General features: G+C 40.0%; 1 protein-coding gene and 1 non-coding gene across 2 annotated transcripts; one reads left to right on the forward strand and one right to left on the reverse strand.

Moving 5' to 3' along the window:
- Positions 1-14,337: 14,337 nt before the first annotated feature.
- TRNAI-UAU (transfer RNA isoleucine (anticodon UAU)) lies at positions 14,338-14,431 on the reverse strand. The gene is made up of 2 exons: positions 14,394-14,431; positions 14,338-14,373 (listed from the first exon to the last, which is right to left on the reverse strand). It is a non-coding gene; the product is annotated as a tRNA-Ile (tRNA).
- Positions 14,432-20,164: 5,733 nt separating this feature from the next.
- HAAO (3-hydroxyanthranilate 3,4-dioxygenase) lies at positions 20,165-59,413 on the forward strand. The gene is made up of 10 exons (XM_075749142.1): positions 20,165-20,368; positions 24,631-24,709; positions 36,940-37,023; positions 38,673-38,779; positions 41,653-41,742; positions 42,435-42,478; positions 54,047-54,192; positions 55,334-55,402; positions 56,554-56,636; positions 58,058-59,413. The coding sequence occupies exons 1-10, from the start codon at positions 20,289-20,291 to the stop codon at positions 58,134-58,136; spliced, it is 861 nt and encodes a 286-aa protein (XP_075605257.1). The 5' UTR covers positions 20,165-20,288; the 3' UTR covers positions 58,137-59,413.
- Positions 59,414-72,089: the final 12,676 nt, after the last annotated feature.

Genomic DNA, 72,089 nt, shown 5'->3' on the forward strand with positions numbered 1-72,089 from the left:
GATGAGGACCACAGAAACAAGCCTGACCTACTGCTTTAGCTGAAAGCTAACACTTAGATGTGGATCCTCTCCATGTGGTTATCCCTTTTCCCATCTGAAAACTGAAACACTCCTATACTTCATCTCTCATTCAGACTGAAACAGAGACCTTTTCTGTACACAACGCTAGAGTCCCAACCAGACCCTTCCACTAGTGATAATGATTATAGTTTTACTTATTCTGTTTCATCTGCAGCAAGAATTTCCTTGATTCCACCAAACTTAAGAGTGGAATACAGATATTTTAAAAATCCTTTAGATTTCCTCATTCTATAATACATAAATAACATTGATTCATATATTATATTACATCATGACTTCATGCTCTTACACTGAAGAGTAATCCTGGAAAGTGAAAGTCACAGCTGCCCTGGACACCACACATCCCACTCGATCAAGGTGTGACACGTCTCCTCGGCTTTCCCGCATGCAGCCTCTCCCCATTCCCAAACAGAAATCCTACAGCTTTTCACGTGTCAGAGCCCTTTCCCACACCCAAACAGCTACCTCCTCATTACCACCCCTCTGTCTCAAGCGTCATCTCGGCTCCATGGGTAGGAGAGCACCCCTCTGACAGAGATGATCTAATCAGTCACGTTCCCCCTCGTATTGAGCTTTGAAGCCTTACGCTTCCCGCACGCTCCCGGCCTTGAGTACCTGAAAGCTTGGCTGCTTTTACCAGCTGCACCAGTCCAACTACTGAGACATAACCTCTGTCTATAAATCTATAAATCTTGTCTTTCCTCCTCGTGTCCTTAAACAGTTTTTGCCAAACACACAACACAACAACAAAAAAAAAATCCCAGAACGCTATCATCTACTCTCTCTGGAAAGATAAGACAGATTTTGAGTTTTGGGAATATATTTGTCCAATTTCAGCATGTTAAACATATGTGAAATTACCAGCCCAGTTCACGGTTTTAGTAGCTATAAGGATCTCTCCTTTTTCCAAGTGCTGGAGAGAGTCTTTCTAGCAAGCTTTTTAGTCTTGTTCTGAAGAAGTGTTGGCTATATAGGTCAGGAAATCATTCCTTTAGGCAAGTTCCAAAGTACACCAGGACTGAAATGCTTTGTAAGCCCGTCTGCCAGCAGACTTGTCCCACTTTGAAAACAAAAGCAACTCTTTAGAAAGCACTTTCTTAGAGCTGTTAATCCTTTAAAAAGAAACAATTCTTAAATTATCTGCGCTATAAAAGCAAACAACAGAGCCCAAGGGAGTCTTTCTGAATGGTTTACATAGCTATTTGAATAGGTTCCTTCTAAAATGTACACAACATGCAAATAACTATTGCAGAGCTGTAACACATGAAAAAACATCTTTTATCCTGTTTTCTTGAACATGTAAATGAAGAACACTTACTTTGTATTCAGGAAAGGTAGGCAACAATGACATATAATCGACTAAGAAAGAAGATATTTGGCTAACAAAGATCAAACTCATTGCCTTCAAAATTGTAGGCTTATCTGCTATGGAAAAACCCCTACAAATTAATTCCTTAGGAGTATTAAAGAGGAAACTAATGGCATCTCCTGTCATACTGAGAGTACACAACCCCGAAATGCTGAGCTACCGATGTTCCACATTCGGTTCCACACCCAGAACTCCCCCCACGGTATGATGAGAATCACCTAAAGTCATCTGGATCCATCCTTAATTTACTACATCAATGATGTCAGCTGCAACGGGGACTTGGGGAACTGGTGGATATACACACATTCCACTCATTTTCACAGTAAGTGTTGCTCAGTATCTCAAAGATAAACCAGATTATTTAAGCAGTTTATAATATCCTCTGGAAGACCAGAGTCACGAAATCCAGTATTTCATTAAAATATGAAAACATGGTCATTCAAGCAGACCAGAAGCAAGTGTGTCATTCAATCTTGAAAAAGCACAAATAAGTGCATATTATACGCGAGGGAGATTAAAATAATCTAAGACTATCTCAAATTCAGAATATGCTCCATAGCGTTACTGAAGTGACACTAGGAATTAATGCACCATTAAGTCTATTGTTACTGTGGTGTAACTTTGCTTGATATAAAATGCTGTTGCAAAACCAGAGCGATATACAGTGGAAGACATACTTCAAGACAAAATTCCAGCAGAAGCCACCCAAAGTAGCTGCCCTCCCCAGAACTGCTCATTCCAACACAGCAAAGGAAGTGAGTCCACATAGCTGGAAGGACAAAGTGAGACCTGACTTCTGCAGTTGGTTGGGTTTGTTTTGGATTCTTTTTGGTTGGTTGGTTTGGTTTTTATTGTTTGGGGGATGGTGGTGGGTTTTTTGGAGGTTTCTTTTCGGTGTGTTTTTTGTTGTTTTTTTTTTTTTAAAGTGTTTGTGTCTTATTTTGTAAAAATATATTTTGTGCAACATTCTGAAATGATCTGTGAATGCTGTTGTAGAAGGAGACTTCTCACAAACATAATACCAAAGACATGGGAGACGGATTGTCTAATTAAATTCCAAGACCAGAAAACCCCTGACATTTAGTTGGCTTTCTGCAAGATCTCTGGAAGGGCAGATAGAGTTAAGAGCCTCTTCTGCTTTGGGGGAAGGGGGTGTTACTACACCAGAGAAACAATAGTGACTCTTTTTACATAGGACACATTGTTCTCTTGCATGAGGATACAGCAATATATATATATAACTGTAGAGAACAGAAAGTAAAGGATGACACTACTCGCATTATCCAAAATCTTCATGCCAAAGCTTTAAAATGTGACTAAGATAACTAATGCTACCCTTTCACAATAGATGCACGCAGGGTAGTGAACCCCAGTCTCTCAACATACCTTTAAAGGATAAAAATATTATGTTTACTAATCTTTTCAAAGTACTTCCTCCTGCAACATTAGCCAAGCTTCTTTTTGTTTGTTTTGTTTTTGCTTTTTGTTTTAAATAGGCTTATACAAGCTCCATTTAACCATGGATGAAGACAGGAAATTAATTCCAATTCTTATTACTCTGCTCAAGTTACAGTAGAAGTCCAGGTAGGCCAAAAAGTCCCTTGCCACAGATTTCTACCACATAACATGCAACTTCTGTTCACTAATGCCTTTTTTTTCTTACCTCAAACCACCTAAAAAGTGTTCATTAGATTGCTCTGACCACCAGACCATGTTCTGAGGATGTGACTAGTGTGAGGAGCCCTCTCAATTCAAACTACCGATTCCCATGCTGCTGATATTCCTGAAATTCTTCCATTCAAGTGAAATTTGCATGTGCTTAATTTGTTCCAGAATACTGAGACAGTAACTTCCTGACAGCATATAGCTGAAAAACTCTTCATCTTGGCAAAACAGTCTGGCACTTGCAGTATTCTACTTTGACTGCAAAAGCCAGAATCATTCAAAATTTTCATTGTGGTTCACTTCTGTGACAAAAGGCAGATTGGTACCAGAGAATAACCCAAATGATTCAGCATGAACTTTGGTTTTACTTATTATTTTGTCCTGGAGGGGAGGGGGAAAAAAAAAAAAAAAAAAAAAGGAGAGGGAAAGGATGAAAGTTTCTTCATTCATTCTAAGGTAGGTGCATAGACTTTCCTAAAGAGACCACTAATGTAATCAATATCAACATACTTGCTTCTCCCCAACAGTTGCAGGGGCATAATCTGCAACAGAAGCATGTTTTTTAACCTCTTTCTGAATGGCTTCAATGGTTGACCTAGTTTCCATTTGTTTGTGTTTTGTGTTGCGATTTACATCAGTGCTAGCTGGTTGTAATGCTGTACTCTCAAAATGCATTTTGTGCCAAACCTAAGAATAGCATTATATTCTCCCCAAGAGAATACAGGAAAAATGAAATCTCTTATGCAGTTTAGGATTATGTATATAGTACTACATCACAGACAGATGTCTGTCTGGAACTAGAAGGGTTTTTTTTCCTGAAAAGGTGTCTGAAGTCAGCCCTTTCCTTTACTAGCAGGAACAGCTTTCATTTCCTCCACTGTCTTACTGGAACTCCCATGAATCAACAGGGGAGGACCTCTCCAGTTTCACCTTAATTGCTACAAATTGCCCAGATTGAACATACAAACAAGTATGTGCTTTGTATACAGTGCAATATTCTTAATTTAGTTCTCACAGACAAAAAACTATTACATCTGAACCTTTGAACACTATCAAACATTTGATAACTTTCAATGAGGGTACATCCATTTGTACATCTGCCTAGCGACGGACTCTGATGATCAGGCTGCATGCTGTTTATAAGGTATAGTACAAAAAGGACTAGGAAAGTCAGCATGTTTTGTTGTGGTTTTTTTTTCCCCTAAAGAAGGAATGAGGGAGCGTTGTAGTCTTCAAGACATAATATGCACGAAGTCACTTACAGCTCTATGCACATGGTTCCAGTTTGAACTCTTGCATCTTTAAGTGATTTGCTAATATTTTTACAAATAAGAACACTTATCAAACAGCCTTCCTCTGTCTCAAAGCAATTACTTAAAGAGTTAACATAAAAGATTTAGGTGTACTCGCGTTGCTTTTTAGTGTAATATTTTCTTATGCAGCACAGTGGTGTTTTCCACATGAAAGTCCCGAGTCTGAAACAATACTCAACTATCATAATCTACTAAGACCTGTATTTCAAAACATTTTAGAAGTGGTTTTGGATTACTTCGTAGCTGGCAGCTCCTACCAGCCTAAGTAGTAAAGAGTTGCAAAACCACTGCCGGAAAAATGAAGTTACAGAGTGCAATGCTGCCATCTGCTGAAAATTGGTTTAATTTTAATGGTCTAATTACTATTTCCAAATGTTCAGTTACAGGCTTTTCAGCATTCAAAGCTATTTAGACCTATTTAATCTGATCAATTTGAGGAAGAGTAACAAATACATTTGGATTGAGCGCTTGTGCATACAGATAACAGGGTCAACTGTAGTCAAGTACAGTAGCTCTACTTTCCTCTAACGGGACGGCCACCCAACACTTGGAAATAACCCACGTTTCCATGTGTTGCGTACAATGCAAGACCGTAATCTTGCAGAAGGCTCCCCCTGTCAGCAGCAGGCACCAAAAGTAATGCTTCATGCATAGTGACAACTCTGGAATAGGGCATCTGAGCCTGCAGGTTCCTCTGGCTATGCACAAAGGAAAGCTGCACATCAGGGTGGACACCATCCCCTCCAGCGGCTTGGGCTGGTGTTCCAGTTACCAGAGCTGCACCCAACAGTGGTAGACTTGTTGGAAAACTTAGGAGTCCATATTTTTAATTGATTTTTATTTCCCCACATCTAGTTATGAAATAATAAGTTGTCCTCTCTTCTAAGTGATGGATATGGCCTGCTGCAATTGACAAAATTCATATCCAATGTGCCAAGAGACAACATTTCTCATCTGTGGGCTAAACCAAATTGTTCGCCTAGCAAAAACCACTAAAGAAAAAAGGAACTTGTGAAAGTTACACAACACCATTTTCACTGTGACCTAGATGAGCTGTGGTAACTAAATTTAGATATGCATACAGAGCTCTCACATAGTATGGTCTGTCTTGCACAACTGTTACCCATGAAGCAGTCTGACATTCATGCCCTGTCCTCTACTGTTTGATTTGCCCTTCTCAGATAAATGAGACTAAAGAGTTTATCCTAGTACAACAAAAAGTGCACACCAGATATTTTTGTTCACATTTCACCAGTGTAAACCTGAAATAACTCAGCTTAGCTGGGTGAACATGGACCTCAATTTCTCTCAGTGTAAACAAATCAAGGATGTGAGCCACTGCATGAAGTTTAGTCATGCATGGCTTTACCAGATACAGATGCTTAACAGTACAAGCCTGATTTGTCTATGCCTTGCACTGAAGTAAACAAGAACAGAATTATAACACACAACTATCAATTACTATTCTAATACAGTAATCACTTTGAACAGACTGTGAGCAATCTAATGGGGAACACTGAACAGAAGAAAACAGTCTCTTCTATATACAGGAGGACAAAAACTCATCAAATGATGAATGTTACACAGCCTGCCTTCTTGTTACCATCCCTCATTTCTTCAAAACATCCATTGGAAAAATTCAGCCTCAATCATATCATCTAACTTGGTGCAGCTCCACAGTAATTATGATGGATTCATGCTGCATCACTTACGTTGATAAAGGGAAATTACCAGGAGATTCCAGAAGCATTTTACTGACTTAATTCCAAGCATAAACTTGGAAGTGCTCTATTGATGTCTGTCAGTTTGATTATGGTATGAATCACATACCAAGAAATACTATCAACTATGTATTTCAAGGCAGTTTTAATTCTAGCATTAGCACAAAGAAGTAAAAAGCCTTTGCTTAGAGATTTAAACATTCATCCTTAGCTTCATTTTCTTGTAGGATGAAGAAAGCCAAATTTTAAGAAAAAAATTGTCAGTCAAAAAAAGTCAGATGTAGTAAGCTGATATTTCACACTTAAGTTGGTAATTTGTGAATGTTACATTGCTTAACAGACAAGACAAAAAGAGTTTATCAGGAAAACAAGACAAACAGAATGCATGGGAAACACAGTCACAGCGACACTAAGCTACAGCAAAGAATCATTTACTCAGAGTAGCTCATAAATACCCACTCAGTAAAGAATGGGCAAGAAGCATTTTTGTCAGATCACCACTCATGTTTACAATTCCAAGCCAAGGAAACAGTCAGGTCAGTAGATTTGATGACACAAGGGACCGAAACTTTTTTTTGGTCCACAGTGCAATAGACAACAAGCTTGAAGTTGGAGCCACCAATGCTACAGGACAAAGGTTCATAGGTCTGAAGTCACCTTAAGGTTTCTTGCAAACCACCAGCATGGTTAAACTGATGCATGGTAACTTGAACTGAGCACTAACTAGGACTTCATGGACCATTGGTGGTCCATGATCATCAAGAAAACATCTGCCTTATCAAATCAAATTATCACATGAAATCCACATGCAGGATATACAGCACACAAGAACTGAAACATTAAAAGGCAGGGCCAAGTTCTCCTACAATTTCAATGAATGCAGTTCCACTAACAGTGGTATTGTTTTGTTTTTTTAAAACCTCCCACAGAAGCCAAGCCAGATGGCTAAATGCTGCTACTACTAATGCTGCTAATACCCCTTCAGGATTATTTATTGAGTGGGACAGCTAAGACCAGCACTTTCATAGCTTGTAATCACTACCATGTTCTTTCCCCAGTTTGTCTGTATCGGTTATAATTTTCTTTCAGGATATGGCTTGTTAGTCTCTAACATGTATTGTTCACATCTACTCTAAGATTATTACTTAGCCAATGCAAGTACAATTGAATTTAGATGTGTTGTTCTTATTTCAACTGTATCCAAACCACAATTGTTGTTGGAAACTTCTGGTCTAAGTTACTTTCCAAATTGACCCTTAAACCCCACTTTCTTATATTGTCCAGCAGTCATTTAGTGGAGTAAGCTACAGGAATTTTCACCCCATTATCCCATGGATTAGCTTCCAGAGAAAACAAGCAACTTAATAAGTAGAAATATTCCATGTAAAAACTAAATACAGTCCGATTTGTATTTCAAACCAGCATTCACTGGAGACATCAAGGAATTGTAGTTTTCCAGTTGTCACACTGCACAAGGAAGCAATCTTGAAGCAACAGCTCACCATGGGTCACACCTGATCAATGCTGCTAGCCGTCTTCCTCAACTCCTGGCTCTAGAGAGGTCACACACCAGTAATACCCCTCCCCGTTGTGAAAAGCCTGGTACACATTAAGCCAGGCAATCTAAGCTCCAAGAGCAACTAAAAGACACCCAAGCTAGATCATTTACTGTGCTAACAGTTCATTGTGCTATTTGGCTTAATTTGCACCTCACTTGTGGAAGGGACCTGTTGATTTCTGAAAGTCCTCTTCATTCCAAATGAAGCAAACGGAAGCCAGATCATTCAGCAACTGCGCTAGCCAAACACATCTGTTGGGACTACCTTGGCTCTGTTTTTTGGCAGAAGGTAAAAACTTTATCATATCAAATGACATGTAAGAACATTGCCTAGGTTGCTCTCTATGTACAGAGTAGAAGACAAGCACTGCCTTATGTCAGCAGCCAAAGCTATCTATTTAAATACTAAATAAAATGCAAAGTGAAAGACGAGAAAGACAATGTAGTATAAAGTTCTCTTCTTCCAGTGCATGATGCATCTAGCCTAATGACAAAAAAAAAAAAAAAAAAAGAAAAAAGGGGTTAAAAGTCAAGTCACCAATGTTTATTAGATCATCTACCAAAGGAGCATTACTCTGATTATATCCTTCAACCCAGCAGCCACAGAACAGAAAGTCCCCTCCAAAATGATGCCTGCCAAGCTCAGCAATCTTTACACCATTTACTGGTCAGTGCACACAGACACATACAAAGGAGAAGATTATGCCATTCTGATCTCAGGTGTCATCCAGGAGGATCGTTTCCACAGTTTTAGCAGTGAACGTTCCAAACTGCTGCTGTTCTTCCCAGCAATTGTATTTTGTGGTTCTACTTCCATTTCCTTTACTATGTATGCATAAGCAGGAGGCCTCTCTTTGGCCTGAATTATTTACCCTATAATTTGTGCTTCTGTTTTCAACTAGTATTTACTGCTGAATGACGCCAAAAATCACACATACTGAATATTGCAGTGGGTCATACTTTAAAGCCCCATGAATTTCCTGGTTTCCTTGCAGCCAGACATAAGCTTCCCATTATTTTGGGCCAAACCTTATCCTCTTATGGAATATGAAGCAAATTCACTGACATCGGTGAAAATTCACCCATTTGTATTATACATTAATACTACATTTCAATACCAGTCACCTCAATCTTGATTCCTTGACAGTTTGGCTTTTATTTTCAGAGGTATTTAGATGACAGAGGCTACTCCCACAAGAATACTTCAAATACATTACATTTGCAATGAAAGGCCTGTTTGCTAGATACCCTTTACAACATCCAGATGCTTAGAAGCAGGCAGGCAAACACCAACATCAAGCAGACATCCCTAAACAGCTCTGAAAATTTGTCCAAGTGTTGCAAGAATCCTGTCAAAGGGCTATGGTTATTAGGAACCTAAAGACAATGGGACAAATACCCTAATTCTCTATTTACCAACTTGCCTTCAAACACAAAGACACACCATAGCACTCCTAGTACCCCCAATGAAGCAGAAGTCTCCAACTCCAGAAAAAATCCTGGATTTTCAAAGATACTATGCACATTAAGAACTTAAGAAATAACAACACAGCCACACAAAACATTTCCTTTATCATAATAAATAGCAATAAGTATTTTTTTGGCTGGGTTACACTGCAGGCACAGAATAGCTAAATGAGGATGACAGACACAATCAGATACACCCATCAGTCACAGCAGTATTTTAAACAAATGTAGACTACTGTAGGCCTTGCAAACAGTTCAGTATCAGCAGTCAAATTTTCAAAGCTATTAGGGTCTTAAATACATATGCAAGCAGCTATAAATCTCAATAGATCTGAACGTAGGCATTTTTTATTGGCATTGATTTCAGTGGGACACAGCCACCAAGCTTAGTTGACTTTGCAAGCCTCAAGAAGGAACAAATGCTCCAGAGATGTTAGGGCCGGATCCAACAAAAGACTTTGCCACTGAGTTGGCTCAAGCCGCTACCACCCTACAGCCATCCGTGTCCCTGCAGCCCCTCCTGAGCCACCCCAGGAAGCCTGGCACCTCCTGCTGCTCCACAGGGATCTACAGGAACGTGTTCGCAGCTGCATTGAGACAAGGCGACTGGCATGGACCTCACACATTGCAGTGTGAAACCCTTAGAGCACTTGACCAAAGTGGGAGACAAGTTGAGCCCATCAGGAGGCAGCTGGGAGTATGGGGACATGCAGGTGGGGAGGGAAGCATCTGAAAGGGTACTTCCTGACTTCCCCAAAAGGGTGCCAGCTTCAACGCAACCCTCTATCTATTGAGGCTGAGCCCCTCCATGAGGGAGAAGGTGAGGTCAGTGGAGAGAGAGAGAGAGAGGGGCAGAGCTGCCCAGAGCACACAAAAGAGCAACTCCCTGACTCTGCATCTGGGCACTTAATACAGACACCCACACACACCTTTGCTGAAAGCACCCTCAAATCCAGCATCAGTATTTTCCAGGATACAGCTCACTGACAAAGCTACATAAATTTGCATTATTAACAGCTTTTTTTAAAAGGCCTTCATACACTCTGACACAAGTCTGCAGTGACTTTCCTTAAAGATAGGTGTATATCTTTGTTTAAACTCTTCCTTTAAACAGAATGTAAATAATACTTGAAATTAAGATGTGTAGTTAACCAACTCTCATCGCCATTTCAATGGGTACATATGGAAAATAAACGCAAGCAGTGAAGTCAACTGACTCTGAGACCTTGCAAATAATTTTGGATGTTCATGTTTATGATTAATTTGACAGCCTCTCTTCACAAAACCAGAAACCCATCTAAGTTACACCATGCAGTCACATGACCTGCAGCACAGTTTCCTCTACAGACTTTTCAGAAGACAAAGTTTTAAAAATTGTTGCTTTATCCTCCCCCACAATCTTCATCTGTATAACTTCATAGTAAAGTTTCCAGAAGTATTTCTTAGCACTACCATAAGCCTGCTATCCCATGTATAAAGATCTCTCAACTAAAGCAGGCAGTACAGGCTCAATTGCCTCCTTCAAGGGAGCATCCCTCCTCCAAAATTTTTTAATTACAGGCTCTGACTATTGCCTGCCATTTCAGCCACTTCCCCAGTTTGTTCTTTCTCTGGGTTTGGTTTAGTTTGTTTTGCTATATTTTGAGACTTTTCCAAGGTTTCAAATATTTAGGCTTCACCAAAACTATTTGAAGAAACCAAGAGTCTTTTTCCACCTTAAAAGCAGAGCCTAACACAGCAAACTCAGCATAAGCAAGAAAATTAAATAGGCACAAAATCCAGTACTGATTGTCCATTTCCTTCCTTCTCCAAACCAGAAAGCTGAGCTCTCTAGCCTTCCCAACACCAGCTTCAATTCCTAGAGAGACCAAGGGGTCTCCTATATCACCACACTAAAGTAACCACTCAAAACACACAGAGAAAAAAACCTGCCTCTTGACATCACTCGTTGCTCAAGCAAAATGTACAGACCAATTCACTTTTTACAGCAACTCCATCTTAGTTTGGCTTGACTAGCTAACAGGTTTTTTTTCACTGCCCTAGGCAGCACATTCATAGAGATATAGCCAGACAACCCTTTTTTTTTTTTATTATTTATTTTAAAGCTTTCTTACCCTTACCTATATTCTTCTACCCGCTCCCCCTGTTCCCTCCTCTCATTCTTTCTTTGTCTCCCTCCCTTTCTCTTTTGTTCTTGTTCTCTCCTTGTAACATCCACTTCCCTGGTTTCAGAGAGCAATGCAGGAATTTTTTCTCTTTCTGAGCCTGCTTTTCTACTGATCTTATACAAGTTCTTCTCACTTCTCCTTCCATCAGCCCATATGATCCCAACTATGCTCTTCTTTCAGCCTTTCTCTTCATCGGGAAGCTTCCATATGAGTCTCCCCACCACCACCACCCCCCCTTACATTACCTTTCCCCTCTCAGAAGCAGCATATTTCTACTTGGTTTAAAAGAGTCCTTCTCCATGGTTTGCAAGCACCTACATTTTGTTCCTCTCCTCCTGGCTGCTGCTTCCGAGCCTAATACCTGCAATGCATGGGCATCCTCAACGGGAAGCAGCCGCCTGGACTTTAGGTAGCACTGCACAAAAGCCTAGTCTAACACGAGCTAGTCTTTACAAAATGTGTTCAAGAGAATCTAAGCCAGGCCTGCTACACTGACACAGTTCTGAATTCATACAGACTTAAAAGACATGATACTTCCCAACCATCTCTCTTACTTCAAACACAACTAATGGATAGATTTTAATTTCAGACATGTGCTCAAGATGTTACATGGGGGGGATGCCACAACCCAAAATAAAAGTCAAACACATCTATACTTCCAGTGGACTTTGTTTTCTAAGCAACTCTTGGAATTTCGGCCTATTGTTCTCTGCTGTGCACAAAGGAACTGTTGGCAAGTGATTTCTATTTTTAGGATGTCTGGGAATGCTTTGCTTTGGTTTTTATCACTTTGTGGGATCACAGTGCCATCTATTGGAAAAGTTATGAAGAGCAGGCTCTGACTATTTACTATTTGTAAAGTTAAGACTAAAAATATTTATTACGTCGGTTTCAAAACAATTAGGAGTGCCAAGTCTTTATCTTAAGCTTTTACAGGCATTTGTTAGGATACACAAGCCCTAATATTATGGAAAGTTCCTGACTGATACATTTAAAGAAACTTAAGCAAACACTTAAGTACCTCACAAACACCAAAACTGTACTAACATACCAGAAACAAAAAACTTGCCACTTTTACAAATACACATCAGGAAGGGCTACCCTGTGTGAGCCCGTCCTTCCTTCTCCTAGATCATGCATCTCCCAGTCCAGCGGGACTCCCTGTTTGAGCAAGATCACGCAGGGATAAATACAAAGCCTGCTCCCTAACCTGATGACTATTAATTCTCCAGAAGCAGGCAACAGCTACATCTTTGTAAATTCTCCCTCCAGCAACAAGCAACAGGCACGTAAAGGTTATTGGCATCTGTAAGCAAGCCCTCTTTCCTTCCACAGCCAGCGGGAACACAGAGCAGCCAGAACAAGCCTATAGAGTACACAAAGTCCATGCTCAACCTTCAATGAAGAGCAACACAAATTTTAAGAACCTTTTTAAAAGAGACCCAGGAAGGATTTCAGAGGAGCCGGGGAGATACAGGCCTGCAGGCATGCCATCCACACCAGGCAAATTAACAGAGGAACAAAGAACATGGTATATGCTCAAAGAGGCAGGCGCCTAGGTAAACCACATCGCATGGAAGACTCACCATGGGGAAGCCTTTCCTCCCAAAGACACTGCCAGGAGCACCCAAAGCCCATCCAAGCCCCTGGCCAGCTGGCAGCAGCCCCCAGGGCTCCCTGGCTATCACCTGCAAGGACCACAACAAACACCAGGCTCAGAAAGGAGAGGAGGAGGTCTGGCTCGTGGTTTTCAAAAGGGAAATGAGGCACAGGTGACCCACATTGTTATTTGGGGAGGGAGGGATTACCTGCTACATCACATCAGTACAGCTGGCACCTTGCATCACTCACACAGGTGTTTTCTAAATGCATCATCTGCGGACATTAGAGATTTAGAAAATAAGATAGCACAGACATTGGGAGCTCTCCCATAACTGTTTAAAGGTTTACACAAACATGTATCGACATACATACGTGTTTTTATATATATATGCGCCACCGCCAACGAGCATTAAAGCATTAACCAACAACTCAGGACCAAAAAGCCCAAGAAAAAAACATGTTAGTGTAAACAAAACCACATACTTTATTTTCATACGCCTGTGAGCCACCAAATTTTCAGGAAAAAGCTGCAATGCAAGCGACAGCCCGGGTCACTCCACATGTCACCCTGTCAGGGCCGGCAAGGCCACGACAGCGACGCCACAGCTGCCCCAGCACAGCACAGCATGAGGACAGGCTCCACACGCACCCTGGGGTAGTATTATATTTATATTTTGATATAAATTGCACTGTGAAAGTAGTAGACTTGATGTTAACATAAAGGGGGGTTCACAGGATCTGGGCCTAAACATTCAGGCAGTGTCCCCCAACCTTCTCTTTCAGGAAACTGCCCTTTTCCTGTGGCCCTGCTGCCTCTCAAGTTGTGAAAAGAAATCTGAAATTATTTGAATTATTTCCCTTCCTGCTATGGCTGGTGTGTTTGTAAAGCATTACCAAGGTAATGGGCAGTTACAAAGACACTCGCTGCCAAAGGAGGCAAAGTGAGTGACTTTATTACCCTTCATTTGTAGTGACCTCACCACCTAATATTTACATGCACTCTGTATTAAACACCACAGTATAAAACAACCTTTATTTCCTGCAAGTTCACACAAGCAGCTCTCACCAGGAGAGCGTTACTCCACACTGACCAGCTGCTCTGAACACACCAAACTTACACTGCTGCCTGACCAGATAGCCCTACAACCCAACACACGCACAAACTTTGACAATAAAATGCCCCACACATGGGCTCCTTTTGTGTACCGCTGTGATGGCCACGAGGTGTGCCCCACCAAAACCCACTGGGGGCCTGTGGGTGCTGTAGGGTGCACTTCTGCCGCCCCACGCTGCCGCCACGGCTGCATAATTTTTCCGTGAATTTTTTTTTCATTCTTCCTACGGAGCACGGCCGAGCCCCAAAAAAGCCCGTTTTCCCTCCCAAAAAGCTGTGTGCTCCAGGTGAGGCTCGAACTCACAACCTCGGCATTGCTCGGCTTTGTACTGCTGTATAAGTACCGCGCGCTAACCGATTGCGCCACTGGAGCCCTGACACCAACTCCTCCCGAACGGTTTATCAAGGGCTCGCCCGGCCCCGGCGGGGGAAGGGCAGCGGCACACCCGCCTGCGCCCCGTGCTCGGCAGCCGCTCTGGGCCGCCCCGGTTCTTTGCCAGGACCGCGCCCTCGTCGTTTACGGCCGTTAACAGCGGCACTAGGAGTGGAAAAGGGAGCTGGTGGACGCTGCGCCCCTCGGGGAGAGCAGCGCCCCCAAGCACGAGAGGAAGGAGAGCGGCTGCGGTGCCCGGGACAAAGCCCGCCCACCCCCTGGCTCCCCGCCGGGCGGGCGATCGTGGAGACAGCGAGCGGCACGGCGGGCCGCGGCGGCGGGGAGGGCCCGGCCCCCTCCACCGGGAGGGCGGGGCCTGCCGCGCGGGGCGGGGCGGGGCAGGGAGCGGGGAGCGCGGCCTCCTGCGCGTTCTCCGGTCACCTCCGGCGGGGGCGGCCGAGCGGCGGCTGCGGCAGGCGGCCGGGTCCCCCTTCCATGCAGACATTGCAGCCGGCTGCAGCGGCCCTCCCACGTCCGTGCTCCGGAGACGGACCCAAACCTCCTCACGGCCTGTGGTAAAAGGCGTTGGCCTCTGGGTCAGCGCACTTCACCCTCACCAGTTCACACCGGTGGGGAAGCAGGGCACTCGTCTGTTGTGCTCAGGACCCAACCGGAGAGAAAAGCAACTAAATACTGTCAATAAATTAAATTATTATGCCTGTAGTATCGCTAGCTGAACACCCTAGGGCTTTGTAGTCCACTTGCTACTCTGCCACAGTCCTGTGCAGGGATGGCCTGGCACTTTCAAATAAAGTAGTACAGGTTAAAAGGAGTCATACAAAATTATTTTTGATTGATGCTTAATAGAAGTAACCACAAATGTTGGGGTTTATCCCATATGGATAATTCATTGAGGGCTTACTTTACCTCTAGACTGACTTCATCTTACTTTACTGTAGTAGAAGTACTTAAGTACAGAGCATCCGTAATACAAACATGTCACATCTACAGGGTCTAAACTGCTTGTATAAATACCTGGACGTTTTGTCTTGCCGTTTCCTAGAATTCAAAGTTGGAATCAGGTGCTCCGATACGAAAATGCTGAATAGATCTAAAAGGCTAACATTATTTACACGTAGAAACAACACTGTATATATGACATACTACATGCTTAGAAACAGTTACTACAAGAAAACACACAGCCTTATGCACATGTTTATTGTTAAAGTATACCACCGACATGGATTTATTCTGCAGTTAGATCTGTCTTATCTTTATGTGGCAGGAAGATGGCAAATGTAATTGGCATCAGCAGATACTTAAATGCAAGCAATGCTCCAACACTGTTACACAGCTGAGACAGAGACATACTCTTCCTTTTTTTCCCACCCATAGTTACGCATTGTCACCATATTTACTTTCCTAAACAGCTTTGTTGGGTTACTGACTCAAGTACTAGAAAGCATTTTCCTTTCTACAGCTATTTTACTATGTGCAAAGCAACAAGCTCCGGGCATTTCGCTACAGAGCGGATGGTCATAGGGAGTGCTACACAGCGCTTGGATTTCCATGGCCTCTAAAAATGAGCTGTTGGTGGCCCAGCAGCAGCAGACAGGCACTCAGCCAGTTTTAAGTAAATAGCACTGATCTCCCAACTACTTTTGGCAGATCGAGCGGCAGTTATGTGCGACTTCATCACCTCCTCCTCCACCTCTGATCCATAAATGAGCTGAAAGCTTTTGAGATTGCTTTGGATGGAGATGACACGCTTCTCTCTTGTCAGGGAAGTTGTTCTGCTGTTGGTACTATTACTGTGGGCATTACTGAGAATCAGTGTTACACACCATTAACAGGTAAAGTAACATGCAATTGCTGTTTCTGACCATGGATGAAGGTGGCTGGCATGGAGAAAAAACCTGACAGTTCATTTCTTAGGGAATTTTTTCATCATCACATAGGTTTAGTTGGCATACCAGAAAACGGCAGCTGCCTTCATTACCCTTAGCAATGTATCATTACACTAGAAAATAAAACATTCTATACCACGCAAAGATTGCTGTGGATATAATTTCATCCAAACAAGTGCTTTTTTGGCAAATGCAAGAATGTCAGGAAGAATCAAAGCTGAAGCTGTGAGCATACAGACAAGATCTTTACTGCAGATTTAACCTTAGACTCAGGCAAAAGGGAGGACTCAGTGAGTCTAATTTTTGTGTTTATATAGACGATAATCACTGCTGCTTGTATTTTAATCAGCCTTCCCATAAAAGTAACAGTGATAATGACGAAGATTCTAGTAGGTTTTGTTGGATCTTGAACTCTTCTGTTGTTTTATGTGATTCACTTGCTTCTTGTGTTTGTCCCCACAGAGACTGAGGCCCTTGATAGTGTGTTTATGAATATAGCAGTGAAATTTGGCCACGCAAATTAGTTTGTGGGAACATAACTATACTTGTGTTCAAGTAGTAGGTTTGCTACTGATTTGAATTTTTGTTTTCAACAACTATATAGGGTTTTTTAATATAAATAATTTTTCATTTTTAAAAAAAAGTACTCTAATTTGTATTTGTTCTCAGAGAACAAATAGCAAAAACACAGAATTGACACAAAATAGGAAGCATGTTCAACTGAGTGAAATGGATTATTTGGTCATACCTATGCCTTCCTTTTTTCATTTCTTCACAATGTTTAAAAAAAAAGATAAAAAGCAGAAGTTAAAGCTGTCCTAATGCTGCAGAAAGTTACTTGCTTCCTGCTGCATGCAGAACCTCCAGATTATCACTTCAGTGTAGCTCCATTATTTTAACGCCAATGTGGATAAATCAGTCTCTGTATTGCACAGGGACAGAAAGGCAAAGTTGAGATGATACTAAAAGGATTTTGTCCTCAAATTGCTGGTGAATGCAAACCTCCCCGGTAAAGATTTTTCAGAATACTTCTGAAATACTTTCAGAACACTTCTGAAAAAAAACCCCAAACATAGGGAGTAATGGAAAAATGACCAGATATCCCTTTAATACAGATAAAAATCATGGCCAATGAACCTGAATATCCTTTCTAACTAGAAACACAATATTTAGCTTACATGCTTTTTGTTGACATATGTTGTATGCTGGACACCAGCTAGTAAATTTAAGTCTCTAATAGGTGTGGTGATTGAGAAAAGTAGAAAAATAGAGGAAGTGCTGTCCTAAACTCAGGGTTTTTCCACTACCACTTTTTTCCTGCACCCTTAATGCAGGAATGGATTTTTTTTTTGTGTAGCAGTTTTGTGCTTCAGTAGTCTTGTGCTTCTCTGGCAGCAAAATCTGACAAATCGAGTCCTCACGTTTGCATAAAGGGGAGGATCTGAGCCAAAAGCGGAAGCAGAAACCCCAAATGCTGGATGAGGCTTTGATGGATGCGAAGAGTCATTGTGAAGTAGACTAGCAAGAAAAATCCAGGCCCCAATCAGGTTACAAGGCGTACGTATTTACTTGAGTCTCACAAAGACTGCAGTGCTGGCTCTCTTCTTTGCCTCTCCAATGCACTTCATAAAAATACAGTTTCATCGCCCAGTACTTCCAGGCCACATAGACCATTTCATAGGCCTCCTCCTTAAAAAAAAAAAAAAAGCAATGTTCCCTTATACCTTTTATATACATGGAGAGGCCATTAACTGCATTTTTCAAAACCTATTGATTTCAAAAGGTTGCAGAAAATGCTACCCTGTGATAATAACCTCAGCTTCATACTACTGGTGAATTTTATAAGTGAACTTCATTTGTTTCCTCCCTGAATAGGTCTAGCTATTGGGTTTTCATACCTCACTCTAGCCACAGAATGGATTTATCAGCCTGCAACCAAGATAGTTTTCTCTGCAGGTAATAGCACCTTGTATTCTGCCCAGTGGAAAGAAGTGGAGACTAGGGATTAGAGTTGGGGTTGTGGACAATAGCCCTGCAGTTAAAACTGGCACATTAATATTGTGGCAAACAAGGCTTGGGTCTGTCAGTTCCAGGACCTGTGATTTTTCCTACTGTGGCTTTGTACAATCTCTTCGTTTCCATGCCCAGCAAATGGAGTCCTGCTCCGCAATGCATGGTAGTAATGATGAGGTAGAGCTTTACAAAACCACCGTCATTAAAATAGAGTGTCTTCAGTTCTCCTGGTCCCACTAGGCTGGGTCACAGTCCCCTAAGTGTAAGTGCCTTTCCAATAGATCTCTTTTCTTCGCAGCTCAGTAGTGTGCCAGCAGCCTGCAGTACAAAAAGCACTGAAATGGTCATGTCTGTAGGTCCAAAACCAGGCCTGATGACTTTGCTATGCACCACTGTCTCACCCCAGCCATTCTGATGGTAGAAATTTCATGTTCTAAATAAATAATGTGGCGTTCTTGTTATAACTGAGTGAAATAATAACTACTTTGGGCTTATTTCAGAGGAAATTATTGCCAAGCCCATTGTGATTGTACCAATATAGCAGAACTCTAATCCACGTGTGTATCTTTCTATCCCAAAATAAATGGATTTTTTTTTTTTGGATCAATTATGTAATCAGTTTAAACTTAACTGCAAAGAAGTGATAGAGATGAAGGTAAAACAGAGTCACCCTTAACATACTGGAATAAGAGTATTGGTATTAGTTCAAACTCACACTCCATTGGTTTTTTCCATTGGAAAATTATAATGATATAAGGGAAGGAACTCACAAGTTTGTACTGTTCCAGCATAATGACTCTTCAGTCCAGCATATTAGTTCAAATTTATTTCAAATTAGTTCAAACCTTATACATGTTCACCCACTAAGCACAGTCTAGATATAATCAGAAGATTAAACTATGTCAAGAGCAACTGAAAAGTGCTAAAATTTTGTAATGCATTGGGGCTTTTTGTTTATCAGCCATTTCATATATTTGAAATCTGAAAATAAATGTTTATACATTTACTTATTAAAAAATGGGGGGGGGGGGGGGGGGGGAGCAGAGTGAGCAATCCTGTAGGAACTATGTAGATGTTGAACAGAAACTAGTGAGGCAATAAAGACTAACACTACTACTGCCTGGTAGTTCTTGGTTTCTTGTTTGCCTGATAATTTGATGACAATAAGCTGCACTTTCCCAAAGGGCATCACAGAACCACGTTCAGCTCTCCAACAAGCCCTGCTATAACATTGGCAAAGAGTGGATCAAATTAACATGAGCATCTATGGACACCTGCTTTTGGTCCTACAAATGCAAGAGACATCTTTATTTTTGTTATCTGGCACAAAAGATCCCAATATTTTCAAACACACACACCCCAAACGTTCAGCCTAACAAGGTTGAGGGGAAGTGGGAAAAGGAAATGGGGCTCTTTATCAAGCCTGAAACACCTATATATAGTTACACATGTATAAAAATACTTCTTATCATAGTATATGGAACTAAACTTTAAGGAATTGCTCTCAACTTGCATTTAAGTTCGAAACCTGTTTCTATATTAGACTTGAAGGGTGAGCATGCCCATGTCTTGCCTGTTTTCCTAACTATCAGTTTGTCTATGCAACAAGGCAATTTTTGTAGAGGTAACATACGCACACTCCAGTTGGTGCAGTAAAGAGAACTAAGAAACTTCCTGTGGGCAGAATAAGTCTCTGATTAAAATATATATTTTAAAAACACTAGTCAATGATTAGCCAAGCTGCTGGAGCATTAGTACTCTTTACGAAATAACCTTTGGCTGATGGACCTGTCCCCTTTGACACTCAATCCTGAAGACACCTCTTCTACCAGCCAATCCCCTTGAGCTCTGGGCATGAAGTAACTCGCAGCTTGCTCACGGAAAGAGCCCTCTGCAAACTCTAATATCTCCGTCAAAACTTTCATAGCTGGTGGACCATGGAGCTTCTTGTAAATGTAAGAAAATGGATAGAAGAAAACAAAGCTGCCTTTTTGCCACCTGTTTGCAATAAGCTTATGTAAGTAAATGAAGATTTTTTTTTTTTTTACACACAGTTCTTAGATATTTATATATTCTTAGCTATAAGAGGAAGCTGCTAAAATGCATACATGGTAAAGATTAGTAAGGAACTGTAGTTCCTCTTAGACTGCAGAGTGTTGTTTCGAAGAACACGAAGTGACTGAAATCTGTTTTGCAGTAACTCTGCAGAAGCTGTAAAGATCAACTTGAATATAAGATATTTGCCTCAACTCAAAGTCTCTTGTAGGCAGTGGGGCAGAGTTAAGGGACTTCGTGTCAAGCCTTGTGACAGTAAACTCACAGAAATCTGAGGAGACAGCATTACATCCACAAATGATAAGATTTAGCTAACAGGTTAGTGCTACCAACTTACAACCTGGCACAGCTGCTAGAGCTGCTAAGAGTCATTTCAGCGTTGCAGAGGAGTCAAACCTGCAGGAGCAATCAAAACCAACGGGACACACCACTGAAAGAGAAGGAGAAACGGAGGGCTGGGGCAGTGGAGGAGCAGGTTTCCAGGGCATTTCCAGAGCTGTCAGGGCAGCGTAAGACCCTCTGCCCTGTTCAGTGGGAGGCTGAAGGGTCAGTGCTTCAGAGCACCGACTGGCACCTGAGAGCTACAAACTGTATTCTGAATGAGGCAGCAAATGTAAGAAGAAAGCGCGAGCATTATGCAGTTGTACAGCATGCATATTCTCAGTGTCAAAGCTCATGAACAAATTCCAGTGTAAATGGTCCAACGAGTGGTACCTGTTAGTCACAACGTTAGCAAGGATTTCTTTTGTCAGTGAAGCTGAGGACAACGTATTTTGTCCAAAACTATATACGGAAGGCTTTCATAAGAAAGGATTCTCTGTAAAGAGCAATATAACCCAGATTTTATAAAGAAAATAAAAAGCATTTTTCTTGCTTTAATTTTTTTTTTTTTTTAAATCTTGCTTTGCAACTTTAATCATTAAAAAAGCACCAAAGAACGTGCCTCTTACCCTACCCTGAAGCGCTGCCTCTAATCAAAAGCTGAACGGGCAGTACGGTAGCAGCGATACTAATTTCCATTCACAGGCGCAAGGGTTACTTTTCAAAGTAACGGTTGCAAGACAAAAATAAGGTAAAGGGCACATCCTTACGGAGATGACTCTGTAGAAACTACAGTTGTATGTTTAACTGAGAAATTATGAAACTTGAATCACTACAGTAGTTTCACAGTGGGAGAGAATGAAGAAAGTGTCATCTTCTATGAGCGTTTCCATTTCTTTCATTTTCAAAACAGATTTAGGAAGCATTTTGTAAAGCATAGCCATTTCTAAACTTACCAGTGATGGTGGTAAAATTTTAGTATTTTACAGTATGTGGAATATTCACGGTTTTCTTTCATCAGTGAGATGAACCTTTGGGTCATTACTACACTGTTCTGCACCCCCTATCAGCAGTTCTGTGTAATCCTGAAGTTAACTCTGGAATGTGACATCTGTCAGAAGTCAGACGGTCACATAGATCCCTAAACAGTGTTGGCAAGTCTTCACCATAAACATTGCGAGAAGCCACAGTGAAACAAGGAATATTTTGGGGGATAAAAATTGCATAGATTAAAAAAAAAAATTAAAATCCATTTTTCCGATGTAGCTTCAGCCTGTGAAGGAGGAGAGGAAAGCCAACTACTATATGGATTCTGAGTCTCTCACCACCTGCTCCTGGTGCTATCTAAACATTTTCAGGATTTTCCAAAGAGGTTTTAGGCAATTTTCCAAGAAGTGACTAATTGATTTCCAACATTTTTCCAAAGGCTTTGATCCTTTATGTGTTGAGTAGAGATGTATAAGGCATTCTTCTCACTGCCTTCACCACTGGAAGGCAACCACCTCAAAACATTCAAGTAACTTATGATCCGGTGTTTCAAGAGAGAATTAACAGTTAAAATCTAAGTCTTACAGCAAATCAGTAGGACTGTTAGTGTCTAAATTTATTATGGCTTTCAGGCTTTTATTCAGTTGTGTTCCATATACTTGAGAGGATCAAAAGTTGCAAATACCTATTTGAGATTTCAAAACAAAACCTCAATTCCTGAATCACCACCTGCTTAGAGTTTCACCTGAGTCAATAAAAGGATACAATATAAGAACTGCAGTTTAATTAGATGTATTTTAATGATGCTATGTTGCAGGTTTAAATGGTTTTTAACCTCAACAATGAGCAATTAGTGCAAAATCAGAACCCTTGACATGGCTACCCTGTAAAAATCAGCTATGGCACTTTTAAAGCTCTTTGAGTTCAGAATATGATACTTACCACAAGGAGACATATCTGTGGTCATGGCCTATCTGATTCTTTATGGTCTTGAGACTTTTTAAAAGGTTGCCTGCCGGTATCATTTTCTTTATGTGATTAAGAAGAGAAATATAAAAGTATGTGAAACTTAATAGGCCATTGATTAGCACCTCATTCTAAAAATAGTGCAATCAAGTAATTTTTCACACCCCTGAAGCCTTTATGATACTCTGACTGCATTTTGGCAGTCTTAACTGAAACTGCTTTCCTTCCTTACAATTTTTCTTCTTAATTTAATGTAACTATATTAACCACACTACTTTATTTAGCAATACAGACAAGCAAACAGTTCCTGTTTGTATTTGATAACTGGAATTTTTTGATGGTGTCATTTTATAATTGTTTGTGATAGGAATGATTATCCCATGGTTGCCTGTTTGTTATGTAAAACCCAGATAAATCCATGGGGTAACAGAATTAATGGTAGCTTTGCCAAACAAAAAGTTAAGCAACCATGATTTTTAGAGCAATATTTTCACTTCCAGTTATTGAACTAATAAGAAAACTGTATGGGTTTCTGTAAAAAAAATTAAGTCATTTTAAAAGTAGGGTACAAGATACCCATAGATTGTCTTTCTCTTATTTTATTCTCCAGGGTTGATTTTAGTTTACTTCATTAACTATTAGCTGTGGTGTTACTGTTTTGATCTTCCTGCCCTTCTTCAGCAGAAGGGTTCATTAATGCAAAAGTATTACAGAGCATTCTTGAAAAAGAATATTAAATCTGCATGGTACAAACAGTTCTGATTTCGGTTCCTTATTTTAGGATATGGGCATGAAGCCAAGTGCTATAATGTACACAGCTTCCTATGGTGAAAATAGTCAATTTAAGAATTGTAATCTAATTTAATTCTTTAGACTTTTATTTGACCAAGGAATTTGCCACTGTTACTTGTTATTTCTGCTTTATTAATCCCTACTGTGTTGTTCATTATCATTTAAGTACTTTTCAAGGTAAACATGATGATAGTAGCAGATCAAATGTATATGTTCAGCAGTTCAGAATAGCTTCCCTCAATTAAGGCTTATGGGGTGCTGATGCAGAGGCACGTTGTTCTTCCCCGTGTTGCAGGGGAGCATGACTCTGCTGGTTCCATGTTTCTGGGATCTCCTCTTCACCCAAGTCTTGCCCAGAATCTCCTCACTGAAAAGTAGAGGTCAACACCCTCCAGTTCACATGGCAAAAAGAGCTTAAGGACACATTTTGAATCGCAGCTAACTGGCCTGATTTACAGGGAGGTTTTAGTAAATTAAAACCTGCTACCTTACCTCTTTATTAGTGTAAGTGGACTGACAGATAATTGGGATGGTATCTATTCTTTGTGCCAGCTGAGAGAAGTGCTCTGAAAAGGGGCAGAGTGAAGAGAAAGAGCCTCAGTCTCCTTTTCTGAATCAACCAGCACCACAATTAAACCATTGTAATGTTGTTCCACCTTAGCGAAACCAGTATAAATAGAAGAGAAATTAGCTGGTAATTCCTACCGTCAGTATCCCTCTAGAAATTCTACCAATGGGAAAAAAGTATGGTTTTATCTTTATTAACCTTAAAAAGTGTTTTACCTTTAGAGAATCCTGATCTAATCAGCACATGTTGAAAAGACATTTTCCTGTCCTTCGTGTCTCTTACATAGTAATCTTTATCTCTAAAGTTCGAAGCTCTTTCCAGAGTTGGCGACTGTCATTGTCCCCTTTTCATAGCCGGAGGCACTGAAACACCAGGAGGGAGGTAGCTCGCCTCAGGTCACCCGGCAGGACAGTGGCAGAGCGAAGAGATGCGTCCAAGGTCTTTTGAGTTCTCCTTCTGGACGTTGCTTGTCACTCAACATTGTTTCGTTGACTCACTGTCCTCAAAGAATTAAAAAAAAAAAAAAAGTATATATGAAATAAGGAACATCATGAGTGGAGGTAGCTTTAAAATGTCACTTTCTTTTCTAGGCACCGTTATCAACTAAATGTGATGTTTGTTGGAGGGCCAAATGAAAGGAAGGATTATCATATTGAAGAAGGAGAAGAGGTAACCTATAGGCTGTTTATATTTTGCTGCTTTGATTGATCTATAATGTTTAAAATGCGGCTACTTTTGAAGCTACAGCTACAGATTAGCAAGGCTCAGTGATGTTGTATTTATTAGATCTATTCAAAGACTTAAACAGAATCATTCACCAGAACCATACACCATCTGTGCGTTTCCTTTGAAACAAGCACATGAGATCAGATCTATTTTGCTGTAATTCATTTCAAACAGGAAACTAGAGAAAGTGTTCTAACACATCAAAATGTCTCATTTCAACATTTTGGAACAAAACTTTAGAAAGGTAACGATATTTTTAAAGTGCTATTTTCTTGCAGAAGATCAATCTGTAATTCAAAATATTTTTGATATTCAAAAATAAAATATTTTGATTCGCCTGAAAAAATATTTTTCTGGACTTTGTAAAAAATATTAGCATTTTCAGCTTTCATTCAGGTTTGGAAGGTTAAATATAGTCTCTAAATAGTTTTCAAATCATTCCCCTTCTCTTTACATCTTCTGTATAAAATGAAAGCCGTCCCACTGATTTGAGTTGTGCACAGCCATGGTGCCAAATGCAGAACATAGGAAGAAAGAGTAGAAACCTATCAAAATTGTAACAATTTACATCTATTTTGTTTACTGCCTTTTTCATGGAATTGTGTGCTTGACCTGAGGACTCCTCTGAGTCAGAGGTATCACAACTGGCTCTGAAGGAACCCTAAGGGAAGGTGGACAGTAGAGGCCTGGCAGTAAGGATTTCAGGATGGGAGACAATTGGCCTTGCTTTTCAGCAGAATAATTTAATTTCATGCAATCCCAATAAAATGTAGCCACCGAATTTTAAGTACCTTTGGAAACCCAAGCCTTAGAATCTACATAGTTCAAGGCAGAAGAAGTGAGTCAGGTTCAATAAATCTTTTTTAAAAGAATAAAAATTTTGTGTTTACTTATCATTGAACCATTTCTCACAAAACCAACCCAACCATTCATTTCACAACAGCCTTCAGTAATTTTCTGTTATAATTGTGCCATGCAGGTGTTTGTAGTTATTATAACTGTACTGCTCCGAAAAAGGTGTTGCTACCTTATCAGAGCCTGACTCCTGCCTGCTTTGGATTGCTACCACGGTCTCACAGCCCACCCGCGGCTGTGGGCACAGGCACGTTGGTCACGTATGAGGTTATCCAACATGCTCAGTTATGTAGGGGTCCTACAGGAAAGCTGGAGAGGGACTGTTTATCAGGGAGTGTAGTGACAGGACAAGGGGTAATGGCCTTAAGCTGAAGGAGTGCAGACTTAGATTAAATATTAATAAGAAATTCTTTACTGTGAGGGTGGTGAGGCACTGAACAGGTTGCCCAGAGAAGCTGTGGATGCCCCATCCCTGGAAGCATTCAAGGCGAGGTTGGATGGGGCTTTGGGCAACCTGGTCTAGTGGAGGGTGTCCCTGCCCATGGCAGGGGAGGGTGGAACTAAATGATCTTGGAGGTCCCTTCCAACCTAAACCATTCTTTGATTCTGTGTCCCTTCTCATTGGCTGCACAGGGGGAGCTCTGGCAACACCCGGGACCACGCCAGCAGGTTGCTTGGGCTGGGAAGGAGGGAAGCCATGTCTCGGGGCAGTGCCTGTGAAGTGATTGTGGCTAACCAGAAGAATTTAGCATCCATCGTATATTTAAAAGGAAGTTCCAGAGATGGGGAAAACAAAATGTAGTTTTGTCAACATGATAGCATCCCTGGGAAAGGAGTAATCACATCTGTAGTGTGACTGCTCAGAAAGCACTGAGAAGAATATCTAATCTGTACACTGCTGTTATGGCATACTGTTAAGTATTGTATGTTAGATTAACAAAGGGTGAATGAATTTTGTTATCAAGGTCAATGACATTAAGGTTTGGCAAAGCATAAAATGAAGGTACATGAAGGTAAATATGGAAGTTAAGGATTTCAAATAATTTTTTCTGTAACTTAACCTTTTGGGGTTTATACAATTAATTTGTTTTCTTGCTCTGAAGAATATGTTAAAACACTAAACTAAGAGTGGAACACAAAAAACAGCTCAAGTTTAACTGGTACAATAGCCTGCACTACAATACTAAATATATTGGTTTGGTGGGTTTTTATCTTTACAGTCTTGTCTCTGCCTGCATCTCCCAGTTCATACTGGATTATCCGTGGTCCCTGATCCATCCCTGTCCTGTTTCATTTTTGAAATTTGTCTCTTCCTCTCTTCCCTTAAAATGAAAGTCAAATGAATATCGTTTACTTTGGATTTCTTTTCTTTACAAGATACTCGTGTTTGAAAGGAATTTGGTCTACCTTTAATAAGCCTAAACCCATTATATGACTTGCCAACAATATAAAAAGTTAGCCATATCTATAAAGGCATAATTTATATCAGTATGCAACAGTATAATAAATTATTTCTAATTCAGCTGGATACAAGATTTTTTAGGTATCAATACATCCTCATTTATACAGCAAATTTCCCAGAATTTCCCAGCAACCAAAACAATTACTCAGCAACCAAAACCAGAAACATAAATTTCCTATCAGATAGGAAAATTGGCAATATACACATCGGAAACATTAGCGGTTGCATATCAGTTTAACATATGGGTCAATTTTGTCTGCTTTTATGGAAGTACAATATAGTCATTTGTTGCATTTCACTATAGCTTTTTATCAGACACATTTGCACCTTCCTGTGATCTAATTCCACCTTTAGATCCATGTTTTTCATTAGAAAAGAATTGTGAGGCAGAGAGTATCCTAGTAGAAGGGCATTTTTAAATCCTAAATCAGATTTGGGATAAAAAAACCCATTCGAAACCAGATTCAACTCATTATTTTGGCAGGTAAAAGGTCATTTATAGTTCCGAGTGATAATTTGAAAGACACACTATATAGGTATACTGTTAACAGGCCAAATCATGAATGCAAAAACGCACAAATCCTTTACATGAATTTAGCTGATGCTATTCTACTAGTGTTGCTCTGATAGCAAAGAAGCGTTGGTTTAGAAAAGAAAGTTAAATTTAGGATTGTTTATATCTGTTCCCTCATTATTTTATGCCTGTTATCAAACAGCTTATAGCATGTCCTGTGGCACAACTTGCGCTTGTGAGCCTGGAGCTCAGAGCAGCAGGAGGTTCACATGCAGCGGTGAGGGCTCAGGAGCATCCTCCTGCTGCCAAGCTGCTCTCTGCTGGCGCTGGTAATGTGCAGGTGCATCGGGAAGATCGGTTGTGGCTGGCTAATTATGAGAAAAACTGCAGGCTTGAATTAGACTCTCTTCAAAGCCTTTTAGGATTGTCTCCTCAACGTTTGTTTAGGCTAAAATGGCAGCTAGTCTTGTGCATTTTTCTTCCTCCTCTCAGCAAGCGTTTCCTAAATATGTAACTTGACATTTTCTTCCTTCTCAGTTTCTCTGTACTACTTCACTTAATTTTCTGCATACTACTTATTTGCCATCCTTCATCACAGAAGTACTGCCTCACACCTGAGACATTGTTTTCCATTGGACAGGTTTTACAAGGAGCCAAATCAAGCTGCACTTACGAGAGTTAAACCATTCACATTCTTTGGCTTGACTTTACCACTATGTCATATTCATTCTTTTTCCTATTTGCAAATGTTAAGTTCCCCCTTGCTCCCTTCTCCATCAGAACAGAGATAGAGTCAACAAACATCTACTTGTACATTCTCTTTCTCTAAATTAGACTCATTCTCAAAATGAAACTGAATTGCTTTGGGAAATGCGTCATCTGTTGAAAGATGGCAAAAACCCTGCTGTGAGAATGCACCTATACAGATGTATAGACAAAACTTTCTTAACATGCACTAAAAAGAAATTGTTCATGCTATATAGCTAGCTTTGCGTGTTTGCGTAGGAATCATTACTCCAACGTACCTCACTTGTCAGGTGCGTTTTGGATTACAGGGACCAGTGACTACAATTCTTGTGTAGTCACCTTGATGAGACCACTGAAAGCTTCTGTGGTGGTCCTAACATGATGCTCAGCCCCTCATGGCTACAGCGTAGCAGGTGCATTCCAGGTACAGTCCTGGATGTACCTTTGTCTCTTGAACTTATTCATACAGTAGCATTTGTGAGTTTCGGCATTGCACAGCCTGAGGTGGGGGGGGGGAACCCTCTAATCTTACCTTATAAATTCACCATGTAACTTTCAAGAAATAAGGTAAGTGAAAACTGCAGGGAACTGTATGTTTTGGAGGAAGTTAATGACAGATAAAAACCATGATCATAACAAAGCTTAGCTATAGTAAAACCAATTTCAGATTTTATTTACTGCATCGCGTGGGCTGCTTTGGGGGAAAATGAGATATGCTAACAGCTAAATCTAGGATCACAAAAGTGGTTAGGCTCCTGTCTCTTTACCCGCTTCAGTCCACCACTTAAACACAATGAATGTCGACTAGCTGACTTTGATTTCTTAACAATTTGTATTCTCATGTTGAATCCACATAAAACAGTGCAGTTCCATGCAGAGAAATTCAAACCAGCCTTTTATCTACCACCTGCAACACATTTGTATTGGCAGAATATTCTGCCTGGTTTTAAAAGCCCTGCTTCTCATTGTGCTGTGTTTATTCTACCCTGAGTTTCTGCACTCAACATCTAGGTTGTTCCCTACGGATACAGCCACCTAAGTACTGATGCAGCCCCACAGATCAGAGCCCTTACACTGCAGCCCTGAAGAGGACTCTCAGAACAGAAATTCCTTTGCCTTTGACCATCTTAGCCAATCTCTTCAGTTTCTTCTAGCATATTTACATGATCTGGTTGAGATATAGTAATGTCTAGCTCTGAAACACGATGCAGATTTGAGGTCACATCTGCCACAGTTTGTCTGAGTTTTTTAACCCGAGTTTCAGTTTCTCTTTTTCTCCCCCTCGCACACACCACAAGTAAGACTCGGCTCCAATTCCTGACAAATAGCCTGCTTAAACAAAGCCTGGTCCCTTCTTCTAGCATGTGCCGCTCTCTAGGCAGCATGCTTTTGAGAAACTCTTCCCTAGCAGCTCAATTCTCCCTTTGCATTGTATGGGGATACTGGATGCCTAGGAAGGGGAGGAAAGAGGAGCTAGGTCAGCATCCCAGTACGTGGTATTGCAGTGCTTATCTCCCAAATAAAACCGAGAACATGAGTTGCAGCAAAGCAAGAGAAACCTTTTTGCTTCTTTACATTTAGAAACCCCATGTTTATCTGGTGAAAATTCCTTGAACATGTTAATAAGAAACAAAGCTCCTACTAAAAAGTAATAAGAGTGATGATCCTTTTGCATCAGAATGAGATTGTGTCTTCAAAGTTTGCTGCATAAAATTGTTGGGATGAGTTTTGGCTAGTATTCAGGTTTCACAGATGACATGTAAATGAGCAGAGGGAAAAAAAACAAACCACAACAAGCCAAAACCCCACAACACAGTTTTCTCTACCTTCCTCATCTGTTTGCCTTCCAGACTTCTGATGGCTGAAAAACCTTGTGATGAGAGAGGGAGAAAATTGTTTTTCTGTGCTCAAATACATCAGTCACTGCTGAAGCCTGGAGAACACCCAGGCTCTACTCCTACATCAGAATTTGATTTGCTCTGCAAATTAATTTAGTACTTAGCAATCTGACAAGCAATACAAGCCAGGATATGCTAAGTCAGAGCCTAATCCCAGAAGTGGCTGAGCCATCCCAAGTTCCACTTTCAGAAGCAGTCAGTACCTGCAAACTGCAGGTATCTTTAGAGGTCTGTAAATAAGCTCTCAGCTACAAAGGCCCTCACAGAGAGCCCTCTGGGCTCCTACATCTAGGCAGAGTTTGATATCAAAAGTGAATCCAAATTAAATTACATGCATTGTGGTACATAAAATAAAATAGACTTGTTTTATAATTGATCTATGCAAACCAGTTAGAAATATTGTGGTTTTTCCCTACTACGTGCTTCTTTCTTTACTCTGCTGGGATACACATACCGGCCATGAAGGAGCAATATGATTCTCACCACATTAATATGATGGGGATGATAGTGCTCTCTTTAAGGTAGTATTCACACTTTCTGTGAATTAATTTCTGTTGGAATTAACTCCTACCAAGACAAGTAGCTTCCACTGAAGGGAATAGTGAACTCCCACCTCTCTGCATCTCCACCTATTTTCTCCAGAAATGCCTGCATAATTTATTTTATGCGTCTGCATAATTGAGTGAAATACCCCTTTACAGACTTGACAATGATTCAGCACTGGTCATAATGCCTTTCACTGCAGCTTAAGACAATGCTGTCAGGTTTGAAGCATGATCAAGAAGGGTGAGGCAGACTAAGGAATAATAAAAACATAAACTCCCAATCTTAAGGGGCTTTCAGTTTAGTTTTCATAGGTATAACTGCAGTTATAATGATCATACTGAGCAACGTGATGAAAAAATGTTATGCTTAGGGTAAAGAATGACTTCTAGGTGGGTCATAACTTCTACAGGTAAGGTGAGAATTAATAAGAGGAGGTATTTTAGTGTAATTGCAATGAGAATATACCACATAGTAAGCAGGAAAGCTAAATGAAAGGCAAAAGTCTAGAAAAATGAAAGGAAGAAAAGAAGGAGGTATAAAAAGAATTTCAAAAACCAACAACAAATAAGCATATTTAGTAACAAAATGGATAAAAAGACTGGTGAACAACCTTTGTTTCTTCCTTGAGCCACATTCTTCACTCAGAAAGACAAATCTGTGTCCAATTTTGACCTATTATGCAGTAGCAATGTATAAGTCTAGGCTTTTCTGCAAGGATCTATGTATATTATACATGTAGTAAGAGACCTTGTCATTAATAAGATGTTAATAGAGTGAAAATGTTTCACATTTCCTTATTTTTCAGTACTGCTGTGGAGAATGGGTACCAGATTATCCTAGTAAAACCAGATCAACTAGGAAAGCTTGTATTTTCAGGTGGCTTGAACTCTACTGACTTTCTATCTATATATACATACATGTGTGTATATACATACACACATGTGTGCGCACCAGTACTTCCTTACTCAGGCCTAGATTTTTCCAGGAGATACTTAGGAAGAGATTAGATTTGCCCAGAATGCAAAGCTCAGTCAGCATTTAGAAAAAATAACATTCCAGCAAAAATACCATACAATACTATATTGCCAAACTGTTGTGTGAAATAGGCATGGACTGTAACTCACTGAGATATTAAACAGTTGACAGTTTTCTTGATAAAATTTCAAGGTATAATATAGGCACAGCAGTAGATTCAGTAATTACTGCCACTTGTATTAATCACATCAGATGATTTATGGATGACTGAAGCACTCAGACATTTTTAAAAAAAGTTTTGAAGAACAGAATCATAGAGTCATAGAATTGTTTAGGTTGGAAAAGATCTTTAGGATCATCGAGTCCAACCATTAACCTAGTACCACCAAGTCCACCACTAGACCGTGTCTCTAAGCACCACATCTACACGTCTTTTAAATACCTCCAGGGATGGCGACTCAGCCACTTCCCTGGGCAGCCTGTTCCAATGATTGACAACCCTTTTGGTGAAGAAATTTTTCCTAACATCCAATCTAAACTTCCTCTGTCACAACTGGAGGCCATTTCCTCTAGTTCTATTGCTTGTTACTTGGGAGAAGAGACTGACACCCACCTGGCTACAACCTCCTTTCAGGTAGTTGTAGAGCACAATAAGGTCTCCCCTCAGCCTCCTTTTCTCCAGGCTAAACAACCCCAGTTCCCTCAGTCGCTTCTCATAAGACTTGCTCTCTAGTCCCTTCACCAGCTTTGTTGCCCTTCTCTGGACACGCTCCAGCACCTCAATGTCTGTTTTGTAATAAGAGTCCCAAACTGAACACACTATTCAAGGTGTGGCCTCACCAGTGCTGGCTACAGGGGGACAATCACTTCCCTAGTCCTACTGGCCACACTATTCCTGATACAAGCCAGGATGCTGTTAGCCTTCTTGGCCACCCTGGGCACACTGCTGGCTCACGTTCAGCCAGCCATCGACCAACACCCCCAGGTCCTTTTCTGCCAGGCAGCTTTCCAGCCACTCTTCCCCCAGCCTGCAGCGTTGCATGGGGTTGTTGTGACCCAAGTGCAGGACGCAGCACTGAGCCTTGTTGAACTTCATTCTATTGTCCTCAGCCTATCGATCCAGCCTGTCCAGATCCCTCTGTAGAGTCTTTCTGCCCTCAAGTAGATCAACACTCCTGCCCAACTTGGTGTCACCTGCAAACTTACTGAGGTTGCACCTGATCCCCTCATCCAGATAGTTGATAAAGATATTAAACAGAACTGGCCCCAGTACTGAGCCCTGGGGAACATCACTTGTGACCAGATGCCAACTGGATGTAACTTCATTCACCACAACTCTTTGGGCCCAGCCATTCAGCCAGTTTTTTACCCAGCGAAGAGTACGCCTGTCCAAGCCATGAGCAGGCAGTTTCTCCAGGAGAATGCTGTGGGAAACAGTGTCAAAGCCTTTACTAAAGTCCAGGTAGACAACATCCACAGCCTTTCTCTCATCCACTAAGCGGATCACCTTGTCATAGAAGGAGATCAGGTTATTCAAGCATTCTCCTTCTGGCCGTTCTTGTAGATGGGTATCATGTTGCTAACTTCCAGTCAACTGAGACCTCCCTTGTTAGCCAGGACTGCTGATAAATGATGGAAGGTGGCTTGGTGAGCACTTCTGCCAGCTCCGCCAGTACCCTTGGGTGGATCCCATGCAGCTCCATAGACTTGTGTGTGTCTAAGTGGTGTAGCAGGTTGCTAACCATTTCCCCTTATATTATGACTTCATTCTGCTCCCTGTCTTCCAGCTCAGGGGGCTGGGTACCTGGAGAACAACTGGTCTTACTATTAAAGACTGAGGCAAAGAAGGCGTTAAGTACCTCAGCCTTTTCCTTACGCATTGGCACATGGGGACTGCCTGCTCCTGCGCCTTTAAGATTTCATTCTTGAAGAATGTCCAGCCTTCCTGGACTCCTTTGCCCTTCAGGACTGCCTCCCAAGGGACTTTGTCAACCAGTCTCCTAAACAGGCCAAAGTCTGCCCTCCGGAAGTCCAAGGTAGCAGTTACGCTGACGCCCCCTCCTTACTTCTCCAAGAATCAAAAACTCTATCATTTCATGATCACTATGCCCAAGGCTACCTCCAACCATCACATCACCCACAAGTCCTTCTCTGTTTGCAAACAACAGACCCAGGGGCACCTTCCCTAGTTGACTCACCATGTCAGGAATTTATCTTCCACACACTCCAGGAACCTCCTGGATTTGTTTCCTCTCTGCTGTATTGTATTTCCAGCAGACTTCTCGTAAGTCAAGTCCCCTACGAGAACAAGGGCTAGCGATTGTGAGACTTCTTCCAGCTGCTTATAGAATATTTCATCTACCTCTTCATCCTGGTTGGGTGGTCTATACAGTATCCCACTGTGATATCTGCCTTGTTGACCTTCCCCCTGATTCTTACCCGTAAACACTCAACCCTATCGTCACCATCATCAAGCTCTGAACAATCAAAACACTCCCTAACATACAGGGCTACCCCACTGCCTCTCCTTCCTCGCCTATCCCTCCTGAAGAATTTATAGCCATCCATTGCAACACTCCAGTTGCACGAGTCATCCCACCATGTTTTCACGATGGCAACTATATCATAGTTTTCCTGCTGCACAATGGCTTCCAGCTCCTCCTGTTTGTTGCCCATGCTGCGTGCATTGGTGTAGATGCACTTCAGCTGGGCTATTGGTCCCACCACCTTTTTTTTGTGGGAAGCCCTGTTTCCTGTGTGACCATTCTCAGGTGCTTCCATGGTTTCTAACACATCAGTAACCCTTGTGTCTTTGCTGCCACATGGATCTCTATCCCCTGCCTCCACTGAGATGGCAGACTGAAGGATCTTGCTAGAACACCACCCCTCAAACATTGGTGTGCCACCCCCAGGCTTATCTCTAGCCTTTTCTCCTTCAAACCTAGTTTAAAGCTCTTTCAATGAGCCCTGCTAACTCCTGTGCAAAGACCCTTTTCCCTCTTTGAGACAGGTGTACCCCTCTGTCATCAGCAGGCCTGGTGCTGTGTAGACCGACCCATGACCTAAAACCCCAAAATTCTGCTGGTGACACCAGGCTTGGAGCCAGGTATTGATCTGTTGACTCTTCCTGTTTCTTTCCTCATCATTCCCTGCAACTGGCAGGATAAAGGAGAACACTACTTGTGCTCCTGATCCCTTAACCACTCATAACCATAATTTACAGTGAAATCTACTATTTAAATTTAGTCAGAAAAACACTTATTGACAACTTGTAGCCAACCTCACTCCTCCTTTCTCATTGCAAAACAATTCTTTTAATTCCAAATGCAGAATCTTTCCTTATGACTGTGATGCTTGACTACTGAACTGGATGGCCCCTTTCCCCTCTCTAGTATTTAATTACCAGAAAGTTTGCTTAGCCGTGTGATTCATGGTCACAACCAGAATAAAACTCTGCGTCTGTTGTCCTTTCCCTCATCTACAAGTCCTGTGGATGTGTTCAGTAGTAGCTCCCCAGTAGTTATAGGGAAGATAACAATCCAAAGCTCAACATTTCAAAAAGGATCTTTCAGTTTCAGCATTACCAGTGCCATATCACCAATGGCCTGTGTGATAATCCATCAGGATCTTAAGGTCTTAGATGAGTCTTTTTTGAGATGAAGGAGAGATCATTTCCCCACACAAATCACTTCATGTTGTACAATGAGCAGTTAGCCTTGCCCAATGTGCTCTGTAACGAGGGCTACTACAGCATTTTGTGCGGTCATTCAGTAACACCAAAGAAAATGACAGGAAAAGAACATGGGGAAATGGAGTGCAAGGAGGACAAGTAGCCTGACACTGTGGCCATCTAGACAAGAGCTATAATTTATCCATGGTGATGTCCAAAGCACAAGGTGAACTTTTCACTCGTGTGAGAGCTCTCAGCATGAGCTCTTTTCCAGTACATCTTCAGTTCTCCCTACTGTTTCATTCCCTTGGCAACATATTTATTGTTATGTTCATAAAGATGTTTCTTGAATTCTCAGGGGCGTGTATTAATATTTCAGCACCATTTTGGAAATAATCCTGATTCAAAAAATTTATTAAGCTTTTCTAGTGTTGGAAAAGGGTTAGTTGGGGGGGGGGGGGTTAATATACTTTGGCGTTTTCTTCTTTCCCCTATTTATTTTCCATTTTTCTAAAATTGTGGTGAATTACTATAAATAAAATTATTGTCATTACAGTTCTTACTTTTAATCAGGTTTCAGACAATTTCAGCTGCAATTATATGAATTGATCTGTTTGGTTTCTAGATATGTCAGACAAAACACAGAAAGCAAGTAGAAGCTTGGTAGAGCGTGACAGAAAATTAAAGTGGACTTTTTGAAGTATCATTGCTCTGTATTATATAAAACAAGGAAATATCTGCCTATTATTCCGGGTCAAAGAGACACCTGCTTACAGATCATAGCACAGTTCTGCTATGAAACACAAGCACCTCAGAGCACCCCCGAAGCTTCTCTGAAAACAGAGCTATGGAAAAGTCACTGAAGACAGAATTACGGGTTCAGTGGTTCCATCCTTATACATGCTACAAATGTAATCCTTTTACATACACAGTAGGAAGAGGAGCAGATGTTGCTGGGCTTTGAGGGTATCAACAGAAGTAAAGCAGAACCGCTTCCAAATGGGAATTATTCCCATATCAAAAATTGCCATTAAAAATGAAAAAACACACCCAAGAAACCTGTGCCTGCTTATTTGGAGCTTATTTGGAAAAGTGACATTTAATTTGACTGAATGCAATAGTGAAGACCCTGCTACATCTGAAACGAAGCTTCGCATACAGTGTAATTAATGGATGTCTGAACCATGATGTCCCAGCACTAAAAAATCCCAGGAGTAAAGACAGCGCAATGGAATTCCACTGGGTTCACAGAATAGCTCTATAAGCAGATACTGACTTCTTAGATACATTTGACAATCTATGTAAGATAATGGCAATAATACATATTTAGTAATATTTTCAAAAGCAACAAAGATTGGAAGTCTGTTATTTATTGTGAGAAAAAAAACCTGTAAATATTTGCAATTATAGATTGAATGTATTTGTACATGTATCCTTTATATACAGAAAGTGAAGCACAGAATGTTTTGGAGTAGTCGTCTTAATGTTATTTTCCTATTCCTTCAGCTTTTTTACCAGGTTAAAGGAGATATGTGTTTGAAGATAATTGAAAATGGGAAACCAAAAGACATTGTCATCCGAGAAGGGGAGGTAAAACAGGGTTGTTTTTATGTTATTGTTGTACAGAGGTATGTTAAATGAATAGTTTATTGAGTATTTAAAAATCATTTTATCCCTGCTGTGCAAGAGATGGCATCAGGATTAAAAAAACAAAAAAATTTAAAAATCTTGAATGCAGTATAACAAATTCCACGTAATTAACGGCAAACTACAATACACTGTGTTCAACATTTCATGATTTCAGTAAGAGATAAAAATCTCTCTGGGCATTTGGGATACCAATCCAGATAGTCAGGACTATACGGAAAGGAGTTCTTATTCCCCTGCATGGCACAGAATCTGCCGTGTGAATTCAAGTGGATCAGTCGTTTATTTACACATTGTCAGGTACATGCTGCCCACCCACCCAAACGCACCATTAAGCAAACTGCCTAGAACTTAGAAAGTTAAGAGATTCCACTATTTTCAGCCTTCTTTAGTTCTCACAGCTAGACTTCACAACCATCACAACAGGAGAACAGTTTTAAGAGAGCAATTTACGGATAAAACGTATCCGGCTGCACTCAGTTGTTTTTCCTTAGAGTAATGGACTTGCTAAAGTATAGATGGCAGTGCTTTTGATGGCAGCGTGACCAGACACTTTACTTGGTGTTACTACAAGTTATTAGATGCCACTCGTTATTATTGTCACAAGCTTGAACTGCTCTCAGTCTTTGAAAGGATTATTAGATCCAGTGGGGCCAGCCTTTAAAATGGAAGACATATGTTAGACCCAATAGCTTGATGTCATTAAAAGTATTATGACATTTTCAATGAAGAAGCAGATCTACATTTTCAAACCTATAGACAGTAAGATTCTGATAATAGACTTCACACTGGAGAAATACATCCAGCTGAGATCTTGGCACATACCAGAAGCATTAATGAAAAGGTGCACACAATATCCTTAGCAGGAAGACTGACACCGGTCCTGGGGAGGCACTATCATTAGCTCGGCTTTGCAGACACAGAAATTTTAATGACTTGCCCAAACTCAGCCAAGAAATCTGTAGCACTGAAGAACAGTTCAGGCTTACCACCTTCCTACGTAGTCAGATAGCTGCTAGAGAAAGGTGTATTCTCAAACTTCAGTAATAGACTTCTCTCAACCAGATGTTGCTTATTCACTTGTCACTTGCATGAGTAAGTAGCCCCTCATATTAATTAATTATTTCTGGAAAGAATAACACTCCTCATCATGCAGTCATAGGTGCTCACTGTGTTGGAGGGATACATGTGGTTGATTAGTTTAGACATTTTCCTGAGCTGACAACAAACTTGCTTTTTATTTCCATTTCTGCTAGTCAGAAATCACAGTAAATTTATAAATTCCAAATGAGTAACGGGTTAGATTTTAATTTCAATTGTGTCTAGCAATAGTGATCAAACCAGGAGGAGAGCACCTGGCTGCCATAAAGGCAGTGCTGATGGCAGAGTCAATGGTCATCATTCACTGAGAAAGCAAGAAGCAGTATCTGCCGGGCTGTTGGTACCAAAGTGGGTGCAGCTGCAAAGGAGCAACACAGGATCAACAAAGAGTAGGGGAAAAGTGAGGCGAGGAGCAGAGAATTTTGCAGGGGAAGGGCAACACAAAGAACAAAGGCTGCCTGACGCTGATGCTTTCCCATTTCTTTGAACAGATGTTCCTCCTACCTGCTAGGATACCTCATTCTCCTCAGAGATACGCAAACACTGTGGGTCTTGTGATTGAGAGGGAAAGATTAAAGACAGAAATTGATGGGCTCAGGTAAAGTATAAACTGTTGGCTAATCTATTAGGATTTGTAATATAAACTAATTTCTCATGTCAATACAATACTGTATTTTACTTTCCTGATAATTTATCAGATTTGCCCTGGCAATTCTGTACTAATTTTATCCACATGCCTATTTATCTATACACACATAAACAGACATCTCATTTTGCATTTGATTTAGTTAAACAAGGAACACTTTGAAGCGTCTTAAATGCATGTTGTGGTTATAGCTATCTACTTATGTATTGCCTACTGCTATTGCCTTAGGTTTTAAAATATGAGAGTTCTAAAAACACAAATCAAAAAAGATTTTTTTATCAATTCTGGCAAGCAGAACATCAATTCCTTTGTAAGCACTGCAAGCAAAAAGATGAAGAGGAGCTTTCTTGGCAAATGTGTAGGAAGTGGAAACAAGTCAATTTTCTTAACACTAACCCCTCTACGTTGTACACACCTCTGCCTAGCTTTTATTGCCTTATGAGAACAGCATCTTCAAAGAAATGAGAGGTTTACTTTGTATTCTAGTGGGAGCAGGACTAAGCCTTGTCCTGTGGTCATACAGAATTTGTAAGTCTAAGGCAGCAAGTCACAGCAGCAACAGTGGCCAAGTTAGAGAAGCTGTTTTGACGTTAACCAGCTATGACTGACCTAAGAGAGTTTACACCTAATTCATGTAATCTAAAGATTTAAAACTGTGGTAATACCATCTGTAAGGTACTGTTTCTGTCCTTTTGCCTACAGTTTTGATTGTTGCACGGGCGGTGTCACGGCAGGCAGATTGCGAATATGTGAAGCTAGAAAGATTCACTTTTTCATTCAAACAAAAAAGGCTAAAGAAAGAAGAAAGTAAGAAAGGGACCATTCAAAAAAAGACCTGATTGGATTCCAAGCTAAAGACAAAGCCAGTTAATTTAAAACACTTGTACCTTTTTTAACTTTCATTGCAGGTCTGTGGATTGTGAGCATTTGCATTATTAAAAAGATATTTTGAGCTAGGAACAATTGGCCAGTGATTCAGATAACAATGTTTATTTGCAATAAAGGCATATAAGTAGCTTTAGGTAACTTTAAATAAAATAACCTACCTCGTACATGAAGTGTGTGAATGATATGGGTTAGAGAGATGCTGAATGCTTTTTTAGGGATGCCAGGTAAATCTAGAGATTTGCATTCCAGTATAGTCATGCTCTTGTGGAGAAATTAAACTAAATGCTACCATATGGCTTGCAGGTGGAAAAAAAATACTCAAATTAACAAAGCACACTCTTAATTGAAAATATCTAATCAGGTGCCTGAAAATAAACCACTTAGAGGTTTTTTAGTGTTCTTGTTTTCACACTGACATGATGAACAAAGACACCTGAGGTTTTGGAAGTGAACAATCATGTAATTCTTTTGAACCCACATTGTCTGTCTGTGTGCTCCTGGGAGAGATGGGGATTTACAACCAGAACCTCTAATCTTCTGAAACTTTTTTTCACTCCCAGCCACCTGCAGCAAAGACTGTACAAGAGGAAGTCATAATAAACTTTGAAGTATGCTGACTCAAGGTCTAATATGCTCCATTATTTATCATGCCTACAAGCCTCAGTCATAAATCAGAGCCCCCAGCACGCCAATTATTGTAGAAGTGAAGAATAAGTAGCCTGCCGCAGCGTTTCAGCCTAAGTAATGATTCATGCATTATACTACAAGAAAAATGCACTAGCTAATATTAATCCTATGGCAAACAAGTACAGAAACAACTAAGTTTTATGTTATTTGTGTGGTTGTATTCTTTAACACCTAGTAAAGTGCAAAATCCTTCCCAGGTGCAAAGCCTTTTCCCAGCGAGGATGTTTGTAACATCTCCCTTCTCTATAGATTCTCCCAGTTCAAGATATGTGCTCGTAGCACACCTTTTCCATATTGGAGGGGTTAATAATGCTATTCTCTTCCAAATACCCTGTTTTTGCAAAACTTGAGGAGCCAGAGAGCTCTTAGAAAGTTTCTGGACAATATGCATATAGATACATAAGGCAGACATTAATACACCAATATGCATGGTATAATTATATAAGCCTTGTTTCCCTCCTCAAACACACATTCCAGTGACTTTAACCCAAAGGACACATAGGACCTATTTACAACCAGTCGCAATATGAGTGACCGTACTGGAACATCACTCTCTTGCCAGCCCGTGCAGCCTATTTTAAATCTGTAGGTAAATTCTATATTTGCCATTCCATAGATTACAGCAACCTTGACCTGTTGATCTCGGCACAATTTATTTGTTCGTTAAGACATGAAATAACGCAAGTGAAGCACTAAGATCCTCTTCAGAGGGGTGAGCTAAATGACACTTCCCAAATTTATGCAGCTGATAATCATCTATTTTTTGCAAACAAGCCCGTAAGCCACCTTTTTTTCTTATCAGTCCATGCATGGGCAATAAGCAAGCTGACTCTTGTAAATATGAGCATTTATCTCATAGCCGCTTGGAAGCAGTTACTGGAAATAGTATTTGGGGCCAGTTATTTTTGAAGTAACTACATCCAAAGGGAGAGTTATCGGTCCCGAGGGACTATGGCACCAGTCATTCCCAGGATTAAATCTGGGAAGTTTGCGAAAGGAATTTGGTGACTTATCTGTGGTCAATCAGCAGAACTACAAGGCCCTCAACAGGAGCGTTGAGCGCCCACCCACCAAATCAGCTCACAGGGAAACAGAAAGCTTCCCTAAATAACCACTCTTTGGAATAAAGTACATCAGGCTTAAGAATAACATGTTCTTACACACCATCAAGTAGCTATTTTCTCGAAAAGACTGAAACTGCCTGATCAGCTAGTTAATAAAAGGATTGACTAATGTTTTTACTTTGTCAGATACTATGTTGGAGAATCAACTAACGTCCTCTTTGAAAAATGGTTTCACTGTGAAAATCTCGGCACTCAACTTACACCAATAATTCAAGAGTAAGCTTTTTCTGTATCAATTTTAAAAGAACAGTTAAAATGTTCTAATAGATCTTTATCAGTCTGTGACTTACATAGTTAATTTTCTATTTATGCTGCATTTTACATAGACTTGTTAAAAGTTAATTGCTGGTCCACAAATTTTTCATCGTATCTTGTATACCTCAAACTCATTAAATCAGATTCAAAAAAATAAAAAAAATCCCAAGTGTTCCTCACGTACTTTTTGAACAAGTAAAAGCACATTGCTGCTAAGTGCAAGAAGAATGGAATGAAAAATTAACAGGGAATTGATGCTAGGTTAACTAGGTAGAACACTAAATTGGCTTAGGGCTTCTTTTACTCTTGCTTTAATCTAAGTACTTTTAATCGATATTATTCGTGACTAATCAGGACTGTGGCAAATTTGGTAGAGAGCTGCATTCTAGGAAATGTGTGAATGTCATCAATTAACTAATCAATTTGTTAAATGGTTGCTAAAGGTGAACAAGGAAATTGTTTAGTGACCTGAATTTTAGAGGACTTTCAGACAAACCCTCTGTCAATAAAATAGGTATAGTCCTGTTGAATGCATGTGATAGTAGCTGAGAATCTGGCACATTGCTTAATGGCCAGTATTACTGCCTAGTTTTTGTTAACCTGCAGAACATGACCGAGACTTTTTACTATTGTTTAAACGTTTATTATTCCAGGTTTTTCAATTCAAGACAATATAAAACCGGAAAACCAAATCCAGGTAATGCAAATCAATTTCAGAATTAGAATAGTTATTGTATCTGATTGAACAGTGATGATTCTGTCCACATAATCAGAAAGGAAAACAGAAACTTAGTCATTTTATGTAAATTAAAGTTACTTTGGGAAGTAATTCCTTTCATTATCCCAGCCACAAAAAAATCCATATACACGATTACCAACAGCATCTTGGTTGTTCATGTGATGCCATCATAACAACCTATCCAGTAACTCTACAGTATGAAATCTCAGTATTTCTGTCCTTGCATGCCATTCAAGTCTTATACTAATAAAATTTGATTTCTGACTGGTAGAATGAGATTTTTGTGAGCTGAATGTACACACTCTATACCTACTTGTACTTACCTACAACTATACACTGTGATCTACTCTCAGGAAATAAGGACACCTAGAAAAAGACACTTTTAGTTCATGTAGGGTCTGATCCATTAAACATTTTATTTCTATGCTCTCTTGCCCCTTTTTTTATTTTGCCTCTATGGATAGTGATTGCAACTTCCACACTGGAGCAGATACTCAAGTCGTAACTCCTCTCTTGAGTCTGTTGGACATAGGACATAAAGTGACTGTTAAAGAAAACTGATTTATTAGTATCTTTAGGAATCAGATCTGTCAAACATGAGGTTTCCTTTCTGCATGGCAACTAAAGTCTCTATTGCAAGGATACTTGCAACAGCATCTTCAGTGGGAAACTTGTTTTGCTGAAATCTTAGTCCTGTTGGCCCACAGCTCTACATGAACATCCAGCACGTGCATGATCCGTTGCTATTGTTTAACATAAATTATGTGCCAAATATCGCCCACCTGTCTGAACTATGTACAAAAAACTACACTGTGACCATTTCTGCACCTGCAGGAACTGTTTCTATGGACTATTTGCAAGTGTTTTAGTTAGGTGCAACCTGGTCAGTTCTGCTGCAGGAACTACCTGGAGGGTCTCCATTACATTGCCAGGTTCTTAATCGACACATGGAAAAGTACAAATCAATGTAAGGACAGCAGGAGCTGCCTGTGGAACCTCTGGACAGCCTGAGATTCTCACCTGGAGAGTTCCTGCACCAGTTAGCCAAATGCTGCTGTGAAGGTCACCAGCTCAGTCAATCTCATTGCTCAACTTCACTCTATTGTCTCATCTATGCAGATTATTGACTGGGGGATGTTCTGCACCAACCAGGAAATCTGTGGCTCAGGCGCACTGCATGTGCACACATGCACAGCTGTAATGCCCAGCTATGCTACTCTTACAACTACATGACAAACTTGAGTGTCATCCTTCAGTCACACCCATAACAAATTCCGTAATTCTTGCCACAAGTTAAAGATAAATTTTAGTTGCCCTCTGTAAGAAGTCTTTGGAACCAGTTGTCCTCAATCTCCGTGTTCATTCCTGAATGTCTTAAGTAAGATGAAATTATTTTTATGAATTACTCTATTAGAGACAAAAGTTCTAGTGAAACGTTATTTCCAAATCTATCCCATTTCCCAGCTTGATAGCCACAATAAAAATATCACTTCCTGCCATCTCAATCAATAATGGAACAAGAGTTCTTACTCAAATCCTAAAATCAATGAAAGATCTTCTTTGCATGAACATCAGCTTTCTTAAAAATAGTTGACTAAATCATCGTCACCAAAATGAAAAGTTCACAGAAGAATCCTGTGCATGGGATAGCAACCTTACAAGCCCTTGCAATTAGGAAATGGTAAGCCAGTCAAACCCTGCCTGAAAGACCTTGCAGCTGAACCAGCTTTTGGCATTGGCTCTTTGACTGACTAGGAAGTGTACTTCTCAAAAAGGCCATGTGTTTCTCACAAACAAAATGTTCTCTCCAAGATCTTACTTTTATTTATATGCACAATCAAAATGTGTTTGAGTGTGTCACCTGTATGACACATTCAGGTGTTGGAGGTGTGGTTGCTTTTGGCGTTTTGGGGGGGTTTTGGGGGGTTTTGTTTGTTTGGTTTTTTGGGGGGGGGTTGTTTTTGTTTGGTTTTGGTTTTTTGCAGTTGGGGGGGATAGGTAGAGCAGGTACTGTCTTCTCCCTGTGTGTTCATACGATGTCTAGCAGAAGAAATATAATTTCAGATGAAGCCTCTAGATGCTGCTGTAATAAAAAAAAATATCATCTCACACATACTATCCTTGTTCAATACAGTGATTTCCAATAAGCATCCCTCACCTCAGTCTGAGCTAAGAGCTTCTATGTGAGTAACAAATTAATTCTATCAGTGCAGGGAAAAAAAAGAACATTAAAGATTTATATTGTTAATATTTTTGCAGAAGACTAGAGCTAAAGAACAAACCCGACAATCAATCAGAAGCTATGATACATCTTGACACTTTAAATACAGAACTCTGAGAAATTGTTATTGATAAATTCAGTACAGAAGCTTTTTCCTTGTAATTTATTCAAAACCTATAAAACGGCCAAAAGAGATGCAAGACTTCTATTAAAGCTTAAAAAAATTTTTTTCAAGACAAAAAAAAAAGCAAGCAAATGTAGTTATTTTGCTCAAAGCTCAATACATCTTTTTCCTCTGAATGGCTTATTCTCTTGGATTAGCTGCTAAGTCAAGACAACAAAATATTTGAAATGCTCTTGTCTTAACTCTTGCTATAAGCAAAAAGCAATCAACAAAGTTACATGGCAGGCTTTCAGCCTGGGGAACAGCTCTAGTTTTCCAATTTTTAGTTCTCATGGACAAAAGCAGCTCAAAGTTTCAGTGATGTCCTATACATGAGGAAAATGCCCCAGATTTTTAGTTACAGAAGTTTCAGCTAGAAGCTCCTGTAATTGTCAGTGATACTTGTGTTAAAAAAAGATAAAATCAAGTCAAACAAAGTTTGGACTGAGATACGAGTAAGCTGGTGATATGATCCTTCTGGAGGCACATCTAACTGATAGAGAAGTAATGCTTGGATTTATTCCCTCAGCATCTCTTTGTGCCTTAAGAAGCACAATTCAACAACCAGCATGACATTTGCAACATATAACAAGCTACCACTGGTTTCTCATGATGTTTCACTCCAGACACATTTTAACGAGATTTGAGCTGGCCTATGCTGAGAGCTGGGTTTCAGCCTTTCAGTTTCTCTTCTGAAAATCCAGAATCCTCTCAGTTTAAAAGTGCCAGCTGAAGCTCTCTCAGGTTCATCTCCACATAAGCCTGAACTAGTGCCTCCCCTTTTTAAGAGAGAAATGGAATAAAATTGAAGAAAAACGTCTTGAAAGAAACCCTTGATTGCAGCTCACTCTTAGAGGAAAGCTATAAATGGAATCAATCAAGCTCCAATTGCTTTAAAGAACCACCACATATACAAAAACCCCAAGCCACTAAACCCAAAAACCCAGACTTTTTCTTGACTTATTTATAGTTTCTGGCTCAGCCAACACTAGGGCAAGTCCCTCTGAAAGCAAGGTACTCAGAATATATGAAGAGGCAGCAGTAGCTATTGAAAAGATACATTTTTAGAAGAGGAACTCAAATACCATGAGGTAAAATACAATCAGAAATATATATATATTGCGTGCAATCATTAACTGAGGCATCTTCCCAGGAACTGTTTTGTACCGAATTATTAGCCTCTATTGTTACCACGTGTAGAAACAAAGCCTGAGAAAATGCTCCCCTCCTTTTGACAACAAGGGTGATTATATTAGGATATAGTCTAAACATGGAACATTCAAGATAGGTTGGTCTAGTTTACTTTATACGGTTTTTGACACGAGGAATCACAGTTATCAAAACTACTCTTGCTACTTTCAGTTGGATCAGACTAGAAGCAAGATTCTCTCAAAGTTTCTATTTCATCCCAGTTTTACAGTGAAGAGGACAAGAGAGTTCAGACAGACAAACCCCAGTTCAGTGACACTGAACACTGTTCACAAAAGTATCCAGAAGTTTGAAAGTTTATCCTGCAATGCTCACTGAAATAATCTAGGCTTCTTTTATGTGAAATTTGATGGGGGAAAGTGCAAGACAAGTCTTTTCCTAAGATAGGCTTGTTTAAAAGTGGTCTACATTAATGGTGCAGGTAGAATGTCAGGGGTTTGTTTATCCAAATTAATCTATTTCTAATTACCAAATAAATTTTAAGTTCCATAAAAGCTTTATTGTCAGTGAACATACAGATATATAATACAAAAAACAAGTCCTGTAGTGACTTCAGTAGCAAAACTTTCATCGATTCTAGGTATATCGAGGGTAATTTACAGTCTGGACTTAAAATCTGGTTAGTGTGGTTAGAATACAGCACAGTTTGTGATTCAGAGCAGACCAAGCCTAAGGATCTGAATGAGTATGAAAAATTGGGTGCTTTCATCAGTCAGCTGGAGTAGAAATACCATACAGCCTAGGGCATGGTCTATAAACAAATGTTTTCTGGTTTCAGTAGTGCTATTAAATGAGTTATAAGGGTGAGCTCAGTGCTATAAAAATCAGCTTCTGTACTGTCATCCTCTGTAGGTAATCCAGTGCAACCTCTGCAGACAGTATTTGCTGTTCAGTCTTGTTTCACTGGTGTATAAAAACAAGCAGAACAAAAGAGAGGAGCATTAATAACAGAAAATAAGAAAAAGCTAAAGAATAAAGATAACTGGCTAGTGGGCAATACTACGTAAATTAAAACTACCTCAGAAAAATGAAACAAGGAGAGGAAGAAATTCTGTCTTCATTTACACCAGAGCAAATATAGGGCCATTCTTTTGAACTTGAAAAAAACTGTATAAATATTTGTGCCTTTCTGTTGTGGGTACATTGAAACAATTCTAAAGATACTATCACTGTGGGGTTTTTTTCCAAATAAGAATGATGGTTTTGGAAATGTTTTATTTGCTATGAAGCCGTTTAGAAAATTGAATATTTGATTCTCTTTTCTCTCATCTTTTAAGGACTTCCAGCATATCTAAATAGATTGCTCCTTCTCTTCTATCATATGCTACTTCCTTCTGCTTGGAGTACTTGTATTAAAAGAAACAGCATGTGAGTTTTTCGATATTAAGGAGCGTTCCTCTAGGGAATTTGTTTTGCAGACAGCCCCCGGGAGGTCTCCAGGACAGAACAGTATTCCTACCGATCATTTTAAACTGTCTAGACCCACCATAATTGTACAATTCCCTGAGACACTGTCACTATAACTTGTATCAACAACTTGAATCTACTCCTTTTTCATATCATCCTCGCTGTCTATTCTGGCAAAGACACCCACACAAATACACTGTTCATCTTTATCCTGACATACCTAAATCCTTTAAGTAACTTCCAAGTCATGTTCATAGCCCTCCTGAAGCAAAGAGTACATAGATGGAAGAAGGGAATGCAATACACCTCCAGTCCTGTATAACCATGCCACCTCTCACTGGCTTCATCCGTTTCCCCTCCCTTCACATTTAACAACTTTCCTCACCACACCGGTCCCCAGGGAGTATATAACCAGTACTGGAGATGAAGATCTCCGACAAAACAACCTAAGTCAGCAACATTTAATACACAAAAAAAAAAGTAGAATTACAATGTCTGGAGTATAAATTGCCATATGAAGACTTCTACTAAACTTTTTAATTGCAAACTACAATGTACCGTCCAAAACCCAGGACTGCAGGCTGCACATCCCCTCGATCCAGAAACGCTCCAAGAAGTTCATTAGGCTCCCAGAGCCCAGAACTGCTAGTGACAATAGTTGCCAAACAAAAAGTCTCCAGGAAGAACTCTGCTTCTCCCACAATATTCTCAGCTGACCCTCCTCAAAGGGAGGCAGAACATAAACTGTAATCTCCAGGAGCTCTCATAGTGCTTCACACCATGGGAGCCAAGCCACTGCTGACCTTTAGTACATAATGTATATAATAAACCTATCAGGGAAATCGGAAGAAATGCCCTATAAAGTTGTTTTCCTTTCTGTTCAGACTTTAGGGGGAAAAAAAAAATCTAACATTTTAAAGAGCTCTAAAGCTCACAGCAGTTTCACAGCAGGTATGTCTTCTCTAATAAGATAACTTCTTTCTTCCTTATGTTCCTAAATGCTCCCCAGATAGCAACATCTGAAACAGAAAACTCACTAATGGAGTCAGTCTGACATTTTCACTAGTGTTTTCAAGGCTATTTAGTAGTAATAGCTCACACGTGCTGTACAAATCCTTGTCTCACAAATGTAGTGAGGTCAGAACACTTGTTATAATGAAATATCCTATTGCTCTTCTATGGAAGCAGAAGTTATACACAAAGACAATTAACAAAATGCCCAGTCATATAAAAGGCAGATTCAGAAACAAAAAATAAGATTCCTGATTTTAGGATTGGAACAGTGGTCAGTATTTCTCAAAACAATTTATCATTCTTAATTACAATGACCTTGCTATATCATGAAGAGCCTTTAAACAGAATTATGGCCTAAATCTTGCAATTTGGTTGTTCTAATTTATTTCCTTCCTCCTGGCTGGTGATATCTCCTTTTGAAGAGGCTATATTTCTTTATTACAAAAATATTTTTTCAATGCTTTCCTCAAACTTCTTTGTTTCAATTAGGGGGGAAAAAAATTGTTGTTTAGTTTCCAGCATAGATTTAATGACACAAAGAAAAATGTGCCTAGAAATAATTACAGGGACAAGTCATAAATTAGCAGTCATGCCAATTCTCAGGGCATACTACAAAAACAAATACAGTTACATAGGGAAATGTGTGATTACACCAAGCAAGTGCTGTATTTTCAGCTAAACGTTTCTGCATCTATACTCAACAACAGTGAAATGAACCAACTACCCCCAAAGTAATCAGTCACCGTCAGTGCTTTCACTCTGGATTTTTATATGGAATGAGCTAACTACTTGTTTTTTCAAGCCCAGATGCCTGAAATTACATCCCTCAGTCCACAAGTTTTATTTGCAGAGGTATTAAACTCCTACTAGTCTCATTGACATTTCTGTTAACGCTGAGAATAAAGCAGACTTCATAGGAATTGGGTAGGCACATCTGGGGAAAAACATCCCAGGGTATATATTATTGCTGGCATTTGACAATTAAACATGAAATGCTGCAAAACCGTCACATCAGAACTATTCATTATGATACAGTATTCTCTAAAAGATGGAAGGGATGATTAGAAAGTGGAGAGAAATAAATGAATACATAATTCTAAAATAACTTGTGAGCTCATTATTCCTAGTCTGCGTCATTTTACACTCACTTAAAGGATAACAAAATAACGAGGACCTAACTGCTTCACTTTGGATAAAGATGTCTTCTGCTTTTACAGAGGGAGACACCATTTGTAAGGGACTTCCACATCCTTGCGTGGAGATGGGGCCTCAGCACGCAGGGACAGACTGTTTCTGAGGCAGTACAGTGACTTATGAAAACCCCTTCACCCTAATTAGTAAGAACATATAAGGTGATTTAAAGATTTGGAGATTGTTCTATCTAGAATGCGCTGCCTAGAAATCAAGGATGGCATGTCACTGAAAGATACAATTTTTCATAAAGCCAACATGTAATCAGTTTGGTAACTGACACTATTTTAATATGTTGTATTTCACATGCTTTTTTGCTCTTTTCCTTTACAAAAAATCTTGAAGAAACAAGGTTTGCAAGAGAGCTATGGAAGAGCTTGGGGATGGTGGGGCTCAAGAAACACTCTAGGAGAATGAGATGGTCTGCTTTCTTGACAAGAAAGCTTAGGCACGTCACTGGGGTAGGGAACATGCGAGTAACATCCATGTAACATGCGAGTTTGGGGTGAGCAAATACACCCAACGTAGACCTGCTAGGCCAGTGGCAGTCCTCTTTTACCTGTCCTCTTTATTGCTATCAGAAGTACAGTACTCTGAGCAAGATCAAACTCCTTCCTTAGATGGTCTCTGAGGCTGTAACTACCTGTTTGTTCACAGGTGTTCTCTTGCAAGCTGTTCTCTGTTTTTGCACAGCTTGGTATTCTCAGTCTCTGTTGTTTAACTGAAATCAACTTCCTCTAAAACCTGTAATTTCCTTTTTTAAATATTTACAAACTCATTCGATAAACATGATGTATTTTTCAGCTTAACATGATATCATCACATTCTAATTTAAAGCTGAAGAGAGCTATAAAACCCATAAAGAACACATTGCTGTGATATGAATATTTAATGGTAAATGATCTACAAAAGTGGACTTTACTATTGAACTATTTAAATGGCTCTCCTGAACATGTAGAAAATATTAAAATTGTTGTTCCACTTAGTGATATAATACTTGGAGATACATACGCAAGACTTTTAGTTGACTAGCTTAGAATTGCCATCATCTTACATTTTGCTAGCATATTTTTACCTTTACCATCATTAAACATTTTGTCTCCTTGTCTCACAGTACTAGAACATAAGAACTCCAGAAACACACCAACTCATACTTCCTGAGATATTGTCGAAAGCTAATGTACAGGCTAAGCAGAAATATATGCAACAATATCTAAATACAAGCCGTTAGCCTGATAAGAAACACTCAGTTCCTTTGGAAGCACCAGGCTTCACCTCTGATACATGTGGGATCACGAAATATTGGATCCTCCTCATCGTAGCTCGTTAGCTCAAGTTCGCAAGCACTGGGGCACGCACAGCTTTTGGCATCATGCGAGGGATAAGTCTCAGGGTTAAACGAAGACTCAATCAAGTAGGCTATTGATAATGACAGACATATATCATGTACTTCATCACAGCGCTCTCTTATTTGCTCTGCAGTAACAGGTAATCAAATCACCATAGTGAGTCACACTAAAGGTTCACTTCATGCAGACTCGGTTTGCAAAGGCCCGGTATGCTATCACTGGGCAAGCGTCATTAACATCAAAATTGGTAATCAGCTAAAACCCCATCACAGACCAGGGTCCACGGACAAGACAAGTGTCAAAAGACAGCCCTCATCCTGAAGAACTTAAAGTCTAAATTATAAAGTCCACCTTTACTGGGAAGTAAATGAAACTGTTAGGAAGCGCCTGCACATCACAAGCAAGAAAGGACAGCACTCCATAGTAAGTGTAGGATGTACTACATCCTAAGTGTGCGTAGGTCACGGTTGGCTGTTGTCCCCGTTGATCAGGACAGCTGGAGTCAGAGATCACTAGAAAGAGGGAAACCAGCAAAATTATGTTTACAGGGAATGAGGGACAGAAGTTAAGCTACAAACTTAGAAGTTTATAGGTACTTTTCATTGTTAGATTTTTTGTGTTGCTTCTAGGTCAGAACACAAAACAAGTACTCTGGCTTTTTTGTACCCCAAATTCCTTGCAACTCACGGGAAGCATTCATAGTGCTGCTTGCCTAAAACATCCCAGTGACCACCCTAGAGACTCTGCTTTTTGTAATCCATTCTCCAGCATGTGAAGTCTGAACTTACTTGGGAGCTTGGTGCTGGAATTCCTAACCTGTGGAGAAGATATATCCCCTTGAGCTGAGCAGGATGCCCACAGCTTCTCAGTATGTGTTCTCTTACCCTGCTGGGTGCTACATACCGGTTTTGGGGGCTTGTTTGTTTTAGGTTTTTGGTTGTTTTTTTTTTTTTTTAAAAAACCTACCTCCTCAGCTAGGACATGCATTTTAGCAGAAAGCCCTTCCAATGTGTGACTTTCCTGTATTCCAAAAGGCTTTTCTAAATTCAAGTGACCTGTTTTATTCTGAAAATAGAAAAAATTTTCTATCACCTTCATATTACTTCGGAAGGTAAATAGTGATACTATTAATGAAACAAAATATTTAAAAGTCTATTGGAACACTAATTGCACTGAGTGCCTTCTGTTAAAATGTCTTACTTCTCCTCTGCTGTGTGTGAATATATATCATAATATTTTGTATCTTGCCATAGCCAAAAAACAACTTTCCAATACAGTTACAGTTGAGCATATCCATGATTAAAGGACAAAATATATAAGTATTCCTAATTACTTCCAAAGCAAGTTTGATGCACCTATGAAAATTAAGGAAAAAAATCAGGACATATTGCCCTGTGAAAATAAATCATCAATGACCTTAACAATACTTTTCAGTGTTATCAAACAATAAAATATAGAATATTCAGACTAGATTTTAATGTTTCCAGGCCCAGATTAGAATAAATCTAATGTAAAGATTTTCTTTTTCCTTCTGGTGCTTGTTAGTTTCTCTAGAGGAGTTTACTTTTTAATAAAAGCATATTAAGTATTTCAGTTAATGTAAAAGTAGGATGCTGTTTTTTAAAAAAAAGCTTGAAGGCAAAAAGCTTTCAAACAAAAAAATTCCTTCTTTTGCTACAGATTTCTTCAGATTGCTTTCAGTATTTCCTGAGACGAATCATTTGCAGAAACATGTTGACTTCTTCCATTTAATTTAATATAGGAGAGAATGAATGTGAATGGCAAAACCTGTTTCTACAATAAAAGGATTAGCATCCCATCCAGATTGTCTGGAGTTGGATGTAGACGCTCAGTGATTTTTATGATCTGTTAAACAGCAGTAGCTTACTCAGTACACTGCTATCCCTTGGATGCACTGACCTTCTCACATGTTGTTCAAAGACTGCATGAAAAAATGTCTTTCCATGAAAAACTGAAACAATACATTCAAAACACTGCAGAGCACCGAAATACAGCTTTAGAAAAGAACCAGAACAACATTGCATAACAAATACACCAATATTTTAAAAAGACCTATTCTACTACTAGTACAGAGACTGAGATTTGGCTGCAGGTGTATTACCTCAATGCATTTGGGAGACAGCCATCTAGCAAGTTTTTTCTTCGCCTGGTTGGCATTATTACTTGAAATTACTTTACAGGTGTTCCCCTATGGGATCTCAGAACAGACCGCTAAGGATCGCCAAGGAGACTGCACTGTCTCTGTACTGCACTGTGAGCTGGTAACTAACTAAAGCTAATTCCATATATCAGCAACACACGGCACAAATCTTGAGTTTCACCAGCTACACTGAAACTGCATTCAGTCCTCCCACTATTTTAAATCAAATCAGTTATGAAGGAGAATTGCTGGAAATTAAATCCAGCTACAACTCCAGGAACACTGCAAAAAAGCCATTTTATTAAATTTAGGGTTGTGATAACCAGTTTGCTCCACTGCAGTCAGTGTGTTCAAAAACACATAGGGGAGAACAAACATAAAAAGCCAGCACTAACTACGTGAAAGATGTAGGGTAAGCTGGTTCTATGGCCTAATTCCACTTACATGGGGATATGTAAGGGGTGACTCAGCAAAGGCTCAGAAAAGATACATCAGATTTTACCAGTGCAAAAGATAACAAAGAATATGCCAGCAAGAACTAGGTAGTCTGTTGCACACAGTTCGAATGCATTTTTACAAGCGTGGATGCACAACAGTTTCAAAGAAGCAACTCCATGAAGATACACAAATAATACACACATCTTACAACCACAAGTAAGAAGCCCTGATAATGACCATAGCACTGTTTGCTGTTACAAACTGACTTTTGACTAAATATCTGTAACTTGAACCCTTCAAGCTGTAAACAATAAAATGTTTGCAAAGATCAAGGGAAGCAAGTGTCCCTGATAGCCCTCTGCCTTGCTTACAGATGAACTCCTGAAAGAAACACCTTTCCCGCTAAATTCCGCTGCTGTTATGGAGACGTTTTCCTTCCAAGACTGGTTAAACAATCACCGTGGCGAAATAAAACAGAAGAAATCGTTGAGTATGTTTGGAGATAACTTTGAAACAGAGGTAGGAGGTCTAATTTCTCTGAAAGAGAGGGATATTTTTAAAGGTCCAAGATAATAGGTGCCTACTGCTCAGACTGAGGGAATCCAGGCCTGGGAACAACGTGTAGTCTGCAGAGAAAGTTACTCACCCCTGCAGAACAACTCAGTGTCAGCCTGCCCTTCGGAAGTGCCCATCTTTGTCCATTGATTTGGCCAGCTTAGGGCAGGGGCTTCCTACCTCAGATACTTCCCTTCACAAAATCAGCCTGAACCTACTTCCATTCGTTTCCTTTGGGACTAAACCAGCTTGCTCTCTCCATCCCCTTACCACCCCACCCCGTATTTCCCAAACCAGAAACACCAGCATGATGCAAATACTACTCACAAGTGTGTTCAGCTTCCCTATACATTTGAACGGCATTCTTGGTGCCAAGTCTAACCTGAGTGTGTAAATACACTTTTTTTTCCTCCCCTTCAACCTACAAAAAGCGGAAACAAGGAAAACTGGAGAGCACCAGGGCGCCTGGGCTATGCTGAAGCATTGCACTTCTCAGTCAAACACAGTCTAGCTGGGATGTAAAGGAAGCTGTCACCATTTGATAGGTGTGCTGTATGCACGGTAGTTTACAAAACATATTCTTTCCCTGGGTTACTTGGAGTCACACTCCGAAGAATCCCACACATTTGACAGCAAAGTGACAGGGAGTGCGGGACTGTCAGGGAGAACACAGAAAGGGCAGATAATGAGAAAAATAAGGTCCAGCCTGCAGCTTTTTTTTTTAATGTTAATAGAAGAATCTTTTCTACTTCCACAGACTCTTGACAGGGCCCAGAGTTCATGAGGAGGAAGTGCCTGTTCCAAGAACAGAAGCAGGAAGGATATAGATGCAAAGCTGAGAGTGGGAGGAGGCAGAAGGAATAGATAAGTGAGGATGCAGAAGAGCATAAGGAGTGGCAGGTGTGATCAGTTCCCTTTTTATCAGTAGGAATCAATATGAGAATACCAAACGTAATGTGAATTTTAATGTCTGTAAAAATAACATCATCTTCTATGAACATTTTTCTGTAAAATTAGAATGTTTTAAGTGCTGTAGGAAAATGAATATATACACTTTGGTCACTGGGATGAATCCATTACTTTTCTTCCCTTTTTTTTTTTAAAGGTCATAGCTTACGGACCAGGAACAACTGAGAAAAGTAAAAACAATTCAGATATCTGGATATGGCAGCTGGTACGTGACAATTCACACTTGTTAACCAATGAGTTCATTTTCAGTTCAGAGCAGACTGAACAGTAGTAAAGCCTTCTAGCAACAGAAATGAAAATGATTACCTTCCTCCTCATAGAAAAGATCATCAACAGGCACCACCCTTCAGCTTTAAGCTACGATGAAAAATAACTGTAAACTACTGCCACCCTAAAAATCATCTTATCTTGTATGTTGAGGACAGAGATACTAGCATCCTTCATCAGGTCTTGGTGCGGATTTTAATATACCCTACACCCAGGGAATAGCCTGTAAATACATCAGAATTTCTCTGAGTGATAAAAAAGCATCACCTGTTACTTCTGCCTTGAAGCATCTGTCTTCATACTGAATTCAGTCAGGTAGACTAAGCTAATAAAAATCTGAGAACTTGTTTCTACTAAAGCACAGTGGTAGATGATCCAGATGCCCTTCATTCAACTGGCTTCTAGGAAATACTTGCAGCCCGAGGGAAAACAAACAGAGAAAACCTAGTTTTCATTTACACAAGTCACTTCGTTTGGGAGGCACTTCTACCAGTTTGTGTTCTGCTGAAATTCACAGGAACTATCAAATATTAACTAAAAGACATGATAATCTTGAAAGACATTTGTTTACACCGCAGCCTATGCAATCAAGCCCTTGTTGCTGGCAAGAACTTGGCTCCTCTGCTTGAGAAGATAATGAAGAGTCCATTCCAGCGTGGATAGACTCCTATTTGCAATTTCTGTCAGCTCCCTGATGACTCGTGAACTGCTTTTCAAGACTTAAAAAGATATTAGGAATCAGAAAAGTAGAAGAGGAACCTGAAGTTCTCCAGGAGGTTCTCTGTAATTTCCAGAGCTGTACCAACTTGCAGGCTGCTAGGTCAGATTGGTAGCAGTGTACCCCCAAGAGTCAGGCAATGGGTTGCTGCTTTACGATGGGGAACAACGAACCATGAAGCATGTTTTTATTGATGCTGATAGTGTCAGACAGGGAAGATCAGCTGAATGCCTAGCTAGGCCTCATGAAACAGAACAGGTTTGAAGTGCTCTTTCAGTGGAAAAGATTGCCATACTTACCTGCAGCTTTTTCTTTCTGCTAGTGACAGGACATGGAAAATTAAAAGCTGCTTATCTGTTCTTTCCCTTCAGGAGGGCACATCTACTGTTACCATGGATGGTAAAACCCTGCCTCTATCTGCTGATGACAGCCTGCTTGTCCGTGCGCAGTCTACGTGAGTAGAGATGAACAGTGGTTCAGTGTGTGATTTCCCAGCTTCTGACAACATAAATTCTCTGTATTCGGTCCGCGTCAGGCTGAGTATCAGCTGGTGCAGAAACACAGCATCTGTGAACACAGGATTTGCAATAGCCTCTATTATTCCTTAGGGCAGAAGTGTCTTCAGGAGGAAACAAAGCCAGACATTCATTATAGTTCACCTCTTATGATTAAAGGGGGGGGAGGGAATAAGAAAAAAAAAAAAAAGATAAGCACTACCAAGAAAAAGCAGCATGAAGAAGACTGTGCATAAAGGTAGATGGCACAAATACACCAATCTGCAATCGCTGCAGATCCTCTAAGCTTCAGACTAGGCTTAACCAACATCAATACAGCAAGATTTGGGGTTCAGACTAAGAACACAGCTCTCTTCCCAGAGTACAATGCATACAGCTGTTTCATAATCATGACACACATGATATAGGTAAAGGAAAACACAGTGAAAATAGTTTCCAGAGAAAACAGAAAGGGAAAGTACTTGCCAACTCTTGTGAAGAGGGCCATAAGCTGATAAAGCGCCCACCATGACGAAGATGAAAGATGATGCATACTCATTGGTAATGCGATGCAGCAGATTATAGGCAGATGACAAAAATGCCCTCTTTTCCTACAGGAAAAATCTGATAAGCAGGAGTGCTGACATTTGCACCTTTTGTACAGCACTGAAAACATTTGCTGAAAGAGCTGAAACCATCCAGCTGCGCACAGAGATGTTCTCTGCATCTGTGATTCCAACACACAGCCACCTCCTCCCTGCACCATTACTTCCAACACTTCTGTGAAATCACTTGTCTTTAATTAATTCCCAGCCCTGCAGTCCAATCAACGAGCATGATTTCTCAAAATCATGGCGTGATGCACATGCAGGGATCTGCCAGCACAGTTTGCATTGGATTGAGACATTTATCAGAACTGTACAGCTGGCACCCTTTATTGTACGCATCCCTGTTGCACACTGATTGATCTCTGGCCATCTCAGCAACTGACACAGAAACAGCTAATACAAAAATGATGACCACAAGAAAAATACTATTGAATTCATAGATACCTATTTCATTTCATTAAAATAATATCTGTACTGAGGCGATTCCGTTCCAATCCTCACGCCTCCGAGATCAGAATAGATGCCTTCCCCCTTGGTTCATCCATAAGTAGATATACATTCTTCCCCACAGTGTTATGATGTTCAGTTTATATTAGCGATGGTGAAGAGTAGTTCCTGAAATATCACAAGATATACCAATATGGAAAGAGAGCAAGTGTAATCAGAACTAGTTTGTTTTCCTCTAATCTTCGATAGCATCAGTGTTTTAGTTGTTGGTTTGAGTGTGTGGTTTCCCCCCTCATACACATTGGATTATCTCTCTATTTTTCCAGGTACTGCTGGAAAAGAGCAGAAGACTGTGTTGCTCTCGGCATTGCTCAGGATCCAAAACGCAAGCAGCCTTATGCCTAGCTCCTGTGCCAGTTGACTTTGATGATAACTAAGTTTTAACTTACTCATCTTAATGATCTTTTAGTTGGTATGCCTGGAAATTTGAATAGTCTAACACAATGATTACACTGAATTAAGTGGAGTCAAGTGCTATACCTAATTAAAACTTTTTCCCCAAGTAGTTAGAGTTTCAGCAAAATCTACAATCAGTAATTTTTTTCAGAACAAACAGAACAATAGTTCTTATCTGAAAGGAGATAAAAACAGATCCAAGTAGCAGGATTACTTATGTGATATATATGATAGTATCTAGATGAAGTTAAAGGCTTTTCAAACGCAAGTCTCTGCTGCACATAGAAAAGGAGATAGGAGAGATACTGCTATGTCTACTGAGGTAATGCTCTTCATATCTTTGTCTCAGTTTTCTAATTTGTGATAAGTTAGGTATAACATTAGTTACCCAGCCCACAGTAGGGGAGCTGTAATTGGCAGTAGCTCACAGATCTGAGATCTTTGGCTAAAAGGCCCTTTAAAAAACCAAAGCAAACTATCTGCTGCACTGCTGGAGGATCTCAGTGCTTTGTGAAAGAGAGGAAGGTGCATTAGTAAAAGGGGAAGCAGTACCTGCAACAATATCAAGCCCCACTTAGATCACCACTGTATTTGCTTCAGGTATCTTCTTATCAGCTACCAAATCCGACAAAGCTACCAATCCAGGATCAGTCACAGTTATCGGTAACATGCCACACGTGCCATGCTGGATGCCATCTATGGACTACGCTACCAAGAAGCTAGCACAGCAATGAGACTAACACAGGAGCATCCGGGTCATGGATGCTCCTGTGCAGCAGAAATATTAAGTCAAAGTAGCCTTAGAAGTGCGTTGGAGGGACAAGGGAACAGGAAAATTATAATCAGTTTATACTAAGTGCTGCTTCTTTTTGATCAATGAGGTTTCTTGCAGAAATAACAAGTGTCAAATTATCTTTTCCTGCTTTTATTCCAGGAACTCTCCAGAGGGGTTTTTGGCTTGTTTGGTTTTTTGGTTGGGTGGTGTTTTGTTGTTTGTTTGGGGATTTTTTAAAATTATTTTTAAACACATTGTCCTTCACATTATTAACATCAGAAAACAGGTTGCTTAAATGTTTGCAGGTATTATCAATTACGTGTTTGAGAAAGCAAAAACTTACCATTTCTTGATTTTTTTTTTTTGTAATTCTAATTAAGTTCAGAAAATATTTCTTTACTGTATCTATCACCTACAAAGCTCATTAAACTGAGATGTCATATGTGTTTTATTCAAGCATTCATTCTTCTGTGAGTAAGACTCAGATGGCTTGGCTTTAATCTATAACTTAAATGCAAATTCCCTAGCTTTTCTAGAAAAGCATACAGCAGAACTTTACTACATCTTCCTAATAACGGGACATAGTTTGAGAAATTGAGCCCAGTGCTTAAGACTATTATGGGTGTGAGTTATTGCACATGAAAAGGAGCTGTAACACTCCCTTTGAACAAGGGAGTCATTTATTGACTGGCATTGGTGTGTCTGTACATCCACAGAATTGCCTGCTCCTTGAATGAACATCTATGGTTGCGGGATCTAGGATACCAAAGTGTTATGTTTTTAGTCCACCAGTTTGGGAGTAGCCACTGCAGTGCTACTTAGGGATTCACTTCGTATCACAGAAATGTTTCTATATCGCACACTGAATGATAAGTGGATAAAACACAGCAACACATAGAACAAAGTCCAGAATAATCAACAGCTCGTCATCTGTCCAGAGGCATTGTGAGCCATGGAAATTTCAGAATAAAAATTAAGGCACCCCTGGATTAGTTATCTCCTAGCTTTAGAGACTTAAGGATTTAAAATAAAGGCTCCACTCAAACTACATTTGTGATGAAATCCTATTATGACAACTTGTGCTTAAACACCTGAATTCTACCCAAGTGCTGTGCTAGGTGCCTGAAATCAGAGGAAGAACCAGACCAGGAGAGTTAAGCCACAGCTCAGTCACGCGCAGTTCTGCCACTGCCCACGGTCAGAAACCAGGGCTGAGCAGCTCGTCAGTTAAATTCTTCTGAGGAGCTGCTGTCATCTAAAAATTAGGTAAGAGGTGTCCAGTCCCATAAGAACGCCTAAGAATCAGGATCAAAACAGCATAAGACAACATAGAAAAAGGCCTAGATACTAGGTGCTGGGAGAAGAGAATTTCATGTTCAAGTATCTCTTTTGAGAATTGTTTCAGTTGTTCTGCTCCTCTGCCCCAACTCAATAATTATTTGGTAGACAGCACAAAGGAGAGCACAGAGACTACTTGTCATTAACTTCTTCCAAGGTGCTTAACCACTGTGATTTAGAAACCTGCAACTTCTTTTTCCAAGTCTTCAAATGGTTCCAGGGAGCTCCTGATCAGTCAGAGAATCTTTTTCAAGTGCTTTATTGTTCCTCCATATGATATATATTGTAAACTGTCCAAACAATGGTACTTTTACAGTTAGATGCACCCATGCTCCCCTGCCTATGAGGAAGTTGGCCAGATGCAAGTTTGGTTCCTGGAGTCCTTTTAGCTGTTCGGCACTGTTTCTGCGCACATGCGGTCAGGTCAGTAGATACTTTGGCACCAGAGTTGTTGGAATCACAGTCTGGGGACTCCAATGCTTACCTTGCCTCCTAAAGATTTCAGGCTCAGGTCAGTGGCAAAGGCTTAGTTAGGCACATTGTCTGCAAAGTGTCCTAATGCATTCCTGTTGGCAATGTGCTTGTTCGTGCATGTCCATGGCAACACACCAGCACAAAACCACGTCCTGTGCATATATATGACTTTCTTTACAGCTCTTTCTATACAAGATGCACCTACACCCATTTTTCCATCCAAATCATACAGATACTTTGTCACCTCATACTTAATAAACTTATTACATTTTGGCAGGATTGTGCTAACTTCATTAGTACAATATCACGTAGACAGTCCATCTATTGCTCGCTGTTTCTCTGAGACTTAATACAAACATATATTCTAAGCAGTATTACAATAAAGCCTACACAGACCAGAAGCCATACCTGCACAATACTTCATAAATGAATTATTACCTTAAACACATGCAGGATTGTCCGGAATCACAAGCTGGATCTGACTTGAAAGCTTAGAAACACACACCAAGGACTGAGTCTCCCTACAAACATCCACAGAGAGTTACTCCAAGCCTGAATCTCCCCTGCCCTGAAAGTCAGCAGGAGCTTTCCCTTTTGCTTCAAATGGGAAAAGGTGACACGGTCCCATCCTGCCAGTTGTTGAGTAAAGTATCAAGAGAGACTGTGGCTGTTCAGTGCCTTTAAAACATTTAATCCTAATAAGAAAACTGGAAATTTTGTGAAGAGAAAGAAAGATAAAACACTCCTGTCTAGCTATTGATATATTTTGTTTTCTATTATTGTAGCATTTAAATGGTATAATGAGTGATATAAGCATTATTATAGTACTTCAAATTCAGCAAGTCAGTCTTTCGGTTCATGTAAATTAGCAATATAGATCAAAAATATTTAAAGTAATTAGTGTCTGCTACTGCCACTAGGCTAGACAGGTCTGACCCGATAGAGTACTCATGTTCTTATTTTGAAGTAAGCCAACTTACATGAATTGTGGAAATAAATTGCAAGTGTATCACTATATTGCTCCTTATTAAGTGTTGAAGTGTGAGGCATTACCAATCAACATATTTTGTTAAGGTTACATTATACATCAGCACCTGTTCAAAACAAGTTCAAGCAACTAGCATTGCTTGAAGATATCATAGTACTTAAAAAAAAATAATCCTGGTACAGGAAATAAAGCTTAAGTCTTCACCAGCTGTTTCTATAATATTGAAATAAGACCTGTAAAAAGCAACGTATGTTTGTTTTCCTGTTGTAGTTCTCTCAGAATCACAGTGGTCCTCATAGATCATACAGTAAACATAACACAGATCAATAGCAGAGTTCAAGATTGTTTGGTTTGTTTTTTTTTAACACAGAACACTTAAGGCAAGACAATGATCTAATGCTAACTACATTTCATCTTGCAAGGCATAAATCGACAGCTTGTAAGAGTCAAGAGAGGAACTCTTCTTCCTCCATGCTTGCTTTATTTTTAGATCTTGCTTGTTCCTTTGAAGTAACAAACTCTACCAGAAGCAGAAAACTAGACTAGGTGGGTCAGTAAACCAGTAAAATCAGGTGTGTTGCTGTACATTCTTTCCTCAAGCCCACACAGCATTTACCTACACCTGTAAACCAACCTTATCTTGTTGCATGAAGATAATAAATGCTTTCATTCTGTTAAAAACATTCGTTGTACTCTGATTTCAGCTCTCCAGCCACATTTATTTTCTAGAACAGATGCACAGAAAGCAACCCTCCCACCATCATTGCATATAAGTAAAGGAAGAAAAATTACTTAAGCTTTTAACAAATTCCTACAAAACCAGCTTGTCTTCATAATGCAGACATTTCAGGGCTTTGGCGTTTCATTTTATTTATTTTATTTTTGGTTAATAATCAAGAGTGCACTTGAATAAACACTTCAGGCTAATGAAGGTCATGACCTCCTGGTCTGTTTCTGATTGAATATACAAGTACTTACTTGTAGAGCTACTCTTCAACATCAAAGCGTGCTGTATAATAGCTGATTGGACCCAAAGTAAAACTGTTGATTTTAAAATAATAATGAAGATGACAAAGTTAATATCTACCCTGCAGCTCAGAGTAAACACCTGACCTAAAGGTCCTAGCACGATCTGGTACAGAAAGATCTTACACTGGATCTGGTCAGCAATATTTTCAGTAATTATCCAGAAAGTGTGGAAGTGCATACAAACTCTCCCTTTTAATGTTACTGGAATTTTGATTGAAGCTTGAAAGCTAGGGTAATGTATACATACACACATACAAAGTCGGACAGCCTGTATTCAGCACCTTTCCAGAAACAAGCCCTGAAATGGCAAAGTCACTAGGCAAACCAATCCCAATGCATACATCAGGTTCCCTTCTGCAGACAGCTCTCCTGTTTGGGGTCTGCAAGTTGTAGAACACTTATTTCTAAATTGCTGTTGCTCTAGGTTAAATACATCTCCAAGATCCTTGGCCCCATAACTCATTATAAGTTGCATCAGAACCGCACGCGGGAAGATTTGAACACTAGTTTATATTTTTAGATTTGCTAAATAGGTGCATGTGCATGGCCATTAGACAGCTAAAAAAATTATTTAGGAGATAAATTATGCTGACATTGGGGCAAAATTATTTCAGTTCTAAAACCAAACCACTGCATTATATAATCTTATAAGCCACTGAGAAAGATGTCATGGCTATGACAAACTAAGCATAAGCACATTTGGAGCTTCAGTGAGGAATCTGGGTACATCTTTATTATGTCAGAGAAAATTAGGACTTCTGCAGTGCTGTACAACTATAGCAAAAAGATTATTTAAAGAAGTTTTCAAGGTTTTCCCCTTGAAGGAAACTAGTTTGTTTAGAAGGTGATGAAGCTTGTACTTCACTTAGAGCAGACTTAAACTCTTCTATATGATAAGTTGACCATAAATTAAAACCACATGCTTTAGGGTTTGAAAATAAATGTAACAATCCAATTGAGTAAAGCAACTAAGCACGTGCCAATGTGTCGAACTGAAGCTTGAAAGCTTCAGCATACAATTGCCAAACACTACTGGGGTTTGATCCTGAAATACAATCATTGCACCTTTCCTAGCTTTTTGGTATCCCTCTCTTCCTCCAAAAACCCCAGGGCAGGTCTGGACTCCACGCAGAAGGCAGATTTGGGCACCTCTGAACAGGCTCCACAAGAACCGCTGTGCTGGGCAGAGAACTGCATGCACAGCACACAGCTGTCTACGGCTGAACCACAAGGAAATGCCTGGAAGGTCATTTAAATGCCACGCTCTGCTCGCAGGGTGCTGCTGAGAGCCACCTTCACTGAGGAGCCACAAGGCGCTGTGCTTTTTCCAAGAGCCGAGCAAAGCTCATTCTCTTCTTGCAAATCACAGCCAGAAACCTATAACCTCATTCTACCCAATAGCCCCAGGACAAGAGCAGTCGCACAAGAAGCGGAAGCCCCAGGAACAGCTCCCATCTCTGCACAGGAGAAAAGTCAAACTCAAATCTCTGCTGTTCTGCAGGAAGGTCCCAGTCACAGGCTCCGCTGTTAGGGGCGTTTCCACCACACCTTGGTACAGCTCCACAATACGGCAGCAAGATCAACTGAGCCGCGCAGGAAGTACCACAGCGTTGCTCACGAGCTAGAGGATAATTCCTACTCCCCAAATGGAGTTGCAGAAAACACTACTCTCTAAAATAAAAACAAGTACTGACAGAAAGCACATATCATTACAAAGCCGTTGTTCCAGTAGCAATTATTTGCCTGAACACATTTGAGATCTGAGCTGTCTATAGCGTCTTGGCATACATTACAAAACAAAGGTGAACAACACATTTTGATTTGGGAAAAAATCATCAGCAGATTGTTGAACCACAAATAGATCAGCTTTTTTTATGACAACCTGAGAAAAATGTTAACAGTTACTGCTTGCTTCCTGATATTGGTGACTAACAACCCACATGGTTCAAACCCTATATGCTTTCTTACTGAGTGGCAAATAAACATTCAATGTGCAGGTCCCCTCATCAGACAATATCTTGTTATTCTCTTCAGGAAGAGAATGGTAAACACTAAATAAAACTGAGCAAAAGCTTCACAGAATGACAAGAATTAGTTTCATTTTTTTTATCCACCAAAACCTACTAGATTAGCTTTACTTTTAAACCAAGATAGGAAACTGTATGCCAGCACTGGAATCAGGAATCAGATTGCCTTTTCCCATCAGACTTATAGTTTAAAATGAAAATTAACCAACTCTGGCTTCTATTTCCAATACGGATGACAATGTTCAGTTATCTAAAGCTATTTCTTCCATCTTTTGGATATAAGCTAGGCAATTTACACCCAGTTCTTAATTGAAAGCAATTTGCCACTACTTACATCTTTGCCATTTTAGATGCAGCTGCCCTGATTTATGCCAGTATGTTAACAGAATCAGGCTGCTATACTACAATAATGCAAATGTTGCTTTGCCGTGTTCTGCATCCCTCAAAATACCATTGCATAGTTGCATAGAGTTTATTTATATCGTATATACACACAAACACACCTATACATGCCTTCTGAGTATTTTTATGCGGTAATTAGTTGTATCTTGCCCATACTGGTGAAATTTGTGCCAAGCATACCGTGTGCGCTTGGCGTTTTGTAACACAACTAGCCCATTATTGGCACTCAGAGATAGAGATTGATACTAAAGGTCATTTTTATTTATGTCAGACACAGGATGTTTCAGAAGCTTTTATGGAGCAGCTACATCTGTGCTCTCTGTGGGTTGGATCCACTCCATACATACTGCTGGAGGACAGAAAAAGCAGATCGTACAGGAGGGAAGAACTATCCTGGGCTTCACTGGAAGCTGACTACACTAAATGCTTCACCCAGCCCAGCCATTTCACAGCATCCCAGGCAGTGGGGCTGGGCAGCTTACAGACGTTCCTCACTGAGGGCCAAAGGGGTTTTTTTTTTAATTATCAGTTTTAATCTAATAGAATGGTTTCATGGCATTTATTTCCTCTATAGCAAAATTAACTCTACTTGCAAAGCTTCCTCCCCCTCAGAGGGAAATAAGATGTAGGCTTGGAAACCCAAATCCGCAATGATATTTAAGTGCCTGAGGAACTGTGCCAGAGTGTCTGGCAGGGGAAGCTAAACAGACTCAATTTTAAAAGGGAATATAGTGAATGGAGAGACAGACTGAAAGCTCAGGAGAATGAAGTACTCCTTTTATCTTCTATGGGGGGAGCTGTTAGATGAGCAAGAATAGAAAAGGTTTGCTTTGCCACTTGTGTGCTTTAACCCATCATTAGTGCCATCTCCACCCCTATTTGAGGCTGGCTTTTGCTGCAGCTGGCACCAAGTCAGTCACAGATGCTATTTCCATGACATCAACATCAGTGCAGTGGGAGCTGGATAGAGATAAATACAGTTTGTATCATCTCATGAACAGTCATCTTCAAGTTCCTCGCCCTGTAGGACTAATACAAATACTCTTTGTGAGGGGTATAATATTCATCTTCCTTAAAAACAAGACACATAGGTTTTCAAAATATTTTCTACTGTTTCTATGTCACTGATTATTTTATACAGCTTGTGTATTTTGTCATTAAATTGTTATTTTCTATAATTATTTCTTAACATTTTGCCTTGAACCCATTTTATTAATTTCCTCATGTGTCTTCCTTGGGACAAATGCTGTTCTCGGCAATATTTGTGTAAATATGTAGCTAATGGAATTACCCTGATCTCACAGCACTGCAACAGAAGACAATTTGGCTCTCTGTCTACATAGATGGTATAGCTAAAGCCTGACACAATGATGGGAACTACATCAGCACATGAAGGCTGCTTGACACAGGGTACCCTCTGATATGACATTTCTAATCTGCAGGTACACTCTAATAGCGTACCTTATTCAAGATAAAAGAACAAAACATTTGGTGCTTTAACACCCTTATTACAGCTGAGTTAGTCTTTACAGAAATGCTAGAAAAACAGACATTATTAGCTGCATTCTGTTGAAAAGGAACAGCTTTCAGATGTCAATGTTAACATCTAGATACATGGAGAAGACAGCACTGGAGATCAATGAGAACATCTGAAAAATTCAGTTGACTAACTTCTTTCTCATGATTTCATACTTCAACTAAAAATTAAGTGTAGTCCAAAGCAACCTCTAAAATTAGCTTGTTAATCATCTACACAAAAAGAGAGTTATAAATTGAAACTGAAAGACCATTCATATTTTCCATTTTTTAGATTTGGCCCTGCCCTAGCAAAGATGACACCTGCTCAGAGCAGACTCTACAGTAGAGCAATGGAAAGCATTCAAATGCCTGTAATGTCTCCCGTATTTATAGTCCTAAAAGCTCACCATACAGCAGTCTTTTAAAAAAAGAAAGAGGTTCATCCAAAAATATTTTAGGGGACTGGGAGCTAGAAGAGATCTCTTCAAGTCATTGTATTGTTTTCTCAATTAAGTGCATACTATTAGAATCTGACATAAATTTATCTGATTTGGAGAAGTAAGGTTAGGAAACGTATGCTAGAGCAAGCAAGTAGTAGTTCCTGTGCGTGTGTTTTAAAGGCACGCAAAACCCCTTTCACTCTAGTGCCTGATGTGTTTAGGGAAATAACAGACATAATTTAAGTTATCTGCCATAAGGTCTTCACTGAAGAGATTCACACTGTGAGGATTTCCATGGCAACTACTTAAAGTGACATAAGCGTTCATTTTTTAAATTGAGAGCCCAGGGACATGATTAGCTACAGTAATAATACCACATAAACCACCTAAACAGAGATCTTTTGTTCGGGGCCGAGTAAACTAACTTTCCTTTTTCTCTATGAGAACTAACTTCAGAATCATTCGCTAAGGTAAAGAAAAACCCTTATTTTTTTTTTTTTTTTTTTACAAGAAACAATAATGCATTTACATATACACTTATAGCTGAAATAATGAGTTCCTTGAATTACCTAGTATACAGTACATCAGGTAGCATATAGAAAACCTACACAAAGGAGATTATACCAGGGTGAACCTAAAGAGGCACAAAAGCAGATTTTGTAAAACATTTCCAAGTCTATTGAAATTCACCTACAAAGAGATTCCAAAGAGATGACAAGTCCTCAACAGTCATTAAAATAGTTAAAAAAAATAATTACTCACCAGTACATTGAAGCTGCTACAACAAGTTTGAAGTTCTAGCATGACATAACAGTAAAAAGAGCAGCTTAAATTAATAAGCATTGCTCCACAGTGAAGAAGAAGAAGAAAACAATCTGATACCTGCCTTAGCAAACACAGAACTGGAGCAGCCAGATCTTTTATACCTCTTTCCCTTCCCTCCAGGTGTAGTCTTGATTTTACCAGGCATGAGTTAGGGGCAGGAATCAAGCACATTCTGCTAATCCCAACCTGCAGACTCTTTAGAGATCACAACCAGCCAGCGTAGATGAAAGGTTAATTTATAATTGGATGGGACTGATAGGGAACAAGTCTTAAAACCACTTGGCCCCAAGTAACTCTTCTCAGCCCTGGTCTTCATGGTGTTTGCTTGATCCAGCTGAAGGTATTCATCACACAGAGCCAATAGCTGATATCTTTACTCATTAGCTAAGGTCATACTTTAAAAGCTCTCCTTCTGCAATATAGTACAGTTGATATAGATCATTAAAGTCAGCTTGAAAAATATAGTTTACTTTTATGCAGTCATCTGAAAGAGAGAATTTTATATCAACTCAAGTAAAGCTCCACAGAATACCTAGTTTTTATATTGTCTTTAATTCTCACATCTATTTCAGATCTCTATTAAAACTGCATAACATTAATTTATTCAGGAAAGCTTAATAGTCTCCTGTTGGAAGTTTTCTCCATTAAGTTGATATTACTGTCGCTTCATGGAAGGCCTGAACAGATGTCCTTTTTTTCCCTGTAAGGGTTATTATTCAGAGCTATGCTCACAAAGATAGTTTCTTACAGTAAAAGTGCCTGGAAATAAATGTTCTCTGTGATATACCATCTCATCTCCTTATCCTCTGACGGGTCAAAAAATGACAAAACCATATTGTTCATTTTAAAGGACCTTTAAGGAGTCATTCATGAAATACATAATAGTGGTGGAGAAACCTATCAAGGAAGAGCAATGAGCCAGACTGTCGGCAGCTGCATCAGCTGGAGGAAGCCACATACATCCAGGCTGCACATGAACTCCTTGAACAATTCTACTCTATTTTTAGCGCTGAAAAACACTTTAAATTCTACTCTCTTGGGAAAAAGGAAGATGGCAAGGTTTAAAGGGACTTGTCCTGGGATTGCAGTGATAGGCAGCAGAGCCCTGCAAATGGGACAAAGGAAAGGATGAGCTAGAGAAGAACAAAGGCAGAGTTAATGCACAAATTCCTATACCTGCTCATCAGCTAAGTGTCCTGAAAGCAGGGTCTGGGCACAGAAACAACTTCATTGCCGGAGCTGAGTGGGGAGGGGATATTTATTCTCGCTGCCCCCCACAGCTAACATCACTGCCTCTCAACCTGGGCACTGGAGAATGGCATATCCTCCTTGTCTTTATTTGTTCCCACTGAGTTCGTTAAGTGCTTTTCTTCACCAGGGATGAAACTATAGAGTTGCCGAACATGCTATGTGTAGGGTTTTAACTGCATTCACTACCACATACAGCTACAAGGCATGTGGATAAGACATAATGTGTCCCATGAGGCTCGGATAGACATCGCTATTGCTGCATGCTCAGAGGAGTTTTTTCTTTAGGATTCCCTGTCCTCTGGGAGAAAGCTAACCCTCTCTGTTTAGCCTTGTGCTATTGCCGGAGACCAGGAAGGAAAAGCTGCACAGAAGGCAAATCTCGCTATATTTGAGTGATCAATAAAGCAAATACTTTATGATGTAAGGCTCTGATGCTCAGCAAGACACTTTAAAAATTTGGACTGAGACAATCTGTTTCCCTGAGGCTTGTAGGCTAAATAGCAAGCTAGAGAAAGGGAGCTACACAACAAGCGGAGAAAGGCATCTGACAAAAGCTTCATTAGCCCTCCGTTTCCTTCACCCACAGCGTATGTTTGTTTGTTCTCAGAGCTGGCATTTCCGAAGGGCTGTACGCTCAGTACTTTTACCCTAGGTATCCAGCAGTGAGAAACAAAGACTGCACAGTCTTCTGAGTTAAAGAGTTACATGTTAAAACTTTGCTTCCCTAATCACTCTATGCTGTGAAAATTCAGGTGCCCAACTGAGAAAAAGACAGAGCAGAACAGAGATGACTAAGAAAAAGATTCCTGCCACTTTAATTGCTTTTGTACCAAGATATTACCCTTGATGTGTAAACATCAAATTAGCAGTATTCTCAGGGTAAGCAGTAATATAGCGATCAAATAATTCCTTCCAGCTATATAGCAACAACTATGTGCTCTGCTGTCCTACCGTCTTTTCTTCAGTATTTGGCACACTGCACACCGAGTATACTTAAAAATATCCCTATGCTGTAGACACTGTTAAATTCCAATTATTCTATTCCTTTGTACTAACTTCATAACTTTGAAGCTTATCAGCAATTGTGTTTCCATTTTATAGAGGGAACTGTATGCCATGGCTGGCGGCAGTAATGTGGGAGTCAGTGAGCCAAAATGTTACTTCAAGACCTGTGTTTGTACGCTGATGGCTCTCTCACACATTCCGCTGGAATCTGCTACAGCAGAAATCCGGCATTATCCAAACCAGTTTCAAAATAACCTTAATATTTCTTAGCATTAAAAAATAACTTTTATGTATAGCAATTTTCTTTTTTTACCCATATTTCTAATTTAATCAGATCAGTTTTTGCAATATTACTGTCCTGTCACTACCTCACACCTTAATATCCTCTGTAATCTGAGTACGTACTTTATCAGCAGTTTAGATATTGTCTACGGGATCTTAATTCCCATTGCAAAAAGGGAACAATTCACATTTTGTAACTGTGAGAATGGCATGAGTTCATTCAGTAAATTGTCTTGGAATACCCTGTGATTCAGGATGCACCTCTGTTGCTGAACAGACAAGTGCTGGAAGCAAGACTGAGAGCTGTTCCCAGTCTCATCCTGCAGCTCTGTTCTGGGGTGTTCCAGCTAGCACCCTTCAAAATTAGGGAGTCCCGTGAGGGAAGAGCACTCCTAAGGACCTCTCCCTGCGGTATGAACGAGGCTACAGGTTTGTCTCCCTCCCGCCTTTGCAATCCTCTGGCATTACCCCACCATGGTTTGCATTCTCCATGACTCCTGGCATACCCTCGTACCACATCCCAGACCATAAAACATGTGGCACGAGCTGCTCAAGTGCACCATGTCCTCTCTAAACACACTATCATTTAGGAACTTCTCATTTAGACCAACTTGTTTTCAGGTCAAAACAAGCTTGCATTATTATTATTATTCACAGCTCATTTCCTACTTCCCCCAGAACCACATCTCTGTACATTTATCCTCTCTCTGATGTATAAATTCACCTGACTATGCTGTATGCATAGCCATGTTTGAATGAGTATTTACAATGAAAAAGTTGTTCCAATGAATGCTAGGGATGTGTTCCCTGTTCTCTGAGTTCAATCAGCAAAAACTCAATGGATGTCAACAGAGTCAGTCAGAATTTTCATCTGTATAAATTGGAGCAGGATCTGACAACCATACAAATTACATCTATTCCATTGCAGCCATCTGTAATTCAATCTCCAAAATATTAATCAAGTTTATCTGACATGATTTTTCCTCCATCATCAGCTCATGCTGCTTCTTGCTTCTTGGTCTGTTACCATTATACACTAATAGATTTTTATCCCCTTAATATTTATGCCTTTACTTTAAGAGAGATTGAGTTATATTTATTGGAAAACCTTTTTAGTGATCAATACCATATTACCTTCTCTTTAATCGTTCTATACATATCATCTGTTCACTGTATGGCTCTCTGTGGTCTGCTCTTTCTTTGCACTGCTAACCTAACACAATATGCTCAGGTTTAGCAGTACATTTCAGTATTATAACTCTCTATACACTCAAAGACTAGTAGGTCAAGCACCATCTTGATTTTTATGCCAATTTCTTACAGTTCGATTTTATTATCCTGAGTGCTCAGGCCTTACTCTGAAGTAAGGTTACATTTCATTTTTCTCAACAATGACAAGGGCTAGAGTACTTCTCCCCCCCCCCCCCCCCCGGCCCCGCCTTTTATTAAAGCTTTGATTTCTTTAAGCAGTTTATTTCTGCTGGAATTCAGAAAAACACTACCTGTTTTGAGATCTGACAGAAATGGCTATACTATACTCTTTTTGAA

Source organism: Balearica regulorum, chromosome 3, assembly GCF_011004875.1.
Source record: "Balearica regulorum gibbericeps isolate bBalReg1 chromosome 3, bBalReg1.pri, whole genome shotgun sequence".
In the NCBI taxonomy this organism is placed as follows: Eukaryota; Metazoa; Chordata; class Aves; order Gruiformes; family Gruidae; genus Balearica; species Balearica regulorum.

Coding starts and splice junctions, on each gene's coding strand:
- HAAO (XM_075749142.1), top strand. CDS start 20,289: ATGGAGCTTCTTGTAAATGTAAGAAAATGGATAGAAGAAAACAAAGCT. Junction 37,024..38,672: donor TTGTCATCCGAGAAGGGGAG/GTAAAACAGGGT, acceptor TTCTTTGAACAG/ATGTTCCTCCTACCTGCTAG. Junction 42,479..54,046: donor AACCGGAAAACCAAATCCAG/GTAATGCAAATC, acceptor CCTTGCTTACAG/ATGAACTCCTGAAAGAAACA.